The sequence below is a fragment of the Phoxinus phoxinus genome (assembly GCF_949152265.1).
Source record: "Phoxinus phoxinus genome assembly, chromosome: 9".
Lineage (NCBI taxonomy): Eukaryota > Metazoa > Chordata > Actinopteri > Cypriniformes > Leuciscidae > Phoxinus > Phoxinus phoxinus.
Genome location: NC_136884.1, coordinates 3915600 through 3987688, shown reverse-complemented (window position 1 = coordinate 3987688; position 72089 = coordinate 3915600). Strand labels below are relative to the sequence as shown.

Genomic DNA, 72089 nt, shown 5'->3' with positions numbered 1-72089 from the left:
ACTATAACAATAACGACACAGAGAAACGATATTGTTGGAATCCCATTCAGAATAATTTTTTTATTGCTGCTGAAAAATAAAAACATTGACCGCCAATCAGAATCCTGTGTTCAAGCATTTAAAATGGCAGATGAAAAAACTGCAGTACACGCTTATAATAAACAAAAATGATATTATCCCATGATGTGGATGTTAATATAGTTATCATTATACTGTAGTTATTGTTCTTGCTGTGAATGGGCCTTTAAACCATGTATTATGTTTAAATTCTTACAAAACTTAAAAATCCAACAAGTTTTGGATTTTTCTATCAAATGTAAAAGACGTCTAATCTTGTCCGGTATCTCAGAGGAACTCTTACAGTTGGGATCACAAAACTAGTGATGCAAAATCCATCTTATAGCTAATGCTGAGACAGCTTATGCAAATAATACGCTTCCTCTCCTCATTCGTCCTCCAATGACACGTCCTTCACCCTTTGCAGATGTTTTTCTTTTTTTTTTGATGCTGAAATGAATACAGAATGAAGTTGGGAAATCTGTGGCGGAAAAATGGTAGAAATGTAGAGCCATACATCTTCATTTGCAGGTGGCAGAAACCCTTTTCGCCGTTTATTAGGTGACATTACCAATACCTGCTGATTAAAACAACACCAGCCATTGAACAATACATTAAGCATGCTATGGAAATGTCCTTTGTTAGTTGCTAATTTTGTTAATCACAGTCGCCAAGTTTAATTTTAGTCCCATATCCACCAAATCAAACTATATTAACTAAGCCTATTAGAGTAAATGAACACAATAAAAAAAATGTGCTGAACAAAGCACTAGTACACTTAATTAATTTGCCCTGAGGGCTACAATTCACAGATTACCATTCTGAAATAATCTATATAAGGTAGCCTCTGCGTTGCATTGAGAGTCGAGGTTTGTTTCGGCATGCTAAGACATCCAGAAAGTCTCCAGACAAACACACGGATATCACCACAAGCTAGAACACTTGTACTGACAAAGCTCAACTCTCAGGCATATGGATTATGGAGGCAGAGTTGCCAAGCGTCGTTCTCGTACAGACTGACAGCCTGTTGTTTTGATTGGGATTTTAACATGCTAATTGGCCTCTCAAAGTTGCCGTGTGGGTGATGAACAGGCTAAGGAGTGCTGCGGTTTGGACAGCTGTTGAAGAAGAAGAGGAGGGTTAAGGAAAGAAAGAAGGAGATAAAGGAGTGCATGTGGGCCGAGACAAAAGCGTGTGTCAGACTCTCCGCAGCCTGTTGACTGAGATAAGCGAAGCTGCAACACGAGGAGGCGTCGATTCTCCGCCTACGCAACCTCAACGACGTCGCCATTTGCGATGGCTTTACAGCAACAGATGTATGATGCACACGAATGGGTGTTTCTTCAATTATGGACATTTTAACGTTCTAGATGTTGATTTTTATCAGATCAAAATCAACAGATTTTGTTATATGAAGGTCACGTCAAAACTTCTTGGAAACTAAAGTTCATTTATTTTTGCTATTTTATTATTTCTCCCAGACCTAGACCGTCAATCTTAAAATATGAAAATCTATGATTATAAATACTAATTATAATTTTTTTTAAACCATATAAACAGACTAAAAGAAATAGAAGTGCTTTATTTTTGTATGAAAGCGATGTCAATTTTCAAACAATTTACAATTTAGCCTCTTATAACATCTTTTATTTATTTTTTAGTTTCTGTACTTGGTTGCTAAAAGACACCATGGAGACAGCAGCATCAGTGAAGAGCAAGCTTGAGATGAAATATGAGATGTGATGTAAAGGTAAAATAACTGGGAATAGAATATATTTATTGTGCGTCATTTGTGATTAAGTTATAATTTGTAAAATGATGCAAAAAATTAAATAATTATATTAATCAAATATTACATGATTATTATAATTAATATTAAATATTATTTTGTGTATTTCATGTTCTTAATGCAAGCTATATATTTTTTTAAATATATATATATATAATTTCCCCTACAGAATTCTATTTAACACAATACATAAATTGAGATGTGGTGGTTATTTTTCAGAAACAAATTACAGAATTCTCCCATGACGCATGTATATCCAACACGATCTCATGAAAATGCTTATCTATACCATGAATGTTATTTCTTGTACCATTTATATTTTTTTTTGCGTGCATATGCTACGCACTGAAAACCCTTGGGTAGGATTAGGGGTGGGCAGTATGTGCGTATTACACGCCATAAAGTGCGTATCATATGCACTCGAAAACTACGTATCATATGCACGCAAAAAAAATTTTTGCGGTATAAATTGTACGAGAAATAACATTCGTCGTATAGATACGCACTTTCATGAGATCGGGCTGGTATATCCACTGTAGGGACATGCTACCTGACAAATTTAAACTTCTGAAAGAGGTCGAAGAAGCTCTGTTGCCAGTTAATCGTTTAAATTGCCACTGTGACACCAGCAAAGCAGGAAGGTTGGCAGAGGAAGGCAAAAATAAAAAAATCTAATTACAGTGTAGTGCAGGAAGCTTCACTGTAAGCTCCATTATGCTAAAAGCAGGTACTGGTGCTTTTTCGGGTCACTTTAGTCCATCTTTTTTGTGTTTTTTTTACACAAATGAAAACTTTTGTATAGGAATGCTGTTGCTTTTTTGTGTCCAAAAACAATCTGGGGCTTTCACACTAGCTCTCCAAGTGAGAGCAGAGGTTGAATAATTCTCTATGAATACGTAAATGATTTCACAGCTCCTCCTCATTGCACTTTCCATTTGTTGATGTACGATGAGACTCATTGCACTCGGAAAATGGAAAAGCTCAATTCCCACTGTTTGTTTAGGAAATGTGAGCTGCCTTCCATACATCCAATTAAAATGAGCAAATTCAATCTGAGTGCTTCCACAGAAATCATCTCCGTAATGATTAACAGTCAAATGTTTGTGTTTTGAGTCTTTCCGCCGGTGTGGTTTCATATGGGCGAGGTGGCAGCGGCGGCGTTCGATTTGTGGGGAAAAGTCGGCTGGTGTGGGCAGCCTGTCCGCCAGTGGTGGACGAGTGCTTTCTCATCACAGGGGACACTAGAGCAGATTGTGCTGATAAAAGCCAGCGTGGTCCAGCGATCAGACGAGGCCAGAGCAGAGGTGGCCACCCCACTGCCATGCGGCACAGCCTTTGAAAATGTGATTCAGCTGTTCCCTCCTGTCCGCTCGCATTAATCTCTCGCGTGGAGAGTAGAGATTCTGAGAAAAGACACGTGAGTACAAGGAAAACAAATTTGGAGTGCACAAAAGCTTTCTGAGAAGAGTAATCTCATTCGTAGAGAATTTGTGTCAAAAACCACCAGGGCAGCCAGTTTGCTGCACTTTACGCTATAATCAAGAAAGCAATCAGATGGATTCACTTGTTTCTTCTTGAGTGTGTCCACATTTAGAAATAGGTCAGGGTCCTTTGAAGCCTAAATGACTGCTCGGGATATTTGTTTTCAAAAACAAATGACGTTTAAGACCCTTAAAGCGTATTTACAAGGCGAAACCTTCCAGGATCACGGCACCCACGCACGCAGAAGCATTGCCAAGCAAGGTAATGTATCCGATTAAGCTGAGCTCATTATTATTATCTAAATGTGTATTAGATAAAAACAACATGACAAATATCGATTTCATAAATTCTTATTTTGATATAATCCTCGAGTCAGATACAGGTAAACGTATGTGGGTTGCTGTGATGGTGGTGGAACGGATTTAGTATGATGAAACGTCACAGAAGTGAGGTCAGTACCAATACCATCAAATAATATTTATACTACACGTACAAAAATGCATTGTATATTTCAGCAACATCACAGAAAGTTAATCAAATTACAGACACAATGCCCATTTTTTGTTTAATTTGCTGTGGTAATGAAAATTGTACCAAAGAAGCCAAAGCAGCATCAACCGTTTTGCTTTAAATACAAAGAAAGTGAATGGCAACTACAAAAGGCAAAATGTTCAACGAATAACGCCTTTTCGGTTTCTGTTTGTTTTTTGTAAACAAAGCTTCAGAACAATTGAAATACAACTCACAAGTGTTATTGGCCTCTTTCATGACTCTGTTATTGAACTGTTTCGTCACTTTAGGAGCTTGATAGTCTTTGGTCCCCATCCAATATTATATGGAAAAGAGCAGCATGATCATTCTTGAAAACATCTGCTTTTGTGTTACACAGATGGAAAAAAAGTTGTACAAGTTTGACGGTGAATATGTGATGACTGAGACGTGGACTGTAACACACACACTGTTAAAAAAAATGACTTTTTGAAAATGATCAATGTCGTAATGTTTTTCCATTACTTTAACTCATAAAAATAATGTAACCAATTTTAACTTCTTATTTTTTTTTCAGATTCAAGGAGGCAAGATTTTAAAAAATTACTTGTACAGCCAATTATACTTGACATTGTTTTGACCACTGTCATGATTGTTTTATGGTGCTTTTTTGTCCTTTTAGGAGCTTAATAGTCTTTGGTCCCCATCCACTTTAATTGTATGGAGAGAAAAAAGTAGCATGATCATTCTTCAAAACTTCTCCTTTAGTGGGAGAATTCTACAGAGTACTTTCTTAGGTAAGTACACTGTAAATAATTGCACATACTGTAAAATAAAACTGCTATTATTTTAGTGGTAATGGTATTGAACATATTATTACACCCAAGGTGTTTTGTGATTGACAGGATTAGACGGGCATGCACTTTTCTTTTGATGCTTCTTCAAGATTAGTTGTAATTTGGGAATACGATCAAGTCAACTTCTTGGTACTTTTGGATATGGCATATGAGCTCTGCAATGTCACAATAAATCAGCTGTCTTGCACTGAAAGGTTCCAGGCAGTCAATCAAATATATGTTTAGAAATTTATAAATATGAGAGAGAACAAGAGAGAGAGAGAGATTGGGCTCTGCAGCAATCTGGCAGTCTTCCAAGGGCACCGTTACATCCAGTGAACAAACAAAATACTGGTCAGCTAAATATAACATTTCCCTTCATGAGCAGGCCTCAGGAAAGAGAGAGAGGGAGACAGATGCGGTACTGCGGTAGCAACATGCCAACGTGAGACTCATGCTGCAGAAACTCACCTGAGGTGAAGCTCAGCCGTGCTAGCAGAGGTCAGGCTTGTCCTTTTCTCTCCTCTCACAGTGGCATGTTTGTCTCTGAAGACTTTGTGCACCCTTCCAATGTGCCTCTCTGACTCTTCTTTCTTAGTGTTTGATTACCCCCCCCTCTCTCTCTCTCTCTTTAGAAATACAAAAGCTTTGAAACAAGACTTCGAAAGCTGTGAAAGATTAATAATTCAGGTTGTCGTCATAGCTAAAGGGACTTGTAAAATTAAGCATTGTTTTTCAAGCTGGGCATTCGTGCATGGAGGGAGAATTTGTTGTAAAAATATTAACTTGTGAGGAACGACGGGGGGGGAAAAAACAGACGCATTGTTTAAATCTGAGGAAGAAAAAAAAGCATATGTTTATCATCATTATTCAGGAAGAACCCTTAACTCGCCTGCCGAGGATTTAAAGCAACTTTACTTAATCCGTCTTTTGTCTCGGTGGGAAAATTTAAACAAGCGCCAAAGCACAGAGAGACTTTGGAGAGACACTGTGTCTTGCTGAGGGCTGTGTTCTCACTCTGTGAAGAATATGGCTGCGGAGAAGGTCATAAGTAGACAGGGAACACTGCCTGACTGGACTGTGTGTTAGGGGGTGTCTAGGAATAAATAAATAAAATAACCTCGCACCTAAATCATCAACATGAAATTCAAATTCATTGTGACTGGGTTGGAGGATCTCTAGGGCTTTGGATCCCGAGCTAATGACAGTTCTCTGGGTTTCAAAAGACCCATGGAGTCATCCAAGGCTAGCGATGCAGACGCTGTCATCTTTGGTCTGTTTTATAAATTTGATGTGAATTTTGAAGTGAATGGCTTTACCCACCGAAAATATCTTGCAGAGAGTTTTACCATTCTTGATGACCTCTGAATGACCCAACAGTAATCTGACATTTAAGGTGCACCTAAAGCTGAATCAAAAACTTACAACGCAATCAGAGTAATCCGATTCCCAAACATGATTCCTGTTAGTGAATCAATCAGCTTACAACTAACCGCAACTTAAATCCGCTTAGTTACTGACTGATTGTTCTTGTGACAACATGTAGTTAAAGATTATGAATTTGTCAGTAGTTAATTTTATAAAAGAGGATGACAAATTTTACCATATTTTTTCTGGGAATAACTATATGAAAATGATATGAAATATCAGCAATATATATTGTGGCAGACAGAAGGAAGTGACCTCAGAGGGAACCATGTTCATTCTGGGCATAGCCGCCCATTCATTCCCTATTAACCCAATGTCACATTGCCTTTTTGACCCTTTGGTGTTAGAACTGCAGGCAAAGAATTGAAATGCCTCATGCATTGCAATGATGCAGAAAGAGAAAGTACAGATATTGAGCTTGAGGTAGCGAGTGACATAACCATGTGATCAGGGTCTGCGCACCCCTTTGGCTGCTACCTGGCTCCCGGCAGGCAATGCTAGACGCTCCAGGGGAAGCAGCTGTCATGTGGCAGGGGGCGCTTTCCAACAGCTTTTGGAGTTAATGTGAGAGTCTGTGCTGACAAGCACTACTGTGATTGTAGAACAACAAATAGACACATGAGCTCCCATAGAGTCGAGTCCCACATGTCGAGTGTGTGTCAGTAAGATGTGTGTGTGCATGTATGACACAGTCAGGATCACTTATGGCTGAATACAGCAGACAACGGCAAAAAATATCTGGATGTGATTTGATTTTTTTTTTTTTTATGTTCTGTCCTTGTTTATGTTGAGTCAGCCATCCCCTTAATTAAAAACCATGTTATGTTGATAAATTGGTTGTTGGTGTCTATAGCTGGTCTAATGTTGCTCCAGGATGGTCCTAACAGCTAGTAAGCCAACATTTAGCAGGTTTATGGAACGTGATGTCTTGTCAACCAGTTTAGACCAGAACCAATCGTAGCCTGTTTTAAAATCCACTAAGCTGGCAGTTTGGTAAGAACTGTTTGCTGGAAGTTGTTGGTTTCAAGCTGACCTAAGCTGGTCCTTAGTTGGTCCAGCTTGCAAGAAAAAAAAACAGGTTGTCATGACAGTTTAAGGTGGTCCACCTGGTTTATGGAACACGTGGCAGATAATGAGTAGTTAGTACTCATTAGATAGATGGATAGATAGCAAAATAAATCCCAAAGAATGTGCATAATAAGGATTCTCTTTAATCAGATTGCATTACAAATCGCATTTTAGCAGTGCAATCCTATGAAAGACCCAGGGTAACAGAAGCTGCTTTAGAATATAAAGTATAATTATGAGTAGCGCAGAACCTCATTAGTTTGAAATATTAGTACCTCGGTAGAGCTGGCCTCCAGTCTTCCCTTCATGAGGGAATAGCGCTCGCTTTGGCAGCCAGTCATTTGTTGATTTTGAAGCAGATCAGTGAAACAGGTGTGCCATGCTGTGTCGACGTCGCTGCCTGCAGGGTGGATCAGCAGCGCTCTTGAACTCCGCTCTGAACGATGGATCTTAGGATGCGCCATGGCTGGCTGGCAAACCGTCCACTCCAGCTGATAAACACCTTTAATCACACAACCTCCCGTGGTGGAGCGTGCAGGGGTTGGCACACATATCAACAAGAAAATGGATAAAATATTACAAATATTCATGCAAAATTTGCAATATTTGTACATCAGGGATGCAGCTTAACAAATCCTCTCATATTATACTGCTGTGAATCTTTAGGAATGGCTGTTTAATATGTCAGAGTGAGTCCGGTGTTGATGATTCCTGCAGAGACTAAAGAGATTTTTCAAATGTTGCTAGCTTGTTTCCTAAGTTGAGCCTCCAAAGACGCTTGTTTTATTTCAGATTAAACACTCAAACTATCCTTTATTTTTTAACTGTGGATGAAATATTATTACAAATGCAGACTCTTTGTATTATCTTTGTAGTTTTTTTTTTTTTTTAAGACAGCATTAAATCAAAATAGACCCAATACACGCTTTTGGTCTTGGGAACTATTCATGAGGTTCGGTCCCATTAACTTGTTTCACAAATGCCTTCATCCATCCGTCTATGCGAACCGAAATACCATACCATCTGCACTTCTATTCAGCTTCAACTCTGCATCACTTTTTCTAAATGTACATTTTGTAACAGAAACCCAAACAGATCGAAACCGATCCCTGAACATGAATCATTCTTGTTAGTGAATCAATCAGCTCACAACTTTAAAACATCGGCAAGCGAGGTTGTGTAATTACACATTTTGTGAGATATGCTGTAATATGATTTAGTTTTTAAATAATCTGTGACTTTTCTTCCAAATACGTACTCCATAAAAGAAAACAGAATTTAATTAAAATGTTTAATTCTTTACAATCTCCTCCCTCTTGGCTAGTTACCATGGTCCAGTTAGCTGCCCTTTTTTCATAGTTTCACTTTGAAATATGTCACATTACAGTGAAACGGGCTGTGCATGCTAATTCATGTTAAATTTTAATGTCACAAACTCAGAGAAGTTGCACACCACACCGTTTGGAGGTTGTGAGTGGAAAATGATCACATTGCAGGGGCGCAAATTATTGAGATGAAGAAGATCTTAAAAAGGTATTTGAGGATACGGTGATGGTGTTATTTCAGCCGCCCTGTGTGATGCATTCACGCTGCCTCTCATTCATACATGATCAGCTCTCGTTCCATTACCTTATTTCCACCACGAATGAATGCATATAAAATGCCTCTTGTTGCCCGGTGAAATCTAGGCAGTCTCCTCGTCCTCCACAACACCATTCAAAAGTGACTACATTTAACTCGGACATCACATCTTTTCCATTCAAACAGACTGACACTACAAGACATTCACATGCTCAGATCTGGAAAATGTGATGAATTATGCATGACAGTTTTGATGGTTTGCTGTCTTGCAAAATGTACTTATCTTTTCTTAATAGGAAATGATGCCTGATGAACACATTGGAGATGCAAAATGGACATTTACATGTTGGTTTTGACATATGCAATAATTTGATGACATTTTAAGACCTTTAATGCCAATTAGCTTACACACAAGGAGGAAAAAATATATAAATTAACAAATCAATTCCTTTTATGTTTTGCCTTTGTTGCCTATGAAATGAACAGTATTGGGAGGCATAAAGAAAACAGTTAAAAAAGCGCTATATTCTCTGTATAGTAGCAGAGAGACATTTTGAAGGCCTTTTGATGCTTTGAAAAATATGAAGAGCTTTTGTCTCATTCCTTCAATCATGTTTCAAAGAATGTTTTTTCTTCTTCTTTAAATCCCAGTTGTCTTTGTTTCTCAGCTAGCTACTGTATGTATGTAATTCTCTCAAATGGTGCAAAATACCACTTTGTGATTTGAAGTAGAGGAAAATACACATTCATCATGTTCTCTTGGAACAGTTTTGCACCCACCGGTTCATGGAACTGAGTGTGTTTTTGTGTGTTTTTGTTGGAAATCATTCTAATCAAATGTGATAAAAGCTTGATGTGTTCCCGTTTTAAAACACTGCAGTCTGAGTAAACAATAATATCAAGCCAAAAAAATTAGGGTTGTCAAGAAGTAAACAACATCCAAGCATGTAACGCCTCCAACGCTCCTTGTTTTAGCATGCGCACCAATCACAAACCACCAACAGTGACTATAATTATACTCTTATGTAAGAAGCTGCAATGTTGTTTTCCGTTGCGTGCAAAACAAATAGGTCAGAGGCAGAGACGAAGCTTTTGGCTTGTATGTGTATGATGGTCTTTGGATATGTTGTGTTTTTATTCCTTCAGACTCTTGCGGTTGGTTGTTAATTGTGTTGAAGGTGCCCTGGTTGCGTTCCCGTCCCCCCTTTTAAAAAGCAGTGGTGTGTTCATAAAGATTCATGTCATGTTTGGTTATAAATCGCCAATGATTCGTCAACAAAGCTTCCTCTGATCAGCGCTGAGAGACTTTCTTTATCAAAACCCTGGCAAAACAAAACGCCTGGCTTACACTGCACAAGCTCCCGGTGCTATTTACAGTTGTGCGCCCTGTGCCAAAAACAGAACATCGTTCAGAATGTAGAATTACATGAAACAGAAAGCAGTGAGGCTTTAAACTGTGCATGCAGACTCTTGTGTTTGACCCATGAAAGTACAACAACCACATCCTAATATTAGTTAAAAGCACCGTAAATAACACAATGTATTTTATTTTAGGTTGCAAAATCCCTTGTTGGTGAAATGTGTTTGTTTTACACCAATTATTTGGATTATTGCCCCTATTAAGCTTTTTCGAATATTACCTTTCATGAGCCTCTTTCACACAGAGATTCCGGAAAATACACGGATAATGTGACCTGGGATTTGATTGTGGTTTATTCACACTGCCAGTGATTTTCCGGGATCTGTGAGTGCGTTCACACACATCCCGGTAAGCTCCCGTAAAGACACGTGACGTCAGGATGAGACGTGTAACGTACGCGTCGAAAACATGTACACTACCGCATTGCGTACCGTTACACAAAGCTGGCGAACGATCTCCGCTTCAGCGCGGATAGTGAGGAGCTCCTGGTCTCTGCTTCGTTCCAGTTTCTTTCTTTGTTGATGACGAACACAAACTTTCTTCTAAGAGCAACAGAGTCACGTGATGGCACATGCGTCATCACTACGACACACCCCTTAACGGCATTGATCCTGGCTTTTGTTCACACAGGGTGCGTTCCGGGACTTTAACGTACGTGTTACTAGGTCCCCAAACGTTACTAGGACGTGTTTGCGTTCACACCGAAGGCACACTGGCAATTTCCCGGGATCAACGCGCTTTGTGAAAGGGGCGTTGCAGTGTGTAATATAGCTGTTTGTGAATGTAAAAATGCTGCAAAGTTTTAAAGATCAAAGTACACGACAAATAAAGTAATTGTCTCCCAAAATAAAGAATTGATTCTGAACTTCTGAAATGAGTCATCAGCAATTACAGTCTCACTTCCTGTTACAGATCTACATAATAATCTAATAAATTTGCATAGTGGCAGCCTAAATTGACTGTGGACACGTTGTTTTGTCTCTAGATGCACACCAGTAATGTTGTTTTTTTCTAAGGCACTTTTATAAAATCTACTATAAAGTCCTAAACAAACTAATTAATCATGGCTTAATATCCCCAGAAAAAAAAAGAGTTAATGAGTCTAAAATTTGCATGTTTGTTTAGTTACTCTCAGCACATCTTGCACATTTAAATTCTAAACCATAATAATTTTTTTTGCAATCATTTCCTTATATTGAGAAAGGTTTAAACATATGTGCTTAACAGAAGGACACTTCATCTTAACTAGAAAGCCGCAAAATGTTAGTTAACACTCACGGAAAAACAATATTCTAAATTTGCATGTTTCCGTAGTCCAACCTGGATTTCAGCGTAGATGATTAATGCATGTTTTTCTTCTTTCTTAGGTTTCTTTCTCTTTTTTTCGCCTCCAGCTCTTGCTGCACAAGTGATAATGAAATAAGAGAGAAAAGGAAGGGCGGGTGCTAATGGTGCTCTAATTAGTTCATACAGCGAATGCTTAATATCAGTGTGCAGTGATTTGGGTCGGACGGCCCAGAATCCTTCATCAGCGAAGTCATCTAAAACAACTGTGTGTGCATTTTTAAGCAGAAGGGACCGCGGCTCCTCGCACGCTGTCAGTTTTAGTCAGTGCGCGGCAGAAACCGTCAGCTGGCAGTGAGTCGAGAGCTGCTCCTCCTGAACATTGATTGTTGTTCTGTACTTAATTGAATTGGATCCTATAATTTCCACCTCAGTTTATGTGGTCAAAGGAAACAGAGATGCGCGTTAAATGAGGCAGTCACGTGATCCTTCAGAAATCATTCAAATATGCTGATATATGTTGAAAACAATGCTGCTTAATATTTTTGTAGAAACCTTGATATGTTTGAATAGATATAATAAAACAGCATTTACTTGAAATAGAATAATTTGTACAAATGTAAATCTTTCATTAAATTGTGCCTTTTTTCCTGCAGAGAGTGCTCAGATAAAACTCCACGGAAAGTGGAAATGTTCACCGTTCCTGTTGGGAAATAATTGAATGACACTTGAAGACTGCACAAACATGGCAGCACCCGGAGAGATGATAAATTGATGATAAATATTAACTTTCAAGCAAATAAAATGCATCAGTGAGTCGAATTTCCTACATGAGTTGGTTTGAAACCAAGTGGGCAAAAAATGGTAAATGGTCCTGTTGACAATCATGCTAACATTGCATGTTTCCCTCCACAGTTGATGTCACTCTGTTGATAATCAAACCCACACAGCTAATGTTAGCAAATCCTGTTTGATTCCTTCCATGGAGCAACTTTATGGTCAAAATATGTTGGCATATTTCACATCCAGTTTTAAATGATATTGACCAACATGATATTAACCAACCGAATCAAACCAATCAAATCCTGTGCTTTGAATATTCGTTTTTACTCAGTAATGTCACAAGTTAAATGTCTCTCAGAATGTAATTTTATGTGTCCTTTAAGGAATTCCAACTGAAAAATGTGTCATGCAGGCACATCACCAGGCCCACATTTCCAAAACGACACCCACATGAGTAATAGAGCGTTCCTCTGTTGTGATATAATAGCATGTTGTACAATACTGAGTCAATGTTAGGGATGGACCTGAAGAGGATTAGTTTGGCTCAGCCTGCGAACTGTACATTAACAGATAGACCAGAGATCCCTGAGGCTCCCGAAAGCCACTGTGCTGATGGCTCGGCCCTGTCTACATGGCCTAATTCACTGAGATGTGTATTGATTAAGTGTGCAGTGGAAATTCACATTCAGTTTGTTACTCCGAGCTTATTTTTTTTGTTTTTAAAAAATAAGTAAAGTTCCTCTTGAGAATTTGTAGAAGAAAGCAGTGACCCATCTGTTTAAGCATCCATTTATCAGTTGGAGGTTTTGGGGTTAGTAGACGGCAAAAAAAAATTATGGCAATGGGTGTAACCATTTTGTCTCCATTAATTCTCGTTGCTCTTCTTTACACCAAACACCCTGCAGGACCTGCGGACACGGGATGCTTATCTGAGACCGAGAGGTTGTTGGCTGCAGGATTTTACTTTCAACTTTATCTTGAGTTGGGGCCCTGGCACAAACATGCTGCTGGAGCATTGGTCCCCAAAGATAAGAGAGACAGAGATGCATGTAGGGACAGAGAGCGGCACCGACACCTGCTTTAGACCAAACACAGGTTTCGGACTTGAGAGCCGCACCTTGAACTATAAAATAGCTTAAGATTTGGCCAAAATCTCATGTGATTAAAGATGAAGTAAACACACAGGCTATTTAAGACAGTATTGGCTATGACTCGATGACAAATGAGATACTCATCCAAAGTCCCTTTCATGGAAAGTCTGTTCACTCTGTGGCCATATTTGCAGCTATTTTCGGGCATTCAATACCAAGTCATATCTACTTGAATTGTTACCCAAACTGACAATTAACTCTTTCCCCGCCAGCAAAAGTTTCATGGCCCCCAGCATATTTTGCAGTATGAGTATCTGAATGTGCTATAAATCAACAGAAAGAACAGACCCTCTGCTTTTAAACAAACAAACACATTTTTTTGAATGTGGGTAAGTTTCATAAAAAAGCAACATTTTGAGCAAAAAACTCGTCTAGAGTCTAGAAGTCAAAGTCTACATCTGGATGGGATTCAGAACAGTAATTAAAACAGATGAAGTAGATCGAGTCCATCAACACCCCTAAGTCCTAAAGCTCGTCCTGAGCATTGTGTGTATATCTAAAGTTTTTGACTCTTCTCTGCTCCTCAGATACATAAATATTAGCATTTATATAGTGTTTCTTGAGTAAAGAAAACGCTGTACGTCTTGAAAGAAGCAGTTCTTTATTTACCCTTGCATAACAAACCAGCAAAGATGGTACAAAGATCACAATAGAGGCGGGTGGAGTTATGAGGTTTTGCTGACAGTTTGAGGATCCAATGGAGTTACGGGGTTTAGTCACTAGTTCTTGCTAGGGCTATGCAGTTTCGGGAGTTTCTCTATAGAGCTCCCCCTACAGCTTCGGAATAGATATTTGACAACACTGTCGAAAAACTTATTGTCGACTCTCTTCGAACAGCTTGAGGGAGCGCTATAATGACATAATTTTAGCAGATTTATTTTGCCATAAAGCAATTTGTTACATCGCGAGACCTGGTATCACGCGCTACTTCCTGACGCTGCGGCCGGCGGCCCAAAGTTGCAAGGGTGGTTTTTCCGCTCATGGGCGATAGGGGGGTGCAAGACGACCACCATTCAACTCGAAAAAAGTAATATACGTAACCATTCCAATGACTCCGAAGCTGTTCAGTTAAGGTAAAAAACCTGCATAGTTCACCTTTAAATATTTGCACAACTCATAGACACACGTAAAGAGTAACCAATAGTAATGATTTAAAAATGAAATGACGAAATATGTAGATTTCCAGGTTTTCGCCCGACAACGACGCTATGTTCAAAGAATGTTTTGCTATCATTTCCATTAAGTTCCCATTAAATATTCTCTGAATCTTCAAAACGTTTACAAAATGCTTTTTCTTGGTTAATGCGAAACATTACGGAAACATTCCATTTTCCAACTTTCAAAGAACCATAGATAGATAGATAGATATAGATATAGATATATACACAGTAAGATGAACACTAGCAAATCAACTCATTGGCTATGGAAAAACAATGTTTGGTAATTTAAATGATTTGCAAATTAATTAAAATGGCAGAAGTGTTTTCTCTGCTGGGGAAGTGTTGCACTGGAGAAACATAAAAATGCGAACAATGAAATAAAACCAACCACAAAAGCACAAATCCTTTCTTTCAAGAGAAAGCATATTTTCTTTCTCCTGCTCCCATTTTGCTTATAGCTTTGAAATAAGTTGCTTCTTTTTATCCTTTGAGTCTGTTTTGCCACTCTTCTTAGCTCTCACATTCTCTTTCTGACAGCTGAATATGATGTAGCGGAGGCATAACCTAACCTGACATTTCTCTAGCTATCCCATAAATACACAAGTCCAAGCTAATGATCAGGAAGCTCTTTCAGCAGACTTTTCACTTACCGAGAATCATCATCTGCCTCTTTAGGCTGACTTTCTGAAATGTCAGAGAGATTTTTGATTGCTGGAGAAATAAAGAGAGTAGATGACTAGACAGAGTTTTAACTTTTAACTTAGATATTTTAACTTCTGTTTCATTGCATCAGTGTTGGGGACGCTACGCTCAAACTAGTTTGTGTTAGTCTCGCGGTCATTTTTTAAGTTAAAAATGTCCTTTCATTTCCTTTTCTTGTGTTGTTTTCTTGCATTTTAAGATGCAAGCATGAGATGCGATAACCAAAGCAAAACGTAAAATGTAATAAATGTAAAAATTGTACAAATGAATATCCTGCTCACTCGAGCGCCCCTTCAAAGCAACGTCTCCTCACTGTTCTTATGGAAACTGCTGTTATGTTCTTAGAGCTTGATTAATCCAGACATCCTTAATAAATCCTAATAAATCAAGATGAGCTGTTGAAATATGTCAAACGTATGTTATTCCTTAAACAACAACGGTAAAGTGTGATTTTAAACTGTTGTGGCAGATGTGAAGGTGGAGGAGAATCTATGCATGTTGACTTTTGTGTTTTCTCTTGCTTCTTCTTTCCTTGAATCTCACCTCCTCGAAGAAGTGCATTTAAAGAACTGACATGTCCTTCATGACTTTGATTGATTTCCAGGTCACTGGCTGGAGGACGAAAGAGCAAAGAAACGAGTAAGCAGAATTAGAGTATTGAGAATCATTCATTAAGCGGTCTTATCTCCCTACTACATAAAACGTGATTAAAAGACATATACCGGTGTGTGTGTGTGTATGTGTATTTATGTATCAACACTGGACCGCCCTAATCTATCGATAGCCCTAATAACAGCTTGATAGCTTGCTATGCTATTAAAGACAGCCGTGTTATTGTTGTGCAACTGAAAATGTTAAGTTAGCAGCATTGCTATGCTTTGTTATGTCACAAGAAACACTAGTAAACTACTTATCAATCAATGTCTGACTTGTAAAAACAGAAGAATATCTCCACTAGCATTGATTTCCCAGTGGCAACACAATACAGCAGACTGTCGTTTCAGGAAACATACGTCCACATCTGTCAACAAACAGATCACACCCGATTCTTCTCCAAGCGCCATCGCAGTGTTTATTTCACACATATGTAACTGCAGTCATCTGAATAGATGAATAGCGCAGTCTTTGCTACCGATGCTTCATGGCTGTAATTGTAGAAAGTCCCATTTGTGATCTAATTGGAGCACAAAGAGCACTTGACCTCGGTGATCTGACGGGGCTCATTTGGTTTAAGTGATAGCTCTGTTAAAGCGAGGTGGGATCAGCGGCCAAGTCTCACAGCGGTATCTCACGGCGCTGTAATTTCCAGGCCCAACAGGCCTCTCTGGCCACGATAAGCCATGGCGGCGTGACAACACTGAAGGCCATGTGCGTGTGCAGTATACCTATTGCTTGCTTTTTTAATTGCATGCTGTGCAAGATTTGCTGCTCGAAGACGTGTTGAAGGGAGAGAGGAAGGGTTATTTTTCTCATCTAGCTCCCTTCCCTCCCACTTTGCATTGTGTCGACACTGATTATGCAAACCGCCCCCGCTGCAGGAGACTGTTTATTTAAGCGCAGAACCTTTAGTGAACTTTACTCACTCTGGGTAATCTTTTCAGGTTTATCTGATGCTAACGGTGTCTCTGTAATCAGGAAATATACAAGCAGATGGATGTATGCAGACACAATCCCTGCGAAATCCCATCCGAGATTCCTCTTTGCGTGAATGCGTTCATGGAAATAACATGCATTGATGAAATGGCAGCAGCGACTCTTAAAATTCTCACAGATGGGTCTGACCCTCTATAACCCTCAAGGTTTTCAAAGGCTACGCTTGTAAAACAAGTCAAAGCGTTTGACGCGTTAATAAATCATCATTTGTGGAGCTCAAGAGGGGAAAAATCAAAGCAACAAGGACTCAAGTACTGGATATATTTTAGAGTTTTAAAGCTGAGCATTTTCAACCCATTTTAAACCCATGTACATGTGTATTACATGTGCAGGTGTATTTCCATGTTTTACACATGGCTGTCTCTGCAAATGTTTTCTAAACTGATTTTATCATCATTACCCCTATCGTGCTTTTTCGACCTTTCATGCAGTGTGTAATATAGCTTTTTGTGAATGTATAAGCTCTTTAAAATTTTAAAGATCAAAGTACACAACAAATAAAGTAGGGCTGTCAAACGATTAAAATATTTAATCGCGATTAATCGCATTAATGTCATAGTTAACTCGCGATTAATCACACATTTTTATCTATTCTAAATGTCTCTTGATTTCTTTTTGTTCCATTATTTTTTCTAATTTTAATGCTCTTATCAACATGGAAAAGTGGATCGGCTTGCTTTGTGCAAATGTTTTTTATTGAAAACAACATATACTGTTCAATTTCACACTAACATTCTCACTTGGAGCAAATAATCTCACACAATGTAACACTGTCCATCAATAAAAGGGTGAAAGAAATACTGACGAGGTGACGTTACTGATATTGACGAGTGGGCGTAGAAACGCATCAGTGTGTGTGTGTGCTTGACCATCGAGTGGTATTTCAGACTGGACGTGCTGCGATGATAGCTCAGTTCACAACGACACAACACACAGATCACTTTGGTCTTGTCAATTGAACCATTTGGCAACTTTTTAAAAGTAAACTTTCCATTCAGAATCTTATTGGCATCCATTTCGTCGTCTCGCGCTCATCATTCATCCTCTCAAAACGTAACGTTAAAGCGGGTCACACACCGGACGAGAAGCGCCGCGCCTCGTATTTAAAATCTTAACACATTATTCTCTATGAGTGTACACACACGGGCGGCGCCATTCTGCGTTTTTATTGCTGGCCATAAACTGAGAAAGCGCGCGTCCTATGTGCGATACGAGTTGTCCTAGACGCGGCTCGGCGCTGCGCTGCGCGGCTTCTCGTCCACTCTTTGGCCGGTTCGCATCGCACGCCCAAAGTGTGCCTGTTGTTTTGTTTCTGGTCTAGCTAGATCCGCTGTGGTGTTGTAGTTTTAACAACGTTACTAGTTTTTGCAAAAGCATGTGAAAAAAACTACAAAGTTTGCTAGGCGTTAATCTCGCGATAAAAAAATTGACGCCGTTAAAATGGGTTTGCGTTAACGCCGTTAATAACGCGTTAACTGACAGCCCTAAAATAAAGTTATTGTCTCCTAAAAGAAAGAACCGATTCAGAACTGCTTAAAATGAGTTGTCAGCAATTCCAATCTCACTTCCTGCACAAAACTATGTAACAATGTAACAAATTAGCATAATGCCAGCGCAGCGCCTCCTTTGCCCCGCCCTATAACACTACAGTTGTAGCTGAGGCCTGGAAGTGTTTGGTTCGTGTTGTTGACATGTCGAGAAGCAAATCCACTGTGCATGCACTTCAAAAGGATGAAGAATTCACTGACTTGAATTGATACGGTAAACCGAAGCCATTGTTACTGTTTGTATCGCTGTGTATCAAGAGCAAAGGAAAATCAGGAGCTGTAATTTAGATACGGTAATGGGCTTTTCGTTTCTGACACACGCTGTAAGTGGTATCAATCACAACAGACTGGGCTGTCCGACCAATCAGAGCAGAGTAGGCTGAATCTTCGAACTAACCGTTTTCAGACTCTTTGAGAAATGAGGTGATGTGCAGCTTATACTATTTTTGGACATTGGATGCATGTGAATCTATAAATTAGGAATCTTTAAAACGGCATTATAGGGGAACTTTAATGTGTGGACTCATTTATGCATTCGATTTGCTCAAAACTGAATTTTTGTTATTAACTGCGTACATATATCTTATGTTATTGATTTCCACATCAATTTCCAATTTGGAAGTGTTTCTGTTGCACTTTTCTAAGAAGTAAGTTGCAAATTCAGATGGTTTGAGCTGGTAACTGCAGTTGTATGTTCAAACCCCTACACTGAACCATTGTGCCCTTGATCAGTAAACCACAGAGACCGTCCTTAACACATCAGGGACAGTAGATGTTTTCCTCATTTAAACAGAGGGCGGAATGATATGTTTATTTTCTCCCTGATGCTGTCAGCTTACAGTAACATGAGAGACTCTTATACAACTCTATAGTGCTGCATTATTCACACCGCTGATTCGGTTGCCTTGGAAACCATCGACACACACACACACACACACACACAGTATAGCTTCAAAAACCTCAAGCTCTCCGCATCATCAGCGTGGCTGACAAACACAATCAGACCAGCAAGAGCTCCAAAACACAATCATTTGGGCTGACAAAAGGGTAGCGCTCTAATTATGGCGAGGTTTATAAGGTGACGCAGTGATAATTGGTTGATCTGTGTCAGCTGAGGAATACCATCATCGCTGATCTAGTTTCTCAGACAGCCAGAGCGACTCTTCTTGAGACACTTTTTTAATCCGATGACGAATAAATGAGTCTTCATATAGTGTTTATGTACAGTGTGAGGCACGTAATCATAAATAATGTGGTGGATGATAAATTTTTTAAAAATGTAATTGCTTGAAGGTTTGGGCACTAATGGTAGGCATTAATGGCCGTACATGGAGGACAAACATGCTTAATATAAGCCATAGGGTTGGATTAGCACTGTGCACTTCACAAGTATTAGTATAAAAGGAGTTTTTGGTAACACTTTATTTTGAACATCCTGTTTCTGCAAAGTAACTTTGCAACTACATGTCAACTAACTCTTATTAGAGTATTAGTAAACTGTGTGCTTAATATCTGACTTTCTACTGACTAAGAAACTTTGCAACTACATGTCAACTTATTCTAACCCTAACCCTACCAGTCTACGAATACTCGACTAACACATAATGAGAGTTAGTAGACAAGTAGGTGCAACATTACTTACAGTCAACATAATGTGTTAAATGGAAACCGAGTTTTTCAAGGAATAACCATTTACAAAATTCAGAAGAGTGTGTAATTATGGGTTTTGAGCACATGACCATCAACAAATACTGGTAATTCTACCATAAAATATCGTTAAATATGTCCTTTTTAAAATTACACTTCACACTACACTTTAAACAGATCAAACATTATGACAAATTATTAAGCTACCTCAGATGTGATTTGCGGTAGGGAAGTAAACATGGCAAATACACACCAGAAAATGTGGTAAAGTCTTGTCTAGTATATAAAGGAAGAGAAATAAAAGGGATGCACGAATGGCTATTCATACACAGATGCTATATAAAGAGTTTTTAAAGCTTGAATTTATTCCTGGAAAAAGTTCATCCTCCTCTAAGTGGCTTTTAAATATTTCATAAAACAAATGGGAAATGTTTGTGGTGGCCTGTTTAATCCCGCTGGCGTTTTAACACATTGCCGGCAAACCCAACCAAGGCCAGCATGTGGTAGTTAAAGAAGAGCTGCTGGTTTCCCACAATCAAAGCTTCCCATTCGGTTTTCTCATGACCTTAATATTCCTCTTCAATTCTGCTTCCCGTTTCACTCCCATCTGCCAGGCACGGGTCCATGTGTTTCACAACTCAGATTATAATCTACTCGGTCACAATCACCACGGAAACCCCTCGATTCCCAGTTGGGTCCAAAGGGAGCGGGATATCCTCACTTTCAATGGTGATGATGGTGTGTGTGTGCAGATGGAGATTGAGTCCTGCTTCAGGATTAGTGTGATGTAGTAAGAATCACAGAGCTCTTTCATTGAGAATGAGAGATGGTAATTAATCCATACTTTGATTATATCATCCCAGTGTCCCATTACAGCCGCTCAAAACATGTTCCCTCAATCCATCACGCTCAAAATAGCCTTCACATCCTGGTGTCTTGCCACAAACAAATTTGACAATGCATTTAGAGGGTTCTTTGAGGCTAAGCACACGCTACAAGTCAAAGTCATCACCTTACATACTAAAAATTCACTAAATAGTCACTTTAGCCACAGTATTTCAGTGCCAAATTCTAAAAAATTCTAAATTATTTAAAGAACCCCTGTGGTTAAAGCATTTTTTTTTAACTATTTCCCCACCAGTGTTTTTTTTTTTTTTTTTTTTTGCCAGCCAGTGCAGCATTTGTTTGTTTTTTTGTCAGCATTTTCACAAATCTTTCATGGCCCCCAGAATCTTTTGTTGTATGAATATCTGAACATACAATACATCAAAAGATAGACCAGAACATTTTATTCTAGCTTCATTCATTCTTTTTTATCAACACTTGAATGTGGTTCAGTTAAATAAATAAATATATATTTTTAACAAAAGGCTAAGAAAATCGTGTTTTTGTCAAAGACTATGTCTGGATCGGATTCAGAACAATGTTCAAAACTTAGATGAGCAGTTTGAGTCCAAAACTTAGAGCAGTTTGAGTCCATCAACAAGCTTCACAGTCCTATACCTCTTCCCGGGACGACATTTCATTCTGTAATGTTAGGCAGTTTTGATTTATGTGCTGCTGAATGTTTGATTATATCGTCTTATTTTACATGTGCGTGAGAAAAGCTTCTGTCTCTTGTTTCTGCTTCTTCTTCACTTGTTTTTGTATCTGGAGATTCGGTACAATTTCAGTTTTGTAATAGCAGCCCTACCGTATAACAGTGAAAACATGGATTGCCGGAAAATTCTGGAAAGCGTTGAGTCATAAATTATGGAAAATCCCATAAGAATTAATGTTGTTATGTATTTAAATGTACGAAAACTAAAATAAACATGATGTGGTTGAAAACACTAAACAGTAGTGATATATGACAAGCACTTTACGTGTCCGTCTCTGGCTCAGCACCAGCCAAAGCATGAAAAAAGCATATTTGGACCACAAAACCAGTCTTATGTGTAATTTATTTTAAATTGAGATTTATACATCAAATGAAAGCTTGTTAGAATAGGACAATATTTGGCCGAGATACAACTATTTGAAAATCTGGAATCTGAGGGTGCAAAAAAATCAAAATATTGAGAGAAATCGAAAAAGGTTTTCCATTTCTGTTAGCGATTGTGTTGCATCCACTCACAAAAATATATTTTTTATATATTTACGGTAGGAAATTTACAAAATATCTTCATGGATCATGATTTTTACTTAATATCCTAATGATTTTTGGCATAAAAGAAAAATCTATAATTTTGACACATACAGTGTTTAGTTGGCTATTGCCACAAATATACCCGTGCGACTCATGACTGGTTTTGTGGTCCAGGGTCACATTTGTGTGTGCTGTAAACCCATATGTGAGACTGTACTGCCAGGGGCACAGAAATAAAGATCCCACATGTGGGGCTTAAAACCATTGGATTACCTCAGAGTATCAAACACAGTCTCAGAAACGTGGTCTAAACCGCCCCCTGTATAGCCTACTGTCACACTCATTCCCTACCGTCTCACTCATACTGTCACACTCACTCACACACTTTTCTCCACTGACTTTCTATGATGTTCAAAGTGTTTCTAATGATGCTGATTTTTAGAAGGCCGCCGACGCCGTCTGGTTTTGAGATGGCGAACGGGAACATGGTTTGTGTAACATTAGCAACACATTATTAGCTGTTTAATAACGTAGTCAAGCCAAAGGCTAATCATTTCATTTACCATTATGTGTCCGACGTTGTAGAGAGCGATACATAAAACGCATTAACATTCTGATACATTGACTTGTAGATGACCCTGTATAATTCACTCTCCCTCTTCTTCTTCTTCTGAATCAGTTTCTGGTTCAAACATATATGGCAGAATTAAACCAATGTTTCCACTTGCCACTGTGTAGCGTTTAGTACATCTGACCGATTGGATCAAGTAGTCCGAGTTGCTGTGATTGAGTGGAGGCGGGGACTAATTTGCATATTCATGATTCCACCTATATTAAATGAAGCAAGGGTGTAGAGTTATATAGAGACAATTTTTTATAGTTTTAGTTAATAATAATAACCCTGGTTAAAATGAAATAATATTTTTTCTTGTAGTCTGTACTGTATGTCCCATTTACACTGACGCTCTCTGTCACTGTAACTGAAAGATGATATGCAAAAGACATCCCGTCTTCGCACATCAGCTTGTTGGATGGAAATGAGATGACAGATAAACATGCAACACATTCGCCGTAGGAATCCTCATTCATGCTTAGATGCTCTAAAAGCATTGGTGGTCGAACACAAAATTGAGTCTGTTTTCGTTGTGGAAAACAGAAAAACAAGCACACATTTAAGGTAAACATTTTTCACATATAATGTTAATGTCTAGTCCAATCAAATTTTGCGGTATTTTGACAGATTCATCTGTCACTTGGTGGAAGCTCACAAAATTGCCAACATGGCCAGGTTGTGTGACATATCTTTATCCTCAAAAAAAAAACTGAATAAAACCATATACACTCTAAAAAATGCTGGGTTGTTTCAACCCAATTTTGGGTAAAATATGGACAAACCGAGCCATTGGGTTACATTTTTCAATTACATTTTTAACCCAACGTTTGGGTTTGTCCATATTTTACCCAAAATTGGGTTGAAGCAACCCAGCATTTTTTAGAGTGTAAGGTAAAAGAAAATGCAACCCAAACTATAGGTTCGCTTATAACAAAGATAAATATGGTTTGTGTCGACCACAATGTGAGATGAATTATTGGCTGCCAAGAGCTTGAAACCATCGAAATTCAATTTTGGTGCTTGATGTACAATGTAAAATCTGGGTCTTTGAAGCAAAACCAGTTGAGAAACATTGATCGTATGATGGTAAACTGCTGTAATGCACATACAATAACTGACTATAAGTTACCCGAACCCTTACACCAGTCTAATACATTAATGTTATTTTGAGTTTTAATGTTTAATTTTGATATTTTAATGTTATTATCAGTTATTTTGACATGTTGCAAAGTTACTTAAGTCTAAAATGGACATAATAAAGTTTAACTGAATAATTTGCATGTTGAAGAACATTCAATCATAACAATACAACAATCATCATGACGATTTGCCTTTGAAATAAACACATTTTTTTATTAAATAACATGTAGTGCCATAAGCTGTCTCCGAGATCTAAGAGAGGCATTTCGAGCCGTGTGTTCGTTCAGTTACTAGTCACCCTAAAGGGGTTTTTAGGGGATATGTCAGTAGTTGAATACAAAAGCAAACATTTAGATTGTAATCAAGGTTTCCACACGGCTATAGGAAAGATCTTTGATCTCCAGCAGATAATCTCTGTTTATGCCGCACCGACATGAAGGAAATGATAGAGAATGAATGAATAATGTCCTCTGTCAACTTGATGTGAGGAAAATAAGCAGCCGTCACGTCATCCATAACGGAGTGGCACTGATGATCTGACAATGTCTGAATTCCTCTGGGATGGTATAATGAAACTACATTTTAATCCGGAGAAGAGACGAAGACATGTATTTAAAGAGATACAAGTAAACGTTCTGTCATTATTTATTGTAATGACACCACAGTGTTTTATGGTTAAAATAAATAAAAAACATTTGCGTTAGTTGAAACAAAGGTAAAATAAAATATTAATATTAAATGAAAAACTTAAATTAGAAATTTTGCTAAGGAACTAAAATGTAATAAATATAAATGAAAGCTATTAGATTATTTGTAATATAAACTATACAATATACAGTATACTATATATATTGCTTCTGCAATGGTTCAACAAATAAGATTGGGTGACTTTCATTTTAGACATAATGTTGCCAGTTAATTTGTTTAGTTTTGCTCTACCAACAAAAATGGCTTCAAACTAAGTTAATGAAAATTCAAATGGGCAATGTGCATCTCTGAGCAACACACAATCGGGTTTTACTTCGTAGTGAATACGTGTTTTTTAACAAATCGGTTGAGTGAATGATTCAGTTTTGAACGAATTGGTTGATTAAATGAATCAGTGACTCACTCATGATGACATGACAGATGCTGCATCGAAAATACAATACTTCCCTGCTATAGAGTATGCGGGGGGGAAAAGGTACGAGAGCAGTGTGTCCGAGTATAGTATTGGAAAACCAGTAGGACAAAAAGTCCCCGGATGACTTATTACTTCCATGGAGATTTGTTATAATTTTGATGATTATGGCAGCTTATGAAAACCTTTTCACAATATTCTAATTTTGAATTTGGGGTTTTTATAAGCTGTGAGCCATAATCATCAAAATGATAACAAATAAAGGCTTGAAATATCTCACTTCGCATGTAATGATAATATATTAGATTCACCTTTTAAGTTGAATTACTGAAATAAATTAACTTTTGCACGATATTCACATTTTACGAGTTTCACCTGTACGTATGAATTTCATTCATACTATATAGAACATACTTTCTTATTTTCTGCTAAATAAATTCAGATTCAGATGTAGCACCTATGTACTCAGTATGCGATTTCGGATGCAGTTAGTAACTTGTCGCCACCTACTGGCATCGCTATTTTTGATACTTTTCCCTTTGTTTGTTCAACAGAAAATATTTCAACATGAGAATGATAATAAATGCTGACAGATTTTCATTAGTTATATCCCTTTAAATAAGCTGCAGGCACCCTTTGAAGCTTCTTCTATTCATATCCTGCTATTTAATCAGTTATTATTTAAAGCAGGGATATTTTTACAAAGCCAGCAGCATGTCAGGCAGATAAAACTAAGTATGCAGACTTTTCGAGACAAGGATCTAGTTTTACACACATACTTCTGGTCTGGTCTACCCGATCATTTGTATTGAAAGGCCCCAGTGGGCTGTTACAGGAATGAGAATGATGATAAATACAGCAACGCAGCGGGTCCCAAGGGAACGGCCATCATCATCTTGATTTTTATTGGCCTTTCATTCAAGCACCTCCATCTTGCACTCCGCCATGCATTTTTTTCTTCCAGATAAAGGGCATTCAACCTATGAAGTGTGTTTTTTATTGATTATTTGATTGCAAAAAAAGTCGTCTTAAGGCTCAAAAATAAAGAAGTTGATAAAATGATTTGCAGTGTGTGTAAATCTTTGAAAACCTTCATTTTTCTTTGTGCATTTCGAACACTTTTTCATCAAAAACACAAATTTTGCTCTTTTCTGCCGTCTTTCTTGCGGGTCTAAATCTTTTGCTCATAAGTTGAAAGGTTTTGCGTGCGAGTTGAAAAGTTTTGCTTGCTAATGAAGCTGTGTCTCAGTGGGCGGTCTCTACCAACTAGGATGAAAGGCCCTTTTCTATTGGTCACCCTGGATCGAAGTGACAGGTTGACCACGCCCACTACATTTTCCCGCTGCTGCCGCGCAACATGGCCAGCAACAGGTCGTTTACTGAGTAAGATAACTGATTTAATATCATAAACTCAGTGACAAGTGAACTGAATGATTCTCTTCTTACGCTCTCCCATTTAAATACTTAACGTTTTATTTTATTTTAATTACAAAATAATTTTTTTACTCTCAAACAGAGTATGTTTGATTAAATAAAAACGACACAAAGGAAACTCCATATCAACCCATCCATACATCTTCAGACTAAAGCAGATAGGCTTTTTTTTCCAGACAGCTTGTCAACAAACAGATGCAGATGTTTGTGTGATGCAGCTGTTTTTTGAGTAGCTGAACATGTTCTGATTTCTGTTAAAAGTGAAGTGTGTCATGCAAACAGAATAGCAAAAGATCAGAAATCATTGGAAAAAAACAAAGTTCAAATCTGCTTTAACTCTGCGCTGGCAAATATTAATTTAATGGTGATTTTTGCGTTTTAATACCTCATAATGTGGATTGCTTGAAGCGACAATGAGAACCCCTCTGCTGTAGTTATTAGCATCGAGTCAATTTTGTTTGTAGGGCACAAATTCAACAACGAACACAATGACTTATCCATTATTGTTCACTTTAGGTATCGACCCACAAGCGCTACATTAGAGGAGTCCTGTGCCCTATCGAAAGCTAGAATACACCTCCGCTGTTCCAGCTCTGCCTCGACAGCACCAGGCGTCTCCTGAAACATTGATAACTGTTAGCCGTCTCTGTGCTCTTTCACCGGGGATGCTGAGAGAAGTGAGGACCTAGTGGCCCCAATCGTGCTCTAAAGCTCACGCTAGCAGTGCGGTGATGAACTTCCCCCATCGCCATCCTCACACAAGTCAAGTAATGAACTGACGAAACATACATGCATAAAGCCATCGCAGTACACCAGCATGCTACACCTCTCCCTTTGCAAGAGCGGCCTGGCTGGTCAACCATGTTATGGACTGCTTTGACTCTCACAAGTCTATGTGAGGTTTATTGCACGCTAAAGGCAGCAACAGAACAAAGCCCAGAGGCCTTTGTCAAAGACGATAATTGGCATTTATTCTGCTGTGGTAACATTGAAGGCTGCAACAATGCCATCCACTGTTACTATAGGTCTGCGAAGAATACATCATGTCCTTGGCAGAGAACAAATTGTGAAATTGTCTTTCAGGATTCTCATCGTGCATTATTGCATTCCTCCCAATGAAAGATAAAAGTCGATGAAAATAGTGGTCGCAACCATTTGTACTTTTTTAACATTATGTACAGTATTTCTGCGAGAAAAAGGATGAGGGTTAGAGGGAAAAAGTAAGAGGGCTTTGTACGGATGGTAGTTGCCATGTTGACATCACATGACCTGCTGAATACTATTTGATCTCTATACCCCCCATTTCCCCATTATTGAACATGTCTGGTGGCAGAATTAATCAATCATGTGTGACGAATATGCCTGTGAATAACATATTTCTACAATGGTATTGGTCACTGAATTGTGGTGAATCTTTTGGACTGTTGCATAGGTCAACAAGACAAAAGTTAAAAATAATCAATGGTTACAAATGATGATGACTCAACCATGTCTTCTCTGTAAAGTTAATTTAAAGAATTCACATTTATTGTGGATTATTAGTGAACGAGAGGTTTGCTATGCAACACAATTCTAACCGAAAAGAACATATGTTGTATATTAATGTCAAAATTGTGTAATTTAATTGGCATAATCAAAATACATTAAGTAGAGGCATGACTTTGATCTCAGAGACATGAATCATAGAGACAGGAAAAGCCCCAAATGACTTTGATCTTACTTGACACACTTGATTATATAATTTTGACATAAGGTCACAAGACAGCGCTGACCTTTACAGAGGAAACTACTGCTAAAAATGCACCAGGCCTTGCTCCATTATTAATTTAGATGTGCAGCGTCCCACATATGTCAGAATTTCTATGGGTGTTTACATAAAATCCAAAGCTTTAAATTGAGGCTGTTGAAATATTTGGCAGGATCTATTCTAACCGGCGTCCTATTACTTAAGGCCTAATGGACTCAAATGAAAGCATCCCTGGTCGCCTACAAAACCTAAATGGATTTTGACGAAGGCTGCAGTTAAATGAATAACTTCTCTGCCATATTAATGACACTCCTCACATCATAACAGTGGGCGCTTTTGCTGCAAATGCATGCCTACTTGAAGCATTTTTCAGGTGAGTTTGAAATACGCATTGGTAATGTAACATTTAACAGAGGAAAAACTCTGTTGTTGTATTGTATTGCAGAATGCAGAGATAATTCATCACTTTCAACAGCGCTCACAAGGGAAAAGCGGCATCCAAACAAACTCCACACAGTCTGAAATTAGCCAGAAATGAAACGGAGAAGATGAAGAGGTAAAGTGACAAAGCAAAAAGCACATAATGGCTAAAGCGAGCCTAGTAATATCAGAGAGGAGGACATTTTTACAGTAATTAAACAGGAACACAAACAGGCCACAGAAACATATTAGCGAGAGACTAATCATGACAGTTCAATGCGAAGCGATCATTAATAGCAAAGATAAGCTTGTTAGCCTGCCTCGGTCAATATTTATACATGTTTTCCCCGCTAATTGAGCTTTCATTTTGCTTTGGGCCTGCTCAACCAAGCGTGCTTTTTTGGAGTAAATAGCAAGAACAGGTTTTGCAAAATGTAAAATTTTATTTTCAAAAATGTAAGCAACAGATTACACAGTTAACTTTCAGCAATTGCAGTCCTAACTTAAACAGTACTCACATTCGGGACTTCAAAATGAAAGACTCACAAACTTACACACTATCTACCTATAATATACAAAAAGAATACAGAATAAATATTAAAATGGCCACAAGAGAAAAAGTAAGTTAATCAAAACAATTAGTAGAGAGCAAATGTTGGGAAAGTAGAAACAAGACTCTGTGCCTTAAATACAATGTTTTTTGTTTTTCCTATTACATTTTTTACAAATTGTGCAAGATTTCAGACTAAGGCTCTGGTCTTGACATGACAGCTGTTCGCCTAGCACTCTTGCGCACACACGCGCGCACACACACACACACGCACAGACATCCACACACACATGCTCCCTGTGCTCTGCGCACTCGGTGGGGTGTAGCAAACGTTACAGGGTAAGAAATGGGCTGTGCATGTGGTGGTGGTGGTGGATACTGTTTTTCAAATGAAAATGCACTTCACCCTCATGTGAAAAGACATTTCAGAGGAGCGGATTTAGAAAACAACCCTCACCTTGCAAATGAAAACATGAACAAAACACCAGAACCATTAAGGCAAGAACAGCTGGAGTGGTATCTGTAACAAAATTTGCGTGTTCGGGTACATGGATATGCCGTACTCAACTTAGCTTAACTGGTTCTCCACTGTCAGTTTAAGTACAAGGTTCTCAAGAGCAATGTTTTAAAATTCAAACATTTGTTTTTAGACTTAGAAAAATGAGATAAGAAAATAACATTGCCAGACAACAGAGACATACCATATGGATCATAAAACTACAGGAAATAATTTAAGTTGCAAATCGAAAACCACACGACAGGACCCGCCCCCTTAAGACCCGCCCACCAGCCCGCCCCGCCCTAACCCAACCCTAAAAGGAAAAAAGATATCACTTACATTTAAACCAATTTATCCTCTCGTGAAGGTGTATTCCAACAGTTAGTCACCCCACATGTTTTGTTTACTTACAGTGAAAGAGAAGTCTGTTGCAGATTAAAGCATTCGTATTTCAGTTTGGGAAAAACAAGACATCCTTGCAATGCAACTGAGCGAAAAAAGCATCTTCCGGTCTTCTCGTTAGTGCAACTTTTTAGACGCAAATTCCAGTGATTCCTTAAGGTAACAGTTTGATTTCTTTTACACCCGTTCCAGAGTCTTCCAGATATCCATAACAAAGGTCAGTCCCTTTTTGATGTATCCATTTTTTTTCATTTCTTTTCATATTTTTTTTCTCTTTTTTTTTTTTTTCCTTTTTTTTTTTTGCGTATTGGGTTTCAAATGGCCTTTCGCATTGGTTGTTTACTAGAACATAAACGTGAGACGTGTCCTCTGTCCGTTCATCATCTTATTCCATTCGGACGGTTCAACTACAGGCCTCGAAAAGGGAGCGAGAGGAAGAGGAGAAGGAGAGAGCTGTACAATTGAACACATCCCTGATCAACCAGGGCATCCAAACAAAAACCACATCAGAAAAACAAAATTTGCCACTGAACCTTCATATAACACAGTAGGGTTCCCTCGGTAACCTGGATTTTCTGCAGTAGAGGAGCGTGGTGCTGAAGCATCGCCGGAGCTCCCGGTTGGAGAAGATGCAGATGAAGGGGTTGACTCCCGCTTGGGCGAAGCTCATCCACACGGCCGCTGTCAGGTAGCCTCCCGGGATCACTGGGCCTCGGGCGAACACCCTCCAGTAGCAGGCCACCAGGTAGGGTCCCCACAGGCTCAGGAAGAAGAAGGTAATGATGTAGAACATCCTGCTTATCCGCTTTTCAGTCTTAAACTCGTCCAGCACCAGCAGACGCCTGCGGCCCGCCGCATTGCTGTTCTGCCGGATTCCCAGCAGGGTCGGAGGCGTGGGACCCCGGCCGAAGCCGGCCAGCCAGTTGGCCGCGGCCTGGCCGCTCGCTCCCGGGCCGTGGAAGGTCCAGTTCTGGCTGACGGCGGGCACGAACTGAACCGGCTTCATCTTTCGGCGGTCATGGACGAAAAAGATGAGCTTGAGGTAGACAAGCTGGGTGGCCAGGAGGATGAGTGCAAGGAGCAGCATGAAGCCCAACGAGTCATTGGCACGGAAGGAGCGGTGCTGGAAGGTGCACTGGTCCTCCTCGCGGATGAAGGAGTACGTGCCAACGTCCAGCACCGGAGGGAACGCCATGGCTACCGACAGGGTCCACACCATGCATATGACGGCCAGGCATGTCCAGAAGGTCAGCCGCTTAGTGTAAAAACGGTGGTGGGCGATGGCCAGGTACCGTGTCACGCTAACGCAGAACAGCATGAAGGCAGTGTGGAAACAGGAGAGCACGCCCAAGAAGGCGATCACTTTGCAAGTCAGCGTGCCGTACGTCCAGGCTGAGCCATTCTTGACGGAGGTGAACACGAAGGGGAAGCAGATGGCCGAGCGCAGGATGTCCGAAGCGCAGAGGTCCAACAGGAAATAGTAGGGCGCTCGGTGAAGGCTCTTGTCTTTGACCAGCAGGATGGAGATCAGGAGGTTTCCAACCACGCCGACGCCGATGATGAAACCCAAGGAGGTCAGTTTAAGGAAAGTGGCGAGCGGAGAGACATTCTGCAAGATGTTGTGGTCCCCTGCATGGCTGTAGTTCGCCATAGATGGAGAAGGGATCATAGAGAACGCTTAAAGCTTTAGCCAAGTATCATGATCTAGATGGAGAGTGGAGCGATAGATCCATCTGGTGTGCTTTGAAGCAGGTTCCAGCCTTGTTCTTCGCTGCCTCTCTTCTAAGGCATCCTTTGTTCCTTTGTCTCATCACACCTAAAAGGATGCCTGAAAAACACGATCCACCCATTAGGATTCGCTCACACAAAACAAACTGGGGGGCTTTGCATTGCATCGCTCATTTCTTTTGTCATTGAGGTTCTTTTTTCTAATTGCATACAAAATTGCGGCTGCAACGGTATGCGTTCTATGTCGAGCTCACACAGTTGCTTAATTCAGCATAAGGATTCGCCGTTGGACACCAACATAAATCCTGGTTAAAATAACAGACCCCCACCCCCAACATCTCCCCTTTTCCAAGGCAAATTAAATAAATAATAGCAAAGAAAGAGAGTGCAGTCGACAAGATGCTCATCACCACGACCAGACATCCGTCTAGAGGCATATTCATCTGTGGTATAATGGAAAAAGACGTGGAATCTAATGATTGTTATCAGCTACACCCGAAAGGAACATTTGTCTAAATGCAGCAAGAAAAGCTGTTGATCACACCCAAAGATCCTGCAGAATCTAACCGTGTTCATTCCCTCTTGTTTATCATGATACTGTGGAAAATCAATCATGAATCCTTATTTGACTGACTGACTGTGTAAAGGAATATGAAGAAATGCATCATGTTATATTTTATATATAAACATATAGATTATTTGTGGCTTTCATACAGACGTTCAGTGCAACAACACAATATAATGCAAGTCATTTGGGGAAAAGCACATGCTTTAGAATTACATCAATATTTTTTTTCTCTCTCTCTAACCTATGTATTTGTTTATAAACAATTAGTAGCCTATTGATATGACGACGAATTCGAGTTAAAAAAAGAAACAAACAATGGATTGCATCTATTAAACGACTCTATACAATAGCCGTCGTTTCTTTTCATAGCTATAAATGCACGAAGAGCCTTTCCCTATATAATAAATAATAAACCTTTGTATCTCCAGTTGCATTTTTACAAAATCATCGACCATTGAAGACGTTTTAATGCGTTGTATCAAAATAAGCAACAGATACAGGATCATTTGGGTGAATGCGTGTGAATTTAGCACACAAGCGGTCTATTTTTCCCTTTGCTTTTTAAAACGGAATGATTTCTGGATGGCTGAGCGTCCATTATAGGCACAGCAATTCCTTCAAATACATGCATGCAAATATCGAGTGCAACAGAGACAACGCTATAAAATATCAATTAAAAACATACCTGTTGATATTCCCCCTTTGTTTCCCTGGCGGTTATTTACATGGCAGCAGTCACTTTGCCGTAAAAAAAGGTTTAGTTTTGTTGCCTGCTCTTTTTCCCCCACTGTGATTATACAGTAAACGGTGCGGACGGCGCATGCGCACTGGCGCTATTTGTGATCCCAGCAGCAGCAGCATCATCTGCACTGATGGGTGCAGCAGCATCACGGATCCCTTTTGCCCTTTTGTATAATATACATCGTCGCATGTGTTATAATAAATGTTTACTGTGTACACTATATCTGTCAATACCTACTATATGTCACTATCTATCTGCCTGTCTGTCTATGGGAGAGAGAAAATAATGGTGGGCTTTATTTATAATAAACAACCTTATATTTAACAAAACCTTATATTTAAAAAAAAAAAAATAATAATAATATATACATATAATTTCTTATTTATACTTTATAATGTGCCACACATTTCACCTATTTTGTATCACTGTGTGGCATACTGTATTTGACAAATGAAACCTTGAACTTAAACTTGTCTAATCAGGGATATTACTTTCATTGTGTATTTGTGGCTAGCCTATATTACATATGGTTCAGCGCAGGATACACTTACTCTGCATCAATAATTGACACTGCCTATTGTGTGTGATTCACTGCCCTGAATAAGAACCAACATGGGTGTCTAGTTCTGCATACTTGGCACTGGACATGCAGTGACCACAAAGGTTGTTTTTGAACACTTAATAATAACTTGATCATGTAGAATGGTTGTAACAACCTTTTACCAGCTGGACCGGCATCTAGTGGCTAAATGTCCTTTAGATCATGCAGTAAAGTAAGGTGCTGGGTTCATATCAGACTCCATGAACTGAAAAAATGTACACCTTGTGTGCAATGTAAGTTGTTAAAATGCGTAAATGAATGAATAAATAAATAAGATGTCCAAATCCTTTTTGTCTTAATTGTAAATATTATAAATACTGTTTTATATCAATTTAAAACCCTTTTGTGAAATGTTTTGCTTGAGAAATATGACTGCCATCATTTTTTGAAAATGTCACTTTGTTTATTATTTTATGTATTTCAATTACTTAGAAGGAATGACTTTTGCAACCACTGTATATGCAGTTTATTTTGGTGTGCATTTAGCAAAGAATTAAAAATGAAAGAGCATTTTCAGAGTATATTAATTTTGCAACAGATGCAAAGTCTCACTTGGACAAAAGGCACATAAAGTTAATAACATTTATAACCACAGACACAGCTAACAGCATCACCCTCCCTCTCTAAAGCACATTGGCTAAGACATGAAATGCTTTATGCAGACAGAGAAAGCATTCAACAATTGTAGGAGGGAAATTGAAAGCAGATTGTCTTGCAGTGATTGTAACATGGCAGGAGACATCACAAGCCCGCCAGAAATGTCCAAGTCCATAGAGATGTGTCAGAGAATGTCTGCATGATCTTGTTCTCATGCAGTGGTAATCTAATGGACTTTTCAACGCTGGTAATGTAGAAGTTTCTCACGTGGTGTACAGGGTCAAGGAAGGATAGTGTCATTGAAATGGATAATACGCCAATAATAAAATCAACAGCTTATATTATCCATAAGTCCTTCCTCTGCGTGCATTTCCAATTCTCTTCAGTAGAAATGCATGACAGTCCTTCTGCACTCAGTCGCATTTCCGGATGAGGCCTTGATCAGCAGGTTGGTCATCAAAACTGGCCGTTCCGTGTGCGCGCGTACCAGCCCAAGCACGCGCAGATTCCCACGAGCGTCACGGTCGCGCCCAACAGTAACGCCAGCGCATCTCCTCCGTCAAACGCCTCGGCGGTCTGGACAAGCGCCAGGAGGAAAAGCCAGAGCATCATGTGTGTGTGTTGGTCTTTGGGAGCCATGTTGTTGTTGGTCTGCTGCGAGGAGGGATTGGGAAGCGCAACTGCAATGACGACGCGTCAGGTGATCTCGCTGCATTTCCTGATTTTACGAATCCTACCCTACTATGGGAAAGGTTTGGTTATTAATATTAATAAGCTACGACGAGCCGTTGGAAAGTAACGACGCAACGTCAGCGTCACTTAAATAATATGTTTTTACAACTGGATGGCAACGTCAGCATTAATATTCATGAGCCTAATATGATTCGTAATTTCGCTCCTCATTGTGCGTTTCACATGCGAAATTGTTCACATAACAAATTACATACTAAGTTGCTAAATAAACACTATACTTACTATAATTGGCTATTAAATTCACATTTTACTATGTGTAATTTATGTTGCATGAAAAAACGTGAAAGTAGCTAATGTTAAAAGTTTAAGTTCACCCAAAAATGTAAATATTTTTTTACAAAGGATCATTTACTCATCCTCAGTTGTTCCAAATCTGTATGAATTTCTTTCTTCTGCTGAAAACACTAGAAGACATTTTGAAGAATGTCGGTAACCTGACAGTTGGTGGACCCAAACGACTTCTATAGTGAGAAGGTCCTCACTGCAGAACATGAAATCCACTGGGAGGAGTTGGATCCAGATCCAACTCCTCCCACTATATATACTTCGCCCCCATGCCTCAGCCCCACCACCAGATGAACCAGCATATCGGTGATCATCATTGTTTGCTCTCATCAATGTAAGTCTACATTTTGATTACTAATATAGTCGAGATAGATTAATAATTTAGTGTGCGTCTTTAAGTAATGATCACACTTAAATATATGTTAAAGTTTTGACAGTGTTCATACTTTTTGATAACACCAAGACATGTTTAACTAGTCCGCTAAACTGGCATCCATTAATGGTAAGTTAGGTCGTTTGTAGCGTTAACGTTAGCACGCACGTGTAGAGGTGGCCTATCTATTTAGCTAAACTAATTAGCTTTGGATAATACTGTTGGTATGTTCATATGTTTATAGCTAGGGTAAGCTAACATGTGGTGTTGTCAGTTAGGTAGCTATCTAGTTAGCCAGGTTAGCCACGCTACCCACTAGCCAGGTTAGGCAAACACTGCACTCCAGGTATGCATTTTAGTTGTTGCCATGGAGTGTTTTACTTTCAATGATGAATTAAAACATTTAAAAAATAATGATCATTGAAATATTTGCTTTCTTTGCTAACCCACAGGATATGGAGGTCGAGGAAGAAAGGGGGAACTTTTTAAAATAATATGTGAAGACACCCACCCAGACTTCTGCAGCGAGTTCTGCCAGATCTGTGCTGACCTGAAAGGATGAATAGTTAATTGTGAATGTCCGGTGGTTTCCCTGTAATGTTTGTGTCATTTCTGCGTGTGCTCCCAATGTGGTTTTCCTTATGTTTTGCCTTCAAAGTTTCCCTACTGTTTTCAAAATGTCTGTTTTACCTAGTGTGTTAATAAACGTTTTTTTCCCCTTATTTAATTGTGCTGGTAATGAATTGTTCATGCATTTATGTAAGTGAGATGCTCTTATGTTATGTAAATTAAGTCAGATTCCCTTGTGAAGTCATTTATAAGTTTAAAATTAGTGCTGCTATAATTTAGTCACTTACAGTTGCATAATCAATGGAAAAGCACACATATTTTCTACTTGAATTTAAACTTGATTTAATATTACTCAAAAGTAGATGCGCCTACTTATTAATATTATAATATTTGAAATCAAAGTGCATGTGGACTACTGAGAGGGGTAAAAGATCAGCCAATCAAAGAATACATTTCTTTTTAAGATATATTTATTCTTGCATGTAACAAGGAACTCCATGCTTTTCAGGGAAGATGAAATGTAAGAATTTTTAATCAATCTTTTTGTTTTGGATTATTAAACGCTTATTAATTTTTTGGGATAATTAAACGCTTTTTCCAAATGAAAAAAAAAAATCACATTCACACAATGTACAAACTACAATGTTTGTAACTTTTTAAACTTCATTAAATAAGATTTGTTTTCAGCAAGTTTGTTTTTCTGTCAAAAGTCAAATCATCTTCATTTATATAGCGCTTTTAACAGTGTTGTTTCAAAGCAGCTTTACAGAGATAAACTTTATAGGAAATGGAGATGGTTTTGGCTTCATAGCGGTTCTTTAATAAAATTATTTTCCAGCTAAAGTTAGTTTTGATTGATTCGCTTCCGTCGCAACGATCATTTGTTAGGGGCCGCTAAGACGACACCATTCTCTCTACACAGACTTTAAACGCGAACCTGTGAGAAACGCTAGGAACCTGTCGACCAATCAGAATGCAGTGAGAGGAAATCCAACTCCGCCCCTCGGATCTGGATCCAACTCCGCCCATCGGATCTGGATCTAACTCCGCCCCTTGGATCTGGATCCAACTCCGCCCCTTGGATCTTATGTACTGCATTGAGGTGCTACTGTCTATAGTAGGGGAAAAAATACTATGGAAGTCAATGGGGCCCATCAACTGTCAGGTTACCGACATTCTTCAAAATATATTATTTTGTGTTCCGCAGAAAAAAAAGAAATTAATATGGGTTTGGAACTTGAGGGTTAGTAAATGATGACAAAATTGTCATGTTTGGGTGAACTATTCCTTTAACCCTAGACCTTATTTTGCTCGTAACAGAAAAATGCCATTCTAAAAATCGATAAAAAAATCTCAAGGGAACCAATAACAAGTTACCTTTGAGTTTGCCTATAGATTGATGCCATGACTGAACAGCTCTATAGGTTTAACCAAAATAGTCTTTCATAGCTTAATTAACTAACACGGGCCAAGCAAATAAGTTGTGCAGTCTTAGTTATGTAATAAGGTAATTAGCTTTTGAATTGAATTAAATTTTGAATTGAATACTGAGCTTCTTTGGAAATGGACATTGGATATGAAAGGTTCCTATAAGGAGGGCCTTGAAAATAATAATTGGCATATGAAATTCAGATAAAAGAATCCAAGATTATACATAACCACTTAATGTGACGGCATTAATGCAGACCCAGAACCAAAGATAAGTTGCCCATGGGTGCATTTTAAGCTGGTTAGATCTGTTAGAACTGTTAACCTCATGGCAGTTAACAAAATACATGTGTGAATATGCAACCCATTTAAACCCGAACAACTCCCCTACATAGTTTATAAAACCAAATAATATTTGAATTGAAAGACAAAGGGGACTGCATGAGAATAACATTTCCAGCAAGAAAATCTTGAACACAGTGATGGCTTAACTAAAGTGATTAAAGCATAAAGAAGTCACATTTCTGAACTATTTTAAACTAACCAAAAGAAATCAGATCTAAATAACACCAGACATCGTTAACAGCGGAGATAGAATTTATACAAATTTGTGCTAGTGCATGAAAACATTTCCATCAAAAATTTCACACTGCTGATTAAAATAAAATGAAACTGAGGTTTTTTTTTTGTTTTGCTCAGAGACTGGTTTAGGTTTTGTGAATTCTGCAAAGGCTTCAGCTTAGAGATAGGCTACCTCTTAGTTTGATGGTTTCACATTACATGTAGTTTTCGGGTGATTGTACGGTAATAACATGTCAGTGGATGTAACCAGAACAATGATATCTCATTACAGGAAGTTTGTCTTTAGTGTTCATATTGAGTTAATTTGGTGTTTTTGTTATTTCTGACAGCCCTTGTTGTAGGTGTGTGTGTGTGTGTGTGTGTGTGTGTGTGTGTGTGTGTGTGTGTGTGTGTGTGTGTGTGTGTGTGTGTGTGTGTGTGTGTGTGTGTGTGTGTGTGTGTGTGTGTGTGTGTGTGTGTGTGTGTGTGTGTGTGTGTGTGTGTGCTTGTGGTTTTTAGATACCTCTTGAGAACATCATTCTTTATCACACTGACAGCAGGTGAGAGACTGAAGAGTAAAAATTAAGATAAATTATCAAGCCATCAAATGTCCTCAGTAATGATTCATTTTGATTGGTAGGTCTCCCTTGACAATTTATAGTCATAGATAAAAAGAGCGTCACTCCATGTCAAATTACTGTCTACCTTTGTGTACTTAATGCCATGAATGATAGCTTATGTTTTTCATTCCAAATATGTTGGGAAATGACATCTCTCAGGGACCTTGCCAGCTCTGACTGCAGCGCGGTCCAAAAAAACAAATCTGCTCCAGTCTTCTGTTTCCACTACTGATGTTTCTTTTTAGCCCGTGCCACAGATTAATTGGCGTATGTCATGGTGGGGTCTTAGCACTTTTGCATCTCGCTATCTGCGTGCCGTGCAGATCTATGTCATTTAATTAGAGCACACCTGCCAAACTAAAAAGTATTGACCTTGTAAGCCTGCCATGGTGCTTGTACGACCTTGTCTTCCTCCCACCGACTCGTTTCCCTGCCCTCCCACATGCTGGCTCAGAGATTATCACCTGGTTTGAAATGCGAGCTCTCTGCTAAAGCATTCGTTTAGATGCAGGACACATACGGCAGGAGATGAATGGCACTGTCATGACCTGCTAGAAGAAAAAAAACATTGTATATTTTTTCGACATTTGCCGATTTGAGCACTGATCGATGACCAGGGCCTCTTCATGGCACTCAAAGCCGGGTGGGATGGTAGGGTTATGGAGAACTCGATGATAAAGACACGTGGGTGGTATATAAGAAGATGGAGAACAGGATCCAAAAAACAACTTGTATATGTTGGCGACTAATACTGGTCTTTTTTTTTAGCCGACTTAGTAGGAGTTGACAGTATGATCTTATATCACTGTACCAGATCATTTGGTTTGCCATTATATATTGCAATATATTTATATTAGAAAAAAAACATTTGTTATAAAGATTTATTTAAAAAATCTAATGATTATACTGTGATTTAAGGGCATTTATATTTAGATATATATATTTATTGATGTTTACAGTAGTGGCCAAAACTGATGTCCGGAGGGGATAGTGTTTTTTATTTGATTAAACCAACAAAATATGAGGGAAAATACTTCATTTATATGTTTATAACATTATTTATAACTTTTTTTTTAAGAAAAACTACACTCCTAGACATTGAATACGTGATAAAGTATGTGCATGTCACCATTTTCACAAATTCACATTTTGTAGTTTACATGGACATGATAATGGTATCGTTTTCAAACGTTTGCATTTTCAGTTGCCCAAACCGCTGTTGTCGTGTAAATGAACGCCACATTTTTTTGCTGAAAAAGGTGTTGTGTAAACGGCCCCTTAGTAAACTTGCGGTCGTCCATTACACAACAGACCAAAGCATCTGTACTGGAATAGAACAAAACACTCTTGATTAATTGTGCACTGAAATAGGTTTCTTGGTAGAGATAAGACCAGGAAACGATGGGAGTCTTTGTACAAAGACGTTGGTACATCCATAATGAATTCCTTTGAGGAGACATGACGAATGGATTGTCCTGTGGCTTTTGTGCTAATGTTCTGGATGTTAAATACTTAACAGAGCTCAGATGCTGGCAGAGACGAAGGGCGAATGGTCTCATGACTCATGGCTGGACGACTGAAAGAGGGACACTGAAATGACTTCAAGGTAAGTTTCTCCCACAAAGCATCTGGATGTGTTCTCCATATTTATCTCCTCCGTTTTATGGTGAATATGCTAAGCAGCTAGTGTTTGCACTCAACATCTGAGAGTTGTGGGCCAATAATCAAGAAATCAATTAATCTTAGAGTCGTTTGATTGCCTTTTAATCCAATTATACCTCTGAGTTTATTTTTTTCCTCCATATTGCTCCATCTCAAAGTGAAGGAAGCTCACTGCCCTAGTTTCAATCTGGTGCGCTGTCAAATCTTAATGGATTTTATGATCAATGGTTTTGAGACCAAACCGCTTTATTTTCTTGTTTTGTTTGTGTTCTGTCTGGTGTTTTTTTTTTCTCTCTCTTTCTTTCTTTTACAAAGATAAATTGCACAGAAGTGATTGCACTCCTTTTCTTCCACCGCTTCTGAATTCACCCCTCGAGTGCAGGCCTCCATCTGAGAACCCCAAATCCAAAACCATTTCATGGGCCAGTGCCTGGGTGGTTACAGCGGGACCTTTTTTCCTCTCAAAGGCTAACCTGTGTGGTCACTCAAGCAAAACATCTGACATCTTCATTTTCTATGTATACATATGCATTGTATTGTACTGTACATTGTAGCCATGCAAATCTAATGTTGTGTCATTTCTAATTATCCTACAATAAGTATATCAAAAATAATTCAAATTGCTTTATTGGCATCGATGGTTCCATGAAGAACCTTAAACATCCATAAAACCTTTCCAGCTGCTTTACAGTGGAAAATGGTTCTTCACACTAAGAACATTTTTTTATTTTAAGAGCTGGTCACTGAAAGGTTCTTTGGCAAACCAACAATGGTTCTTCTATGGCATTCCCTGCGAAAACCCACTTTTGGAACCTTTATTTTGTACCCAAAGTGATATGTCAACACCACATTTTTGCAGTCATGGCTTTCTCCTTATTTGGAAACTTAATCTATCTGTCAGAATGGCTTTTGCAGATTATCCAGATTATGTCTTAATACCATATTTCTAGCAGCACTACAAAACGGTTTGTATTCTTCTTGAGTGTTTTTTTGTTTGTTTGGCGAGTAGGATGAGACAAAATACTTTTTTATGTCATGAAATTATGAAATCATGAAAATAGGTCATTGGGAATTTTTTATTTAATGTCATTATACATTATTTTCACATTATTTACAATTATACATTATTACAGATTTATTTTACTATACAGTATTTTTTGTTTATATTTTAAAACACTAAAGCACCAGCTCCGAACCAGTAAAAGTGGTTCTTAAGTAGCACCAAAACATTGCTGGTCTAGGAGTAAGAACCGCTTGCGTCAGGGGGTGGGGTTACCGTGACCAACTAGACGAACAGAAACTTATGACCGCCATTTTTTAAATAGCAGCTAATCGAGCTAATATAGCCGCTCGATTGTAATCTCCGTCTATGCAAGTTACGGCGAGCTGCACGAACGCATTGAATTTGCCGTGTTAGGATGCCGATGTATTTTCGCAAAGCCATGAGCATCAATAGTAACGCAACGACCACCATTGTTGATGGAAGGCTTGTTCGAGATGCATTGGAGCGGCTCGGACCGATCGGAGCTGCGGAAGTGTTTGGAGAACATACGACTCTGTGTGCTTTTGGATCGCGAGAAGCCCGGACAAGCCTGTTGTGTTTGTGTCTGGCGGTGCCGCGCTTGCTGGGCAACATGAGATGTATACAGTGACGTAAGACCTGGCTCTGTGGTGGCTCTCTAGCCTGTGGAAAGGCAAAACCGGTTCTTAGAAGACTCGTCAGTCGAACCAACTCCGGACTGGCAATAGCACTAGCTCTGAACTAGCACCTGGTTCTTCCTGGTGGAAAAGTGTATTGAGACCCTTGGATGTTGTGGGCCCCAGTTTGGAAATAAGTACAGAGTGCGGCGCGGGACAAGTTTTCAATTTCTGATATTTGAATTACTGATATGTACGTGGGAAGCGGGAGAAAGAAATTACTCGTTGGCTCCCGCTAAATATAATTATCTAAAAATAACAGCACTCAGAAGTCTGTAACTGGAGATCTGAAGTGTCTTGTGTGTGGAAATTTGGAAAAAAATAGCCTAAAGACTGGAATTAGATAGAATCTAACTGGACCTGAACTTCCTACGGGCTTTTGCAGGTGGGAAAGGGCCAAAATATGAAAGTTTCAGGCGGGAGCGGGATAAAATATTGCATATTTTTGGCAGGAACGGTACAGAATCTTGCAGGAGCGTGCGGGAGGAGTATTGAAAAACCCATATTGACTAGACCTCTAGTCCAAAAGTCTGAAACCACTAGTTAAAATTGTGTTTTTCTAATTTAATACAGTTTTTCCATTGAAATTAAAAATAATCAATTCCAGAATGTCTCAGTAAGCGTTTTGTCCATCTTTAGCATTAATGACTCACATAATTTCCTTATTTTTTTAACCTTTTCTGAACCTTTCAGTTTATGTCCAGGTTTAAAAGCAAAAAGATGTTCAATGTGGACTCCTTTGCACCTTTATGTAAATCCTTCCGAACTGCTTTTTGGCTCTCTAGCCAATGCCCACAAACAAAATATAGTGCTATGCACAAATTGCTTAATAAAATAAGCAAGTAAAAACAGTCATCAAATTGTTAGCATTAATGCTTTCCTCATGGAGTGATTGCATGGAGTGTATTTCTGCTAAGAGTTTTTTCAGGGTAGAGAGACGGCAACATTTCAGTGGTTTCACTGTTTCCATGGTGATGCAGACTTCAGCCTCGCTTTCGCTGTTGTCATGAAGCTCTCTGCCCTCGCTCTGGGTTCACAGTCCACATGAAAGCATCAGGAGAGGATTCTTGGCTGTTTCCAAGAGGGATGTCAACAGACTAATAATTGGGCCATCAAGCCCTCAGTGAACGCGCGCACTGACTGTTTCCTCAAAGCAGATTTAACATCAACAATTCTCTTTGTCAGAGGTTTTCTCCACAGTGACAGTTGCAAACTGTCAACAACAAAAACATGTTAGATGCCAACACCTCTTGTGGTCCCTTCTGATGGCAGTATCACTGATTTTCATTTGGCCAATCTGTTTAATCATTTTAGCTTTATTGAGCCTTTTTTGTGCACAGTTTAAATTAATTTAGTCAGTCTTTCAGATTTCTGGCATGTAGAATATAAATGCTGAGCTACGGCATCTCTGTCATGCCAATCATCACACTTGCTTTCTGCCCGCTGTGCATGCGAATAAACGATCGCTCTTCGATGTGAGATGTCATTTTCCGTGATTTCCTGGTTGTGTATGCTGTCTCTGCGTAGTGTTTAAAAGTGTAAACACACCATATACATGGTGCCTAGATGTGTTCCTGTAGCTCAAATAGTAGAGAATAGCACTAGCAACAGCAGGTTATGGGTTTGACTCCCAGGGAATCCATGAACTGATAGAATGCATGCCTTGAATGCAATTTGACCTCTATCCCATCTTAAAGCAGTCTAAGCTGGTTTGCTGGTCTTCCAGGCTTGCCTATTGACTGGTTTTAGAGAAATTTTGGCACTTTGTATCTCGTAAACCAACTAAAATGGATGAAAAGCAGCTTGACCAGGCTAAGAGACCATCTTTTTTCACTTTACTGTTGAAACCAATCTAGATAGGCATATTTAACCATAATTGACTGCTACATGCCCATCTTAGTCCTTAAACCAGAATGCATTTCCATGCTGGTTTAGGCTATTAATGTTAGTTAGACCAGCTTTCACCAGAAGATGAAGTTGATCGACCATTGCTCTTCTGGTTTGAACAAGATATTCTGTTCATTTAGCAGTCCAGCAGGAAGCAATGCATGCTGGGGATGCAACATATGCTGGTGATTTTTCACTGGTCTGTTCTGTAGGGGTTGTGCAGGCTCTGTCGAAAGTGGCAGCAAGCCCACAATTACAAATGCGTTGTCCATCATAATCGCAGCGCCATCCCAGAATTCCCTCTGCGGCCCGGTCCACAGGACCTCTGCTGCTTTCCTTCCATGAATCATGTCCAAGTGCGTGGTAAACAACCTATTAAGTGACCTATTTGTCCGTGGCCAGTTCTGCTAGCTCACTCACGGCAATTACTTTGGCTGAACGTCTGCGGTGGAGCACTTCAGAATGCTTCGCTTTCAAATCGATGAGCGCCCCCCTCCCTCTTCGAGAAAAGCACAAGCACTCTACTGTAATATTAAGATTACGTGGAGTGCTCCAAGACTGTACTGAGAATGTATAGCAGATTCATTGGCTTAGGTTCAAATAGCAAAATCCATTTCACTTGGCTACATGCAGTTTTGATCAGGAAACTCCGTCAGGGTTTGACATCTACATTCCTACTCCGAGATATGGCATGGAGTCCGTAGCAGGTGTTATTTTAGATGAAGTTTGATGGATACTGATGCTAGGGGGTCAGGTGTCACACGGTGGAAGTATCTCACGAATGCAACGAGCGCTGCGCAACTGCATGCATGTCAGTTCCATTTAGTTATGAGGATCGTAGTTGCACATTTCCAACAATTGAGCCGTCAGCGCCTGCCAATCAGGGGGAATGAACGACACTGCTGATTGCACTGCTGGTAATTACAGAGTGCAGCGAAAAGCCGTGTCAGAGAGGTGGGTTATTTTTAACCATGCATTTCTCCTGTATTCCAGGAAGGACTTACAGGTAAAGATGGCTTAGAGTACTGAGGCAATCATTATCCTTCATTGGGGGACCTTTTTTAAAATTACATAAATATGGTCAAAAGTGCACTGTTTGTTTTTGTCGGCTGGAATAGTTTCAAAGCAAATGACTCACTGTGGCTCATTGTGTCCATATCTATCAGTTTGCAATGCTTTTAGAGACCTCGTGAAATCAAAGTTATTGGGTTTTAGACCATGTCTGTTTGCTTTAAATACATTAGTATGCTAGTATGCTGCTAAAGTTTACTAAATTTGCTGTCTTTTTCTTCCAGAAAGATTAAAAAAAGGTACTGATGGACAAAAAGAAAACTAAATATATAGCGAGATGATGGGGTGATGGGATGAAGAAATGACACATCAGAGAGACTCATTTTGAAATACCAGGTGAATGTCTTTGGATGGTCATTTTTAGTCGTCTACTTTAATAACCAGGTTCTTCTGGTGGGAAGATGAGAGGTGAAAAAGAAACCGAAAAATCATTTTGATTTGGAGAAAGAGACTTTTATGTGCCTCTAACGTCACCGGACAGAATTGCAAAAAGTACTGTTTCAAACAGGTTTCCTGCTCGAATAGGGAAAAATATTTTAACAATGAAGAAATGAACCATCTCTTGGGCCTGAATGTCCAGAGTAATGGGCGTGCTGAAAGTCAGGTTGTGAAAGCTGCGTGTTAGGATATAGGTTAGGGTTTAGTATTCGATGTAGCATTGTGTACCTTTCGCCATGCCCCCTACCTTTTGGTACATCGATTTCTCCGACCTGCAACTATCCCTGTCTCGTTTTTGAGTGTTGAGCTGTTCAAACATGTTTACCACTAGACAACTGTTGATTTTCTCTGTAAATATGTATTTTTTTTATTATTCTTTTTGGCAGATATGTATAAAGTGGTGAGTCAGTTATAGCACCACATGGGTTGCTGATTAATTGATGACTCAGGCCGATCTCCATAGAGAGCAGTCCAAGGAAATATGGTCCATTGTGTGCCACTTCATTTATATGACAGCAAGATTCATTCTCATCAGTTAGTCACTTTTAATAGTGCTTGAAGTACATTTCTCTTTGTAGTCATCAGAACATGTCAATGCACTAAAGTTTTAGTCAATGTTTAAACAACCACCGCATGTGTTGCAGTGAATAGAAAGTCAACATGAAATCAAAATTCACCCTATTAAATATCTTAATTGTGCATGGTTCGTATGGAATGACTACTTTTCAATATTCAATAGATTTGCAAGGGATTTTTTACTCATAAGTAGAATTGCGTTGTGAATGTCATTTCATGTTGACTTTAATAAAGGTAAAAGACACCACACACATGCACACACTCTCAGAGATGCTGCAAGCCTTTGTTTTCCCTCTGGAGAGACGTTCAGTTTTATTGGAGTGAACATTTTAGACGATAATTAATCTCTTTGCTTTTCATACCATAACACCTTTCAGCGTGTTGTAACTCTTGGTGTCATCCGCACAGCAAGAAATTGTGGTTACAAGTCACTCTAATGCAATTAGCACATCTTTTTTTAGCTGTAATTTGATGTTTGGATGCCCTATGAATGCAGAATTCCCTGACTTGGCTTGCTGTACTTAAGTGAGTGTAGAAAAGGCTGTTTCCATTGGCTTTCTTCCCAAGGTTTTCAGATTGTTTTTAATGCCTCTGCCCTTTGCACAACACATTATTAACATTACATCGCAATTAAAAGATATCTCTCAGAGTCTGCATATCACACGCACATGTCTAAAGAAGACAGCTTTCCGAGAACTATGTGCCGTTTAGTTTGGGATCTTCTATGAAATTCCTCTTAGAATCCCTCTCCAGTCATGCGCTATAAGTGAGGTACTTCTTAAATGCATAAAACATCTCTGCCCATTAAAACCGTGATTCTTCCACTAGCAATTTTGTCTAAGAGGTCTAAATACAATTTGAATGAAATGATGGTACCATCTAGAGCTCATTTACATGCTAAAAGTGCTTTATAGAAACTTCAGTGGAGATTTTTCATGATAATCTCATAGTTTATAACATCTGCCCCTAAAAATAACTTTTCCTATGTAAATTATGGTGGTTTAATGGTTCTGCTTTAACTCCATTTCTTTTGGCAAACCATTTTTTTTTTCAAATCCCTTTAAAAAAATATATCAAAAGCTCCATGAAGAAATAATTTCAAATGAGACCAAAAAAAAAAAAAAAAAAAAAAATATATATATATATATATATATATATATATATATATATATATATATAATAATTATTATTTTTATTTTATTTTTTCAATCATCTTTTAAAAGTTTTTTTTTCATGCTAGGGCATTACCAGATGGTTGTTAGGGTGTTGCTAAGTGACTGCTATTCAGGTGTTCTGGGTGGTTGCTAGGGAGTTGCTAGGTTGTTGCTTGGATGGTTTCTAAGTGGTGTCTTACTGGCCCAAGTTACAAAAGTCCATGCTTAAATTTGTATGACATTCTGTTCTCTAGAGAGATAGTGTAAATCATTTAGATATGTAAGTTTATGGGATTTTTTTCCCCTACCAGTTTTATCATCTGCCAGGTGAAAGTGGCAAGTTTGATTGCTAACTTATCAAATGGTGAGTTTCCCAGCTTTGTAATTATCCACATGCATGTGTGGGACTCTGCCATTGCATAATGCCACTGCATGTATATGGAAACACATCTGGTTGTCTTTGATTTTGCTATGTCACATGAGGACATGGAATGGGGAGTAATCCCTTTGGATTTAATAATTAAATTTTGGCCACCTCATAAGGAGATGTCTTTAGTGTCTAATTTACCAGAGCGAAGAATAAAAAGCTCTCCTCTAATTGATTTTTATGACGTGCCCCGATTTGTATGTCTACAGAGCCGGTGCCCAGCAGATATGTTTGCGATGCTGAGAATTATCAGACTGGTACGGATGAATTACAGCGGCGGCCTGTTTGTCATTCCCCGGCTTAATCTATAAAAACATGATTATGTACACAAGGCTTACATAGATTTCCCCCAACGTTGTCATTGATTACACTTCAACTCCAAAGCTTTCTCCTGTAGGTCATTTTGTGTTCACATATTGCAAATGTTAATTCTGAACGTAATGCTAGCATGGTTGAGCCAGTGGACACTTTGCAGAGAGTAGGCAGAAGCACAAATGTTAAGCTTTTAAATAGATTTTGTCAAAGAGACAAAGACCAGATGCACCACAGCTGTGGTAAGCGCTAAGATGACACAACCTTGAGTCATGTGTCCAAACTCATGTGCCCTCTCTTTTTGTCACAATGAAAGAAGAGGACTACAGTACATAACAGCACCAAAATAACATTTGATGTGTTAAGTGGAAGGAAGCAATCTCAGGATTACGTAAGGTTGTTGAGGTACCAAGAACAATCCCTCATTTTCCTTTTTCGCCAAGGACATGAAATGACATATTCATTCACAATCAATAGAGGTGAAAAATGACTCTAGAAAGATGTTCCTGAGGACAAACGTCTCACAGTTTTCATAAGATGCGTACTGATTTTTACATAGTAACCTCTTGATGTACAGCAGGCCTGTTTTACGTAGGGCTAGAGCAAAGTTGAGATATGCTTCATATATGTGTCAACCGTGTGTCCTAAAATTTTATTTCTTTCAAATGAGTTGACATACAATCCTTCTGACAAAATTACATAAACATAAACCAACCTAAGACGGTTTGGTGGTCTTAGCTGGTTTAAGTTGGGCTGACCAAAAACTCTTCTAAAACCAGCCAACGGTCCAGCTTGACCAGGCTCAGCGACCACCAAACCAGCTTAGGCTCTTTCATTTATTTATAAAATGAATGTTGATGGCATGACTCTGATTACTTTTGGAAGACTCTAATGTGAAATATTTCAGTTCATATTGAGATATAGAGACTTTCGACTGGAAATGTCTCATAGCTACAGTATCTAGGAGAAACATTTGAGATGTTAAAAAGATGTCCTTTTTGATTTGTCTCCCTTAAAAGTTCAAACTAGCTATTTTCCATTAAGTTTTTAACCAACATTTGTAAGAAATCAGCTGACTGTGCCATACTTCCATGGGGTCGATATCTGATGCTGTTTATTCTTTCTGCTGGGAAGAGATGCAGATCGTTTGCATGCATTATCACTGCTCCATAACAGACCAGTACCCCACTGGGCCAAAGAGTCAGATTAATGAAGCGAATGCCCACCAAACGGCGAAGCGATGCACACAGACACACACTGAAGTCTCTAAACAAAAGGACTGTTAGTGTTGACTCAGTAAGAATGATTTTGTCTGTTATGTGATGTTCTTTCAATTCAAACATTTTCTGGAGAAAATGTATGGCATTTTCCTGTGCAAAATCCAACTGCAATTTGTTTCTTTGAGGTTGCTAAGGTGTTCTGAGTGGTTGCTAGGTGGTCGCGTACCAGCCCAAGTCTCTAAATATGGTTCAGGTCCCTCATTCATTCTATGAAAATTGCAAGTTGATTTGTTTAGAAAATGAATGGCCAACCTCAATAAGCCTCACAATTTGAGGCATCATGTTCGTGAAGAAAACTGTGTGCTCCCTAGGTTTTACAAAGTGATATTCATGTATTTTCAATGAAGATAATGTACCTTGGTAATTTATAAGGATTTAAATTATTACTTTTTCTTATATCAAAAACTCATCCTCACCAATACAAAATGGTTTTACAAAATTTGCCTCTCATTTTGACAAGCCGAAGGCACGTGGCCGAGATCTTCCGTACGCATGGATTATCTCCACATTTCCAAAGGGATCAGAGATTATCCCTTTCAAGAAGTACATTTACTCAATAGCTTTGACCCAAAGGCGCCCTTTTGGGTATTTGTAGCTTTTTATTAGTGGTGCTTGCCAAGGCAAACATCACGATTGTTATTGCTCATATTTAGGGTTAGAGCTACTGTAAGCCCAACTCTGCATCTGAATATTTATAATTTCCTGCTATATAGTGGGTGAAAAACAAATTGATGTCTGAATTCACAGTATAACAGGCACAAAGTACACAGACCTAACCTACTACTTCCATCAAGATTCTGAAGTGCGCATCCGATGGACACTTTACTATCCCATAAGGTCATGTGAATGGATTTGTGAATGGCAGTTTAGCGACAACTTGTTCTCAAGCCATTTCTTGGTTGTCTTTGCAATTGACCGTTCGCAAAGACCCGCCCCCCTTAGTTACTTTCGCTATGTCCGACAAGCTACGCCGCTCTTACGCCACACCATGTTCTCACGCAGTGAAAAATATAGCGGAGCAGAGAGGACACTGACAACGCGCTGACAGACAGGACAGACCGGTTACTTTTGATATTAAACATATTAAACAAAGTCTCACCTTTCAAATTTGGTAATTTTTTTAAAGAAATGTAAACAATAAATACCGTTTTGTGGCTCTTTAATGTGTCTGACAGATCGCTGTAGAGCCTCAGTTAAAGCTGCTCGTGAACCGATCATCTCTTCCTTCTAGTTCATTTATAGCATCAAATAAACATGAATGAACATAAGAAGGAATTTTGTTTTAACCGCGGAAAGGCGTCAGTACACTTAGTACAGTCTGTACACAGTACACGGCGAAGTATGATTGGTCAGATCACCTGTCAATCAAGCTCCCTGCGAAGGGTCAATTGGGGCAGGAACATTGTCTTGTTGAAAAATAACATCTGATCATTCCTCTTTAGGTAACAACTTTTCTTTTGTGGGAAGCATTCTGCAATATTCCCCTGTACTCTAAAGAATTAAATGATTTTTCACAATGAAGTAGCTCACCAATACCAGGCTCCCCACACAGACACCTCTTCCTCCATGCTTCACTGTGGTAGAGATACATTTATTATTATATTTCTCACCAGATCGTCTAAGACATCGCTCTGGAGCATCACCATGCAACTCGTGTTTCATTGTGATTCATCACTCCACACACAACTTCATATATTCTGCCAAAATCGTCATTCTGTCTTTGATGTTTTTCTGAGACAGCAATGGCTTTTTGAGTGCATTTGCTTAAATTTTCTAGTTTCCTGACCAATGATTTGTGGTTTTGACAATTAAAAGCTTAGTGTTTTGCCATTTTGGGCTTGGTCCATTTTCCCCCCTGAAGTGTATAGATATGTTTTATACAGTCAATTCAAAAGAAGTAGCTATTTAGAGAGTATGCAATTTTGGAAATTTTAATTTATGCAAATTTAAAGTTTGCTAAATATGATAGATAAAAAAAAAATGGCTTGTATCTTCAGCTGTCGCACCATAAAACTGGCAAAAAAAAAAGCTGTTCCAGTCACGTTTATTAGCTGTTTGACATTCAGACGGAGGGGACGGAGGCGAGGGAGAAGGGGTGTAGCCTTGGAAACCCTTCGTATCGCCACACGTCTGAGTTTCCATTGGTGGAGTCCTGTCCTGATGTGTTCGGGTGTCTCTGAGCGCCTGGTGACTATTCCTTATGTCTGTGCATGAAGAAGGACATCCCTCTTCTCTCTCTCCCCCTTTCTCCTCCTCTTGCTCCCAGAAGACACGTTGTGCCTGTTTAAGCAGGAATCATTTCCCTCGCTGTGAAATGAGGCCAGGTCCATTTCTGACATCTCAAACGAATACAGAGCTAATTCAATTTCACACACATCAAACACAAACCAATCCGTCTTTATGGCAAATCGGGTCATGTGTTTATTTTGGTCGTTTTGGTAATGACTGAAAGCCTGTGTTTCCCCTGATCAGGTTGGTTGGTAACGTGGACACCAACATGATTTTGCCAAGTTAGATGGCGCTCCTGGGTCATTATATTTTGTTGATCCTGGAACAATATTCCTGTCCAAAAATGTTGTGCTGCCCCTAAACCTAATCCTACCCATAAATTATCCATAAAATCAGAGGGAAATGATAGGTGAATAATTCTGATGTAGAAGCACCTAACCCTGTCTGTAGGCCTAAACTTGTCTGTAAACTTGGTTGTATTGTTGTTCCAGGATCAGGAAGATGTTGTACCTGCTGATATCAGGTTCACCTGTACTTGTAGCGTGCGCATTTTGTGTGTGTCAATGTAAAACACTGTAATGCTACAGAGAGCTGAAGACTTAATTGATTGTGTTGTTCGGCAGGACTCGGCCAACCTCTACAGGCGGCACAGAGCCAAAAACAAAAAGCCCTGTTTTGTCCTCTCAAACACAAGCAGACCAAACCACATGGGAATTATTCAAAGGCAAACAGTATCCATATTTACAAATCAAGCTGAATTTGTCTTGGGCAGGCTGGCATGTTTCATCTGTGTTTTTTTTTCTTCTTCTTTTTTCTGGGCTACAGCTGAAATGCATGGCTTTTTTTAGATGGCTATATCGATTCAATGCAAAGACAGTCGCTATGGCAACCTATCAGGTCTGGAAGGGAGCTTTTCCGCCCCCTCATACTTTCATGCCAGGCATAGGCCATGGAGTCGTGATATGTGATGGCTCCTATAGCTCTCTGACAGCTGTGAAAACCCTCAGATTCGAAGACTTCCATCTCTGCCATCATTACCTGCCCATATGGAGTCTAGTGACCCATTTGACTTAAGAAAAGCACAAATGGCCTGAGGTGCACTTGTGTTGGCGTGTGTGACTGAGTGTAAGTAAGTGTTTCTATGCAGAGAGAGACCCGTCCGACCACATGCTGTAGCTCTGTTCCAAAGCTGGCTGTACATCTAGGAATCACAGGTGCGCACCTGATGGAAATGCGTTTCAAAATAGAATAGGTAGTAAAGTTGTCTTGCTTTAAGGTGTGGTCATATCATTTTCAGCAACAAATATCCTTTGTCAATAGTGTAGCGGTGTATGAAGCACAGCTCACACAGAAGTCACTTTCAAACCAAGCAGCTTTCTGTTGGTCACCGTAGGGAATTTGCACGACCAATCTGAGGAAATCTTACGCTCTAAAGCGAAATTCTTTATTGTGTGGATTCCTATTGAAATTACTCGATTTATACTAGGCGATCTCCTAGGCAGATATTGACTTGGAACTATATTGGGGTGAAGCACAGATGAAGCACTGCTACTTGGGCGCAGATATATCACGCAACACCTGAACCAATCACCACGGATGATATCACTGTGCCCAAGTAGTGGTGCTTCGCCTGTGCTTCACCCCAATATAGCACCCCAATATCTGCCTAGGAGATCGCCTAGTCTAAATCTGCATTGCTATTTGTACTCGATGTGTACTCGTTGTGATACGCAGGTCAAAAGAAGTTATTAGGTGTGCTTTTTTTTTATTTTTTTTTATCACTTTTACTCACAACATGCTATCTGGCAACAAAGGATTCCATTCATTATGCTAAGCTAAGTTAGCGGCGGCGCTGCCAGACTAAGACAATGCATGTACTGAGACGAAAATGCGTTTGCCCACCTATCTAAATGTAGGGGAGACGGTGAATAACCCCCATTTCAAAAAACGGTGGCGTGTTCCTTTAAGGTTTAGAATAAAGATTTTCCCTCACTTATCCTGCTAAAAACAATACAATTGAAAGCAGGCTGAGCTGGGTTGATAACTTCCAAACCTGATCAGGCTGATATGTTGGCTGGTTTTAAGCAGCTATAGCCAACCAGCTAAACAACAGCTTAGACCAGCAAACCACCTTAGACTGGTATAATAATGTTTTTAAGCAGACATACACGCATGCATAAGCCTCATGAGCTGGAGGCAGTAATTCTCATGAGCTGACAGCTGCAGGCCGAGGTGCTGTTTGTCTAGCATGCCACTCAAGGTAAAATCAATCTCTGTGAAAAGCCATGCAAGGAAATGTACGTTTTTCCTCCTCATGCATAGCAAGCATAAAACCTCCACCAGAGCAATAAAAACAAGCCCACTGGTTTTAGTAATCAAGGCCAGGCTTTTTTTTTTTTTTGGTGTGAGTCAGGTGTAATTTGTGACTACAGTGGAAGCTGCTTTCGTGTGTGTGTGTGTGTGTGTGTGTGTGTGTGTGTGTGTGTGTGTGTGTGTGTGTGTGTGTGTGTGTGTGTGTGTGTGTGTGTGTGTGTGTGTGTGTGTGTGTGTGTGTGTGTGTGTGTGTGTGTGTGTGTGTGTGTGTGTGTGTGTGTGTGTGTGTGTGTGTGTGTGTGTGTGTGTGTGTGTGTGTGTGTGTGTGTGTGTGTGTGTGTGTGTGTGTGTGTGTGTGTGTGTGTGTGTGTGAGAGCACCTCAGAGGAGGAGTGTGAGCTGCCAGCGTTTGCAGAGGTGAAAGTCAGGGCTGTCGACTTTGTTTCACATCCTCTGCAGGCTGTGTGCCTTGTTTCCTCACCTCCCTGCTTCCATTAAATGACTTGCTGGGTGAAAAGAGTGGTGTTATTTTTTTTTTAAATATGAGATCACTCATTCACACAATTTTATTTGTGCTTCTGCTCTGTGAGGTTTGAATTGTCACCCTCACAAAAAAGTACTGAAATGGTACCATGTCTCATACCGCGTTACAGAATTCTTAGTGTGTGTTTGTGTGTGTGTGCGTGTGTGTGTGTGTGTGTGTGTGCGCGCGTGTGTGTGTGTGTGTTATATGTGTGTGTTTATATGCATGTATGTATATATATTAGGGACCGCTATACAAAAATGCAACAATATGTATCGAGGCTAGTGACTATATATTGTGTATAGTTCACCCAAAATAAAATTACTGTGAGGAAAAAAATCTAGTTTTCAGAGTTTTAGTGTCAGTACTACATTAAACGTATATTTATAATGTTAAATGTGATATGTGTGGGTCCTGATAATGCCAAATGTCTTACGTTACCAGTAAAACGTGGCCTACATTATTTTAAATATATCTATATTTTCAGCTTCAGAATCATGAATATTTTTATTCTGGTGTCACTATTGTCCTGTGCATTGGGTTATCAGCACCAAGTTCAAGCCTATTCATTTCCAGCTCTAATGTAATATCAGATTTAGCATTGTAATCAACAGTAAATGTTTTTGTTAACCTTTTATCATATGTCTTGGAGCATCGCAATAATATCGTATCGTGAGTTCAGTATCGTGATGTGTATCGAATCGTGACTTGCGGGTATTGTTACACACCCCTATTACAGTATATATAAAATACCATGACGGTTCTAGGTGATACTTAGTACTTTTTTGTTGAAATAATGTTCAGTACCATACTAACGTCAAAGTAACATATCACTATACCACGGTACTTTTTTGTAGTGTAATTCTGGTGTAAATTCACTGTCAAGCAAGCTAATGTATATAGTGACGTAGAAAACATCTTTAGAGACAATAAACCAGCAACATTTATTGGTTGGAGGACTTAAACTTGATATAAACCGACATAGTTGGCAGCCAGTCAGAAAAGAGGAAATGTTGTCATCGACATTAATTACCCTTGCTGATGTAACCGTCAGCAATATCAGCTTGTTTGCAGGACAGCACAGAGCAGGAGAAACCTCGGTGTACACATTGGTCATCAGTGCAACAGAAATGTTGTCCTGAAGTCTTTAGTATTCCACCGTTAGATGTTGAACTGAAATACCCTCACGGTCTGATCTCTCTATTGCGTGTGGCGGAAACATATGCAGCTGCAGAACCCTGTGATGTGACCCCATGTGAATCACTGGCGACGGTATGGGACGGATGATGTGTGCGCATCAAAAGAGGAAGCCAGGCGTTTTGAGATCGCCCGAAGCCTTACTCTCTGCTTTTGTGCGAACAGACAGTCGTCGACGGCTGAGGGGACGAAATGCACAAGAATAATGTGTCAGACATAGCATCTCTGCACTTCATGTGTGTGTGTGTGTGTGTGTGTGTGTGTGTGTGTGTGTGTGTGTGGCTTTTTAAACCTGAATAAATATGGTGACTTTTCGCAGTCAACTCCATTCCAATGCTGAATGCTATACCTAAATATTCTTTCTTTCTGTAGGTATTGGAATAACGCCGGTTTTAATACAATTTCCCCAGACGTCTCTTCAAAATATGCCTCAGTTTATTTGCACACCAGGTTCTGTGTTTCCACCTACACTCCACACCAAATATACCCATCACGAACTAGCCATCATTATCCAACACACCTCCTCTTCATCTGCACACACACGCATCTCACTGGTCCCTTCATTGCAGACTGGACCCGGAGCCAAGCGTTTTTTGCCTTCAGCAACGGAACGGATGGCAGAGGTTGTGTTTACGCCTAGTCTGAGCATTTGTCAGGCAGTGAACACTGCAGTGGAGGAGATGGATGTCATGTTGAGGCTCATGTGTTGGACAGGGAGCGATAATAAAGCGTAATTCGATGGCTGTGGAGCCGAGCTTTAGTTGGACCAGGAGCAGGTGATTGAAAGCTCTGAGGCTCGTGTGTGTGTGTGTGTGTGTGTGTGTGTGTGTGTGTGTGTGTGTGTGTGTGTGTGTGTGTGTGTGTGTGTGTGTGTGTGTGTGTGTGTGTGTGTGTGTGTGTGTGTGTGTGTGTGTGTGTGTGTGTGTGTGTGTGTGTGTGTGTGTGTGTGTGTGTGTGTGTGTGTGTGTGTGTGTGTGTGTGTGTGTGTGTGTGTGTGTGTGTGTGTGTGTGTGTTCCCGTATATGCCGTATATCACGTATATCACTGCAGGTACTATGGTATTACCGTGGCATTTTTATACCATGTTTATTCGTTTTTTCTAGACATAGTACCATGGTAATATTCTTGTAAGCATCATCGAGTACCATGTAAACATTGTTATCACCATAGGATTTTTTTTTTTGTAAGGGTAGCAATAACTTTTTGCCATACCCATAAAATAATGATAATGTATTATTGTTGATAGAGTATAATGAAAACAATGTACCATGCTATCACCATAGTACTTTTTTGTAAGGGTACCAGTAACCACCAATAACGTTTTGTCCAATAATAATAATAATAATGTTGTTGTTGTTCTGGTGTTGTCACAAAATAACAAAAGAAATGTCTAACTAAATAAATATTTAATATAATAATTAATACAGACATTGCTGTGTTTTTGGTATACTATGGTAATACCCTAGGATTATTATTTGTAAATACCATATGATTATGGTAATCATTTAGTACTATAGCAAACATCAAAGTACCATGGTACCTTGGTATTTGAATATGGTAATTATTACTACTGTATATAACAACGTACCATGCCGTCACTGTACAATGGTACCATTACAATTCTCTTTGTTAGAGTTTCGCATTGATTATGTATTCCAATTATGTGTAATCATGTGGCATTGAGTCTACTGTATATGGAATAAAACATCGTTATTGAGGAACATGAAGAAAGTGAGAGAGTGAGTGTGAAACAGAAAGAGTTTGGGAATAAAAGAGCATGACACACAGAGACGTACTCATCTGACATTCACAATCTCACAGTGTGTGTGAGAAGGAGAGAAAGAGAATGAGACAGAACATTCAGAGTAGCGGGGGAGTGAAACTCTCTCTTTCAGAACAGTTGGGATGAATCATCCAGTTTTCACCTCTCTCTCGGAGTCTTGCAGTTCTTATGCTAAAAACACACTACATGATAATGTTCTCACATGTTCGAGCCAGGCGTGATGCATCAAGTTTCCAGTGACAAGTCATGTGTCTGTTTACATTAAGAACATATCTGGTCTGATGTTACATTTGATCATATAAATGTTAATATATAAAAAAAACATTTTATCATTTTTGCTTCTTGGAAATTAGCAAGTTATTTAATTTATGATAATAATAATAACTAGAACGTACATTTCCAGAAGAAAATGTGAATGGTGCTTGCAGTGGCAAAAAACACGACCCGGTTGCTAGAGTGTGGTACATGATTGCATACGAGCCAACAACCATATCTGTAAGATGTTCTGCTGCTGAGATATGGCTTATTCATGTTGTTCGGTTGGTTGCTAGGGTGTTCTGGGTGGTTGCTAGGTGGTTTCTAGGGTATTCTGGGTGGTTGCTAGGTGGTTGCTAGGGTGTTCTGGATGGTTGCTAGGCGGTTGCTAGGGTGTTCTGGGTGGTTGCTAGGCGGTTGCTAGGGTGTATTGGGTGGTTGCTAGGCGGTTGCTAGGGTGTTCTGGGTGGTTGTTAGGCGGTTGCTAGGGTGTTCAGGGTGGTTGCTAAGGTATTTTTGGTGGTTGCTATGGTGTTACTAGGTGGTTGGTAGTTTTCACAGATGGTTACTATGGGGTTAGGGCTAAGGTTAGGCACTCGGCCGCAGAGTATTTAAAATCTCTATTAAACGAGTGCATTATAATGAGTGCACGAGGCCTGCGGCCTCGTGCCTATGAGTGAGTTTTTATAGAGTATTTAAAATCTCTATTAAACGAGTGCATTATAATGAGTGCACGAGGCCTGCGGCCTCGTGCCTATAGCCTATGGTTGCTAGGGTGCTGTAACTGGTTGCTATGGTGTGGCTATGAATATTTTAGGCCATTCTAGGTGGTTGCTAGGTGGTTACTAGGCAGTTGCTAGGGTGTTCTGGGTGGTTGCTAGGCGGTTGCTAGGCAGTTGCTAGGGACTTCAGGGTGGTTGCTAGGGCTCCACAGATGGTTACTATGGGGTTAGGGCTAAGGTTAGAGTTTTTATAGAGTATTTAAAATCTCTATTAAACGAGTGCATTATAATGAGTGCACGAGGCCTGCGGCCTCGTGCCTATAGCCTATGGTTGCTAGGGTGCTGTAACTGGTTGCTATGGTGTGGCTATGAAGATTTTAGGCCATTACTTATTGGCTGCTGGATAATATAAATCCTCTGAGGGAGAGAGAGGGGGAGACATGCAGGGGTGTCAGCCCCTTTGTGTCTGTGTGTGTGAAAAATGACAGTTGGGATTTGAATTTCTGAAAATTCCGCAATGTTAAGTCAATGGGACTTTTTTGGCCGCTTTTTCGTCCGCTGTGCGAACATCGTACACCCGATCGCTTAGAAAAGATATAGCACACCTCTCCTCAATGAGCCGGTCGATTTGACACCTCACTCAGGGGTCTGTGACAAACGGTGCGGGGCGAGTTTCGCGCCGAACTTTTGTGTGGAAGAATAATAATTATTATAAGTATGGAGGAGAACACTAATGTTGCTTTGCCTATAGGCAAGCACCATTAATAATAAATGATTATTAACAACAACAATTACATTAACAAAAACCATTATTATTATTAATCACAAATAACTTGTCCTACCAATACCTAATAATATGTTGGGGAGTGGGATTGAGGAAATGTCGGATTATAAATATTATTGCCCGTATGAGCACCATAGATACATATTTTTCCTTATAAAAAAAAAATATTTTTTTTCGAATACCATGGTAAATGTAAAAAAGCAACATGCTATGCTGCCTTCTCGTGCTATCGGAAACGTAAACAAACTTAAACAACCTAAACAAACAAAGATATTTTAAAGAATGTTGGGAACCAGACAGTTGACCGTGTAAGCCGCGCTGAATCGAACCAATGGGGGGGCAGTCGACCAGCGGGGAAGTGGCTCATAGACCAGTCTATCTCTTCAACCAGTTTTTCCAGTCTAACAACCGTAGCCATTAAAAAATATATATATTATGGAAGTCAGTGGTTACCGTCAACTGTCTGATTACCATCATTCTTTAAAATATCTTTGTTTGTGTTCCACAGAAGAAAGAAACTCATACATGTTTGGAACAACTTTAGGGTGAGTAAATTATATTTTTGGGTGACCTATTCCTTAAAAGCAAAAATGATATTTAGCATCCCATTCATTGACAACCATTTAAACATTCACCTTGTTCTCCAGGAATTTCTATTTTCGCTGCATATAAAACATAAAATATGCTTCAAATGGTTATTCATGTATGTAAATATGCAGTACTTTAACGACGAAACGATGCAATGTCACTGTTGTGGGAAAAAACAAATAAAGACTAGCGGTCACGGCAGCAGTCGTTCTCCTATCCGCCATGTTTAAAGTTCACAGACCGCCCAACTCAGAAACTCAGCTATCAAAATATCCCAGAGCCTCCAGTGGTAAATATGACTTGAGAAGCCGGTTAACTCGAAAACTCGTATTTACGATAATTCTGAAAGCACGTAAAGGAACCATGTCCAAAAAAACCTTACCCACTGCTATTATAGTGCTGCTAAATGTTATGCTAACATTTCATTTGTCTTGGCACTTATCCGTATAGCCTCTGTTGTAATGACTAATTACCGCAAAAACAAACTGAAGTGATTGGCTCAGGCCGAGTGGCCGTCTGAACTGGTCCTGTGATAAACTGCGGCACAAAAGCGTGAGTGTGTGTGTGTGTGTGAGAGAGAGAGAGCTAGCTACCCGGGTCAACCCCTATTTCCCGTGGGACGTCGTCTCAAGAGCAACCTGTCTTCTTGCATTGAGGGCCCGAGCTGTAGCACAAGCCGACGCCTCATTGTGATTCATCCAGTGGAGACGTCGCCACCAGGGCACCACAGAGGCCCCTAGGGGTCCACCGGCACACTTCCAAACACCTACAACACTTCTCCTCCTTCACAATCTCTTTTCTGTTTTGTCCTCTAATCATTCCCAGCTCTGACCTCGAAGACATGGCTTTGGATCCACATGAGGTGATAGATAACCTTCAGTTGACTGACTGATAGCACAGATCGAATAGTGACTTCATGGGTAAGAAACATTATGAGAGGAATTTAAATGTGTGTATAATCAGTCTAATGCAGATTGCAAATCTATTATTTTATAGCTTTATGTTAATACGTTTTGATTTGGGTCATGTGTATTCTGAACAAAATGCATGCCCATGACATTTATAGGTAAGGCTCACTTAAATAGTGCTGTGAACCAAAGTTTCAAGTGAGCCGTACCGATACTAAAATGTGGCAAATGTGTAAACACTGCAGATCACTGATTGGTCAGAGAGAATCGTCACTACCAGCGTCATTGGATTTGCGACACGAGACATCAAACTCAAACAAACTTCTTCATCTTGCAGTGGAAAACATGCTCATGCCGAGAATCAAAAACACCAATACCTCGAAATTCTCCTTTGCTTCTGTGTTGTGCGTTTGTTGAGTCCCATTTACGGCAGTAGAGGCACAACTATAACGATCAGTCTACACTGTAAAAAAATATTTTCATGATTTGTTATCACAACTTTTTATCTTTTTTCAAATCAACTTCGATAACTAATGTGTGAAGATAACATACTATTTTGAGTTTCTTTTTATCAAACCATTATTCTTCATTGTATTAACTCAAATTTTTAATTACAAAGAACTCAAAATTTTAAGGCAACAAGGTAACTTGTTTTTTTAAGTTAAACCAACATTTTTTTTTTACAGTGTATAATCCCACCCACTTTGAAGCGGTACTAAACTGGAGAGGAAAAGCTAACCGAGCCGTACCGTGGAAAAGCGCCTTTAGGGTCGACATTATGCTAGCAGTGTTAGCAGAGATTTGAAGGTTTAGCTGGCTGAAAATGCCATGTTCAACCAGCCTAAGATGATCGTCTTTGCTGTTTTATGATGGTCTTAACTGGTCGTCAGTCTGGTTTTCCCAGTCTGACCATCTGAAAAGTGCTGCAAACCTCTCTAAAACCTGCCTACAGATGGGTATGACCAGGCTAGAAGAACAGCCAAGACCAGCTATCGGTTTAGGCTAGATCATTCATCTGGTCTCCCAGTCTGGTTAACCTAGGAGACCAGCTAAGACCTGCAAAGCAATATAGGCTGGTTTAAGATGTTGTTCAGATTGTTTTAAGATCTGCAATACCTTATATTTAAATCAGATTAAGCTCAATTAAATTAATTTAGTTGGATCCATAACCTTCTTAAACTATCCTAAGATGATGTGCTGGTCTTGCTGGACTGATTGTGTGGTTTTAGAGGGTTATGATCTGCTCAAACGCACACTTTTCAGTCTGATTGCACAATTTTTCAAATTATTAAATGGATTATTAGGCTGCATGTGAATTTAGCTTGAAAGGACAACAGTCATTTAGCTTGATTGCTTCTGCAGTTTCTGCAGAGCTTGCAGAACACCGCTCTACATTCTGTTGGTAACATACACAACACTATATAAATGTGTACAGGGAGGGATGAGGTAACTTGGCAAGCCCACACGAAACCCAGAGGGGGAGAGAGAAAGATTAGAGAGCGTTGGAGGTATGTGTGATCTGTCCTCGTGTGCTTGGATGTTTCAATAATGATGTATGAGCACTTGGCCTCCTGGGATACCCGGGATGTAACCCAGATTCTGTGCTCGGACATGCGAGAAGACGGATGACTGTGTTGCGTGTTTTATGTGTTTTATATGTGTGGGTGTATGAGAAAGCGAGGCGGATCTCAATGGTACTGTACATGCTGCCACCGTGTGTCTGGTAGCCTGCTCTGTTTTTAGCTGGGAGCTAATGCTAGCCCTTCAGTCCCCAAAACAAACATATTCAATCAATATTTGTGTGTATTACAATTTTCTACATGGCAGCTACATATTTCATTGGCTTCTATTGCTGTTTGAGTGTTTGACCCGGCACAATCTGTCAGTACGTGTCCTCCAGACTGCTTTATTCCTGTTTGAAAATTGCTGTTGTGGCTCCATCTAGTGGCTCCATTCCAAAACTAAACTAAAATACAATAACTAAAACTAAAACTGATATATAAGAATTAAAATATTAATTAAATTAAAATATAATATAAAAAAAAAAAGTTAAAAAAAACTGAAATATAAATTAATACAAATTAGAATATAAATACAATTAATTTTATAAATAAAAATGAAGTATAATAAAAACATTTGTTTATAAATTTAATAACATTTAACTAATTTTGATATGGGCAGATGCAAAATTTGGCAGTATACAGTATGTGTTTTCTTTGAAACCCAGAAATGTTTAGACTGGTCAGCTTTCAGAAAAAAAAAATAATAAAAAGGAAAAGGGTGCCAACATGCAGCAGATAATTAAATGCAAAGCAAGCATGCATGAAACATCTGAAGTATTCACGCCTTCGAAAAAATCCCTCATGTGATCGTTGTGACATTTTAGCTCATGGCCCTTGTGTCTTTCATCTGTGAGCGGGTTTGAGAATATCATGTTCCTCCTGAGTCACTTCAATTACAAACTGTGCTGAACGCAATGTAAATGCACAGGAGAGACGTGCTGTAATATTCAATGAACCGATGTCTGTTTGCCATGAAGTTGCTCAGCACACACTGCATAATAAAACCAGATGGTGTAAATTGGTATTGTTATGAGTGACTGTAAGTGCCCTGGAATATTTGCTTTTGGTGATTATTTATTCATTGAGTTGTTTTTATGGCAGTGTTTTTAATTTGAATTTGACCTCAGTTTTTTCATTTGCTTTAATTTCAGCATTTCTCCTGCAGACCAACATGGATCATCTGCAAACACTGTATGCAATTCAAATAGGCCTACATTAGAAGACCAGCATGTAAAAGTGCCTTTTATGACATTATTAGCTAAGTTTAAATACACTTCTGATAGATTTAGATGATCTTTAAACTTCCTTAGACGTAATACATTTTTTTCTGGTCCAGTCACAAGACCAGTTCTAACCATGGTCCAATGTGGACAGTTATGCTGGTATTTTTTTAGCAGTGTGAACTTTCATAAAATTAATATTCCAGTGTAATATTTTTAACCATTTTCACTTAATGTGTGAATAAATAAAAAGCTTCCTACTTTTGGGGATTTTAATGTTTCTAAGAATGGTTACATCGTGTAAATATTGTTGTGAATACATGTATTAATAACAGTAAAACTATGAATGTGTGCTCTTTCTGTACAGATGAACAGCAGTGAATGTGAGGTGAGCAGCCAGACGCTGAAAGGTCAGAGTCATAATGACTGGATCATATGACCACACACACACACACACACACACACACACACACACACACACACACACACACACACACACACACACACACACACACACACACACACACACACATTGGGAAATTCAATAAAAAGTTGCACCATTTGTGTCTTACTGACTAAACACCCACAATCCAGTTCAACAAGGCATAAAAATCATGTCTTTTGACCCCACACACCATGCTTATATGTAAACTACTCTTATTATAGATTGTGCCTTTTTCACATATGGACTACTTTTATGATACTGGTGTTTTAAAGATTGAGAATCCATTCACTGTAATCGCATGGGAAACTAATATTGGGTAAATGATGGGAATTTTCACTTGTCCATAATGCCTTTAACTGGTATGTGTGTATTACAGAGAGCTTGTTCACTGATCAGAGGCTCTCGAAGCCCTGTCCTTTTTTCCAGCCTCTGTCTCATACTCTCTCCTGTCTTATGGGAACAGAGACATTGTGGGATTTGTAGGAAATGTCACGTCTGTCACACACATCCCTAAAGAGACATGAAATGCCCTCTGTGTGCTCAAGGGCTGCATTTGATACGCCTTTGTATTACCCCAGTGAAACATTTCATAAAGGTACAGTACCAGTGAAAATAACACACCAGAATAAATGTTCCTCATGATCTTCAAAACTTTTTGATCCGGACACTTGAAATTGTTGACATTTTGTATACAATTATAAACTCTGCTTAAAAATAAATATACCAAAATGTATTTGAAATACGTTTATTTTATGCTAAGAATACTACAAATACATTTACATATTTATGTACTTAATATAAATACCCTGCAATTGTACTTTCGGTATACTAAATTGTAAAAAAAAAAGTCTGCTAAATTGGAACTAATTTTGTAATTAATGCACTTTAGTTATCCGGAAATAGTGCTGAGGTTCAACTAAAGATATACTTACATAAATTTAATTGTGCTAAAGTGGAACTATTAAAAGTATACTTCAGGTACACTTTAAATATCTTGCATTTAAAGACTGATATTATACACAATGATTATACTATCCTTACTAAGTGATATTAAAACACATTTTAGGCCTAATATATAAAAATGTGCATTATGCAATAAAGAAGTACTCCAAATAAAGTTTAATTATGATATTTATATTAGTAAGTCTCAAGCGATGTGTCAGTAAATGTTAATGGATTTGTACTTAGTATGAAATAAACGTATTTTAAATACATTTTGGTGTACATTCACACATAGGTTTGAATTTCTTTTCAAAAATATTTAGTACAATTTAAATTAAATGTGTAATTATTATTCTATGTCATTTTGATTCTAAAATATCTAAATCCTTGAAACAACATCAATTTGAGAAGCAACAATACATGATACATTATATGAGTGGGGTTTTTTTTGTCTTTGGGAGATCTTTTTTACATTTACACAAGATACAAAATATGAAAATCAAAATATAAGTCTTCATATCTTGTGTGCTGTTTCTTGTCCAGTAGCTTAAATATATCTTCTTTTAGATATTTTCAATGAAAAACAAGCTGGGCCTGTAGCATCACTTCATGTCACTTCTCGTTTAAGAAACGCACATAATTCGACAAGAACTTCCTTCCTGATCTCAGTCCACATCAACAGCCCCATCCAGACGCTGTCTCATGCCCCGGCTGCACAACCAGCACAGAGAAAACTGATAGTCCAAGCCAGGTCGGCAGGTCGTACAGATACGCCGTTATGAAGATCACAAACAGAATAGCGTACACAAGAGCCTTGGTCATGTGACCCATGGAGCTGAACTCCCTCCACCACGACAACATCCTGCTGCCGCCGTCCACCCAGGACAGGTGCATGCTGGGTAATGGCGTGGGGTGTTCACCTTCTCGGTTCAGTCGCTGGGGTTCTTGAAAGTTTCTGAGAGTCTTCCCAAGCTCAAAGTCCTCTTCTGGAGAAGTGACCTCACTCTTCTTAGCAGTTGTTGTCTGAATGCGGTGCTTGGATGGGTCAGTGCTAACTGTCGGATAGGTCGCCTTGAGGAACTCAAACTCTTTCTCTTCTCCATCTGTGCGTTCGTCACCCACCGCTCGGGAGTCCTCCACAAGCTCTCGTTTGGCTTCTGAACGTTTCTCAGCGCTTTCGCCTTCTTTAGCACTCGTCTCGTTCAGTTGCTCCTTCATTTCAAGTCCTTCGTTTGCCTCAAACCTTCTCTCTTCGGTTTTCAGGAGCTCTGAATTGTCTTTGTTAAGATTCTTGTTCGACATGCATAATTCGCTCTCATTAAACGCCTCGCTCGCGCACGATGAAACGCTCTGTATTTCTGCGCTGTGATCCGTAGTTGTTTCATCTCGTCCTTTTCTACTGCTTTCCGTCTCCTCTTCATGTACTTCTCTATAAAACTCTCTCATTTCCACCTGCTCCTCGCTATCATCTTTATTTATATCTTTCCTTTCTGAAGAAGATCCCTCGGCCTGTCTATTTGTGAGCGACACGTCCCTGATACCCGTAAATGTCAGGGTGTCTTTGACCGCTCTGTGTGTGTTTTCTTTAACCTTTGAGGTGTCGAAGCTGCCTGTGCATTCTTCAGGTGAGATTCCATCTCCGGCTTCTGAATTCTGAGTCTCGGTGTCATGTGCGGTTCGAGTTTCGTCCCCCGGGCTTGCCTTGGTCGTGTCTTGACTCAAAGATCCCCTTGTGTGCTCATGATGTGGGGCTTGGCGGTCACGAGATGCCTCGAACTCTCTTCCCGCCCTCTCTGGCTCCGATCCCAGAGCAGAACATGGGACGGTAGTGAGGCTTGGCTCTTTCACTAGCTGGTAACCCAAAACCTGATCTCTAGAAGGACCTTGTGATTGCTCTGTGGGATCACATCTTACGATTTCCATTTCTGTCATGTCACCAGACACATGATTGTTGTCTTTCTCAGCTCCCTTGTCCTCCAATGGAATTACAACTTTGTCCCTTGAATCTAAAACTTCTGATCGGCAAAGTGTCTCTGTAGGAGCACACGTTTGTTCCTGTGTTTCACTGTGAGTGTGTGTTGTGTCAGTGCTATTAAGAAAAGCTTCCCAGATGTCAGAAGTCGATTTTGCTAGGTGATCTTCAACTTGTTTTTCAACTTTAGTTTTACTGTAGGCATCAGGACGGTTTGCATTGGGAGGGGTTGTTGTTGTTGTTGTTGTTGTTGTTGTTGTTGTACTGCCCCAATCCAGAGAAAGTAAAGGGATCTGGTGGTACATTAGTATAGGTGGCGTGTCCATACCGTATCCTCGTCGGCTGTGGACAACCGGCAAGTCAGTTCTACTTGTCATACTAAGCGTTGGGATGGACGTGGTACTTTCATTTGTGTTGGAATTACATCGATTCTGGGTTTCCATTGCTTTCTGAGCGAAGTAGTCTTGCACGTGTGCCAAACGAGCAGCTTGACGTTTCCTACGACGGTCCACCTGTCAAAAAAGAGACAATATGGAGAAAATGTTTTGGTCTTGTTTGTAATGAGAGGTATAAAAAAAAAATCAAAATGGCATTAATTTATTGCAGTTTATCCTGACTAATAATTTGTAGTTCACAAATTGTTGTACTTTTTTTTGTGTGTGTGATCAATATTTTTATTTTAAGTTATCATACCAGAAAACATATCAAAGCTCACTGAACTATATACAGACAGATGCCATGAAAACTGTCCATATATAAATAAAATAAAAAATAAATAAAAAATGAGATTACAGAGAGAGGGAGATGTAAGATGTCAAAATCTCAGTTTATCTAACAGAATGTCCGCAATTTTTGTCCAGCTCTGAATAGTATTGTTCTTTGCGCCATTGATCTTGGCAGTGGTACCTTCCAGCAATACAATGTCTCTAAAATAAGATAGCCAGACGAAAGTAGTTGGTATGGATGCCTCTATCCATAGCTTTAAAATAGTCTTTTTGGCGGCAGTACAAATTGTTGTACTTTTTAACGCTTTACTTTTTTAAGTTGACAGACAACGCCAGTGTTTTCAAAAGTTTCATTTTTCTAACTGCCCCTTTTCGGGCCTAATGGTTAGAGAGTCAGACTTGTGACCCGAAGGTCGCGGGTTCAATTCTCTATACCGGCAGAAAAGGTTGGTGGGGGGAGTGAATGGACCCTCACGACTGTGTGTGTGTGTGTGTGTGTGTGTGTGTGTGTGTGTGTGTGTGTGTGTGTGTGTGTGTGTGTGTGTGTGTGTGTGTGTGTGTGTGTGTGTGTGTGTGTGTGTGTGTGTGAGATACATAGGTTACCGTACTTGGCCTTCACTTCACTAAATGCACTTCTTTGTCTATAAACCTTGACAGAACAACCATAGCAGAGTTTCCAGCGGTCCTTAAGGGATTTGAAGGAAGCGATCCTTGTCTCTAAATCTTGACAGGACACTCATTGACCATACCAGAGTTTTGCAGCAGTCCTTAAGGGATTTGCAGGGAGTGATTCCTGCTTCTTCCGGCGTTTTGAGTGTGACTTGCTCTGGAAAAGAAAACAAAGTCAAACTCAGTCTCATGAAGAATGAAAGCACCCTATTTCCAGATTTCCACATAAGAAACTCACCTGAGATCTCCCCGCTCGCCTCTGCCGGTGTCGCCTCCGTGTAGATCTTTTTACTGTAAATATACGGCAGGTTTTCAATTACACACACCAGCCATATGTTTAAACATATACCATCTCCAGTCAAAGCGAAGTTTGGACAACCAGAGAAATACGTCTTGGACAGCTTCACCATCTACATGACTAAAACAGTCTCTTGAACTCTTCAGTAATCTGCATGATTTTAGGTATCATTAATGATGGGTGAGTCTCACACCAAAGTTTAATACTTCCAATAAGCACTGTGTTTAAATCCTGACTGTAAGTATGAGTAAAAGTGATGATTCTAGTGCCAGTGTTCCCTACCTGATTGTTTTAAGGCAGCTCCTGATGCTTTTCTGGTTACTCTCCTCCACTAACTTCTCCCTTTCACTTTCTTTCTCTTTTTCTCTCTGATCGCTCCTTCGTCTTTGGTGGCAGAAGACGATGTAGTTCGTCCCTCCATTGTTGTCCCAGAAGGTTCCGACGTCGCTCTCGTAGCGCAGACAGAACTCCATCCGAACCCCTTCGACCTGGAAGGGAGGCGTCAACGCGAGAAGGAAAGAGAAGCAGTCCGTCTCTCCATCGCTGGACCCGGGCACGTACTCGGCCAGCAGCTCGGAGTGGCTCTGCCAGCCGTCCAGCGAGACGCGGATGTACACGGCCTTGTGGAAGCAGAGGTTAAGAACGCGGACGATGCCGCGGATCGTGGTGGATCCCGGGAGAAGCTCGAAGCGCTCCAGCTCCAGCTTCTGCTGCTGAAGTCTCACCTCCATGTCCTGGTTTAAGACTGGGACGGTGAAGAGGCATGAGATGTAGTATTCCTCACCCTCTCTACCGCCCGCCTCCGGCCTTGATACATCCCGGGTATCGTACTCCTTCACGGAAACCAGGTCTAGACCGAAGGCATCCGCAAACGACACCTTTCTTCGGACGGCTACCGGTGGGGGCTCGGGTTCCAGCTCCTCGGATTCATCTGCAGAGCTTCCGTCGGATATCCGCTCTACGCTTTTCTCTAATTTCATGATTTCCTCTTGGTTTTTCATCATCCAGTCCCTGCAGATGTCAGGATCCATGTTGTGGGAGACCATGGAGGGTGCAAGCTCTTCCACAGTAATGCTGACTGGGTTACAACACTAACCGCCTGAAAGACTCACTCGCAACGTGACTTGGCACAGAGCATCAGGTTGCAGCTGAACATTGTGTGGTTGCCAGGCTTAAAAATAGCTGTGAACTATGCTTGTCTTCCTGGTCACTAGAGTCTGGTAGACGTGGGACACTTTGATGTGTCCATGTCGTCTGTTGAACTCTCCTGAACCTGGATATAGCTTCTGTAAATGCTCATGAATTATATATGTGAATCTGTACCGAAACAACACAATGCTTCTGTTTGAGACCGGGGCTAGTTGTCACATCGAATTTCAAATGCTTGTGGGGTTTTTATATTGGTTTCAAACACCTAGATAAAATCATATCAAACTGAATTCTATCATCCAAACAAACTTTTGGAGTGGTGATATTTTATTTATATCTGTTGGATAAACAAGTGAAATCAGTTATTTAATTATATTCAGATATTATAATGATAGTATGTCAGTTTGGTGCAAGTTGTCATGATTCAATTCATATATATATATTACTGGTGAAACTCGAAAAATGTGAATATCGTGTGCAAAAGTTCATTTATTTCAGTAATTCAACGTAAAAGGTGAAACTAATATATGATATAGACTCATTACACGCAAAATGAGATATTTCAAGCCTTTATTTGTTATAATTTTGATGATTATGGCATACAGAAAACCCCAAATTTAAAATTTGAATATTGTGAAAAGGTTTTTTATAGCTGTAAGCCATAATCATAAAAATTATAACAAATAAAGGCTTGAAATATCTCACTTTGCATGTAATGAGTCTATATAATATATTAGTTTCACCTTTTACGTTGAATTACTGACACAGTGTGTGTGTGTGTGTGTGTGTGTGTGTGTGTGTGTGTGTGTGTGTGTGTGTGTGTGTGTGTGTGTGTGTGTGTGTGTGTGTGTGTGTGTGTGTGTGTGTGTGTGTGTGTGTGTACACACTTGCTGTGTAAGATGGCTTTTATTACATTTAAATAGTTTTTTATAATTTGAGCAAATATACAGAAAGCAACAGGTTCCCATTGTGAAAACTAACCCTAGATTGTAACAGTATGCTTTGCTATGGGGCATGTTGTCACACTTAATCATTGCGTGATTAATAAACTATATATTTTTATGTGCAAGGCTTCATGAACCAGACTTTTTTTTTTATTTAATCATCCTAACTTTTTGGGTGGATTTTATTCATGGGATTTTTCCTTTAATTGTATAATTATTAAATCAATGATTAAATCATTGTGTGTTGTGAATTCCAAAAAATGTCCTGCAGTCCATTTGTATTCAGTGTTTTAGTGCATGTTCTCAATTGACCACTAGGTGGCAGTGTCTAATCAAAGTTCTGTGCACACTCGCGTTTCATTGACAATCAAATGTGGATTCCAAAGCATTCCAGTAGGTGGCAGCAAACTCTTATGTTTTGTGCTAGGATCCCAGAGTTTTTTTCAAAATGATTTCAGCCCCTGAATTTGATATAGAAAATACATTTGTGTTTTTGATTTCTTTGTGATGAAAGCCATGAAATATTAGCATTTTCTTGATTAAACGTTTTTCTTTAAATAGCATGCACGTGGTGAAAAGAAGGCATCAAAAGATTCCTGAAAAAATCCTTAACACCTTTGCAGACATCTGACAGGTATTTGTTATCGGATTTTGGAGTGTTAAAATGTTCTCATAAAACCAGGTCAAAATCTTCTGCAACATCTCCTTATTTAAATATGCATTATTTAAATATGCATTGATTAAAATTATTTTGATGTTATGCAAATATCACCAGACATCTTTTTTTTATTTTTAACAGCCAGTGTTTGCAACCGAAATATAGAATGAAGATATTGAATTCAGGCAGAGACAGATCATTAATTCACAAAGAGAGATTTCTGATATTACCAATCTTTAATCTGAAAATCTTCTTTTTTTTTATCCAGTTTTATTCATATGAAAATGTTAAGGCAGTGGCACACAGTTACATTACACGTGTGATGCAGATTACAGTATGTACAGTATAGTAATTCCAGCACATAAATGGTCAAAAGCAAAACATATTTGAAAACCAGCAGTTCATCACTCATATAAACCAATATCTCATCAAAATGAACAGAGATGCTGACGATAGTTGATCGTCTCAAGGTTCAGGGGTGTGTGAAGTGTTTAGCATGTGTTGGTAAATTTCCTGTGCAATGATATACAAAAAAAATTATAAAATAAAAAAGAAAGCACACAAAACATTTTACAACAAAACACAATAATGCATGTTCTTTTGTTCTGAACACACTTGCTCATTGCTCAGAATTGTATCACTTAACCTCCATAAATTACACTTTTGAAGACTATTTTTGCTTATTTTTATTTATGTGCAATAAATAATAATACAATATGTATTAGCTTCATTTAATCACAAAC

General features: G+C 39.3%; 2 protein-coding genes and 2 long non-coding RNA genes across 4 annotated transcripts; 2 read left to right on the top strand and 2 right to left on the bottom strand.

Annotated features, from left to right (window-relative positions):
• Positions 1-29112: 29112 nt before the first annotated feature.
• gpr85 (G protein-coupled receptor 85) lies at positions 29113-33246 on the bottom strand. Its single transcript, XM_079622700.1, has 2 exons — positions 33112-33246; positions 29113-31958 (listed from the first exon to the last, which is right to left on the bottom strand). The coding sequence occupies exon 2, from the start codon at positions 31797-31799 to the stop codon at positions 30666-30668; it is 1134 nt and encodes a 377-aa protein (XP_079478826.1). The 5' UTR covers positions 31800-31958; positions 33112-33246; the 3' UTR covers positions 29113-30665.
• A 922-nt stretch (positions 33247-34168) lies between these two features.
• On the top strand, positions 34169-41566 carry LOC307003852. Its single transcript, XR_013798848.1, has 3 exons — positions 34169-35066; positions 40476-40562; positions 40934-41566. It is a non-coding gene; the product is annotated as an uncharacterized lncRNA (long non-coding RNA).
• On the top strand, positions 35614-36497 carry LOC307003851. The gene is made up of 2 exons (XR_013798847.1): positions 35614-35738; positions 36230-36497. It is a non-coding gene; the product is annotated as an uncharacterized lncRNA (long non-coding RNA).
• Positions 41567-63783: 22217 nt separating the features above from the next.
• On the bottom strand, positions 63784-69721 carry ppp1r3aa (protein phosphatase 1, regulatory subunit 3Aa). Its single transcript, XM_079622699.1, has 4 exons — positions 68878-69721; positions 68536-68588; positions 68378-68454; positions 63784-67415 (listed from the first exon to the last, which is right to left on the bottom strand). Exons 1-4 carry the CDS (start codon positions 69639-69641, stop codon positions 65607-65609), a joined length of 2703 nt encoding a protein of 900 aa, XP_079478825.1. The 5' UTR covers positions 69642-69721; the 3' UTR covers positions 63784-65606.
• Positions 69722-72089: the final 2368 nt, after the last annotated feature.

Coding starts and splice junctions, on each gene's coding strand:
- gpr85 (XM_079622700.1), bottom strand. CDS start 31,799: ATGATCCCTTCTCCATCTATGGCGAACTACAGCCATGCAGGGGACCAC.
- ppp1r3aa (XM_079622699.1), bottom strand. CDS start 69,641: ATGGTCTCCCACAACATGGATCCTGACATCTGCAGGGACTGGATGATG. Junction 68,589..68,877: donor AGCTGCCTTAAAACAATCAG/GTAGGGAACACT, acceptor GTATATTTACAG/TAAAAAGATCTACACGGAGG. Junction 67,416..68,377: donor AGGACTGCTGCAAAACTCTG/GTATGGTCAATG, acceptor CTTTTTTGACAG/GTGGACCGTCGTAGGAAACG.